Source organism: Beta vulgaris, chromosome 7 (genome assembly GCF_026745355.1).
Source record: "Beta vulgaris subsp. vulgaris cultivar EL10 chromosome 7, EL10.2, whole genome shotgun sequence".
NCBI lineage: Eukaryota > Viridiplantae > Streptophyta > Magnoliopsida > Caryophyllales > Amaranthaceae > Beta > Beta vulgaris.
Genome location: NC_079208.1, coordinates 37,850,983 through 37,923,071, shown reverse-complemented (window position 1 = coordinate 37,923,071; position 72,089 = coordinate 37,850,983). Strand labels below are relative to the sequence as shown.

The 72,089-nt window shown below is 36.4% G+C and overlaps 2 protein-coding genes across 4 annotated transcripts; both read right to left on the bottom strand.

The window, feature by feature from the left end:
- Positions 1 to 30,927: 30,927 nt before the first annotated feature.
- On the bottom strand, positions 30,928 to 38,369 carry LOC104899310 (protein DETOXIFICATION 18). Of its 3 annotated transcripts, none has more exons than XM_010686476.4 (9): positions 37,968 to 38,367; positions 36,887 to 37,016; positions 34,143 to 34,433; positions 33,486 to 34,030; positions 32,772 to 32,858; positions 32,612 to 32,668; positions 32,297 to 32,535; positions 32,096 to 32,214; positions 30,928 to 31,502 (listed from the first exon to the last, which is right to left on the bottom strand). In XM_010686476.4, exons 2-9 carry the CDS (start codon positions 36,953 to 36,955, stop codon positions 31,353 to 31,355), a joined length of 1,557 nt encoding a protein of 518 aa, XP_010684778.2. In that variant the 5' UTR covers positions 36,956 to 37,016; positions 37,968 to 38,367; the 3' UTR covers positions 30,928 to 31,352. The 3 variants fall into 3 exon arrangements, with proteins under 3 accessions (XP_010684778.2, XP_057252216.1, XP_010684783.2); XM_057396233.1 differs by having other exon boundaries at positions 36,887 to 37,019; positions 38,164 to 38,367; XM_010686481.4 differs by lacking the exon at positions 32,772 to 32,858 and having other exon boundaries at positions 37,968 to 38,369.
- A 13,492-nt stretch (positions 38,370 to 51,861) lies between these two features.
- LOC104899309 (protein DETOXIFICATION 18) lies at positions 51,862 to 57,065 on the bottom strand. Its single transcript, XM_010686475.4, has 7 exons — positions 56,535 to 57,065; positions 53,320 to 53,864; positions 53,041 to 53,127; positions 52,902 to 52,958; positions 52,549 to 52,787; positions 52,336 to 52,454; positions 51,862 to 52,232 (listed from the first exon to the last, which is right to left on the bottom strand). The coding sequence occupies exons 1-7, from the start codon at positions 56,802 to 56,804 to the stop codon at positions 52,107 to 52,109; spliced, it is 1,443 nt and encodes a 480-aa protein (XP_010684777.2). The 5' UTR covers positions 56,805 to 57,065; the 3' UTR covers positions 51,862 to 52,106.
- Positions 57,066 to 72,089: the final 15,024 nt, after the last annotated feature.

Below are 72,089 nucleotides of genomic sequence, written 5' to 3'. Positions count from 1 at the left end.
CCTACTTGGAAGTGGGATTCGATCTCCACGGATTTCATAATGGGACTACCACCGTCAACTCGAGGCATGAACTCTATCTGGGTGATTGTGGATAGATTGACGAAATCCGTGCATTTCTTAGCTATAAGAAATAATTGGAGCTTAGACAAGCTAGCTGAGTTGTATATGAACACAATTGTCAGGCTACATGGAGTTCCGAGTTCAATCGTATCTGATCGAGACTCAAGATTCCAGGCAAAGTTTTGGAAAGAATTGCAAAAAGCTCTTGGCACTAGACTCGACTTCAGTACAGCCTTCCACCCAGCAACTGATGGTCAGCGGAACGACATTCAGACTCTAGAAGATATGCTAAGAGCATGCATGTTAGACTTTCAAGGAAGTTGGGAGAAGTACTTGCCACTGGTAGAATTTTCTTACAATAACAGCTACCAAGCTAGCATCAAAATGGCCCCATATGAAGCACTCTATGGAAGAAGATGTAGAACACCCCTTTGTTGGAGTGATATTGACGAAGCTCCCCGACTTGATACAATAAATGACATAAAAAGTACGCTTAATTCAGACTAGGATCAAGACTCCGCAGAATCGACAGAAGAGTTATGCAGATCGTCGGAGGAGACCACTAGAGTTCATAGTGGGTGATCATGTTTTTCTGAAAGTCTCACCTACTAAAGGTGTCATGCGATTTGGTCAATCTGGTAAGCTTAGTCCAAGGTATATCGGTCCATATGAGATTCTCGAGCGAGTGAATGACGTGGCTTATCGATTGGCGCTACCGACAGACCTAGATAGGGTGCATAATGTCTTCCATATATTGATGTTAAGAAAGTACATACCTGATCCAAGCCATGTGATTAGGCATGAACCTTTACAACTGAGGAACGACTTGACTTACGAAGAAAAATCGATTGAAATTCTTGACCGTAGGGAAAAGCAGCTCAGAAACAAAGTAATTCCCATGGTAAAAGTTTTATGGGCCAACCATTCGTCGACTGAGGCAACTTGGGAAGTTGAAGATCAAATAAAAGCGAAATACCCTTATCTATTTGCTTAGATTATTATGTATGTTTATCATGTCTGGTCTGCATATGTTATCTAAAGTATGAATATGTTTTACTTTCATAATGATTTTTGATATGCACTGCATGACCTTATTTTGACTTAGTAAGTTTCGAGGACGAAACTTTTTCTAAGAGGGTGATGATGTAATATCCCGTATATAAGTAATACTAATTGTCAGATTAATTATAAATTAAATCTTTTCAAACTAACAAAAACAATAATTATAGATATTAGAAAGTATAATAAGCTATTTCAAGTTTCCGGTATTTAATCTAACTATTGGACAATAAAACAAGTATATACTTAAGCAAAAATAGAAATTTACAAAAATTCCCCTATGAGTCTAAAACTCTATACCATTTTCTTCCTTCCTCCATTTTCTTTCTCTGGCAAATTCTTTTTTTGAAGTGTTCACACATGAAATCAAAGACTTCAATTCAATACTACAACGCTCATGCCAGAAATCTTCTCCATTAGTCAAAAAAGCTTGCCACAATATCTCACAAAATCTGGAAGAAGCCCCAAAGTTTGAATTCTCAACCTTCCTCCATTAATGTTTCTTGACCCAAGTTCATTTTTTTTCAAAGGTTAAACTGATCAACAGTAGGAGCATAGCTTCCAATAATTTCTATAAATATCGATTGATTTCCAAGATTTGCCAACACAAACAAAACCAAAAATCAGAACTTTGTTAACCAAAAATACCACAAAATAAACCCACTGCTTTGTTTCCTCCTCTGTTTTGGGCGAGCTCCACCGCAACACCACCACCTGCTGCGTCTTCGTGTACCACGACAGTCACGCAGCAGCCAGCCTCCTAGCCACCGAACACTTCCGCCGACCACCACCGACCCACCCTCACGCACTCCCCTTCTTCTTTCGCTACACCCACTCGCAGCACCATTCTCTCTCTTCTCGACCCACCTGTGCCGACGCGCCTCCACCATCTTCACTCTGACGAATCCGACGAACCACCCTCAAGCTCACTGCCGCATCCTCCCTCTCCGGCGACACGCAGCTGCTCCTCTTTTCCCCTGTTTTGTTTTTGCCGCAAGGTATATGGAAACATACCTTCTGTTTCCTTTTTATTCTCTTTCTTTTTTATCTTCTGTTTTGTATGGGTTATAGTATGTAGACTCATTTAATAATTGAACTTGATTAGTGATTTTGGGCCTAATGTACCTAACCATATTTTACTAAAAATAATTCACGTAAGTTTATGAAATGTTGATACTAGTACCTATTGACTACCCATTAATATTATTGGAAGTATTTACATAAAATTACAAGTAGTTACTAGTTTACTACAATGTTAAATGTAAAATCTAAGTAATATGACTTAGGCTATGTCTGGCAAAACTAACTGAAATGGAGCTGAAACTGATAAGGTTACTGACACTGATTAGGTAGCAGCTGAAACTGTTAAGGTGCTGAAACTGATAAGCTAGCTGATTGAATAACCTGTTTGGTAATATTATTTATGACTGTAGCTGAAATTTATTTTTAGACTTAAAAACATAAAAAGAAAATATCTTTTTAGGCTTAAAAAGATAAACAAAAAATAATAATAATAATAAAATTTCAGCACCTGATCTCAGAAGCTATATTTTGCTCCAACTCAATTTCAGTCAAATTTTGGACTTAAATTTTATTTAAGTTCCTCCACCTAACACCCCTAATCATATAAGGTGACTTAAAATGGTAGCACCTTATCATTTAAGTCACCTGAAATGCTTCCCCAAACAGAACCTTAGCTTAATTAATTGGCAAGTTGGGTGAAACAAGTTTAGCAAATATAATACTAAGTAGTCTTATCCTTTATTTTATTAAGTTCATATTATTAACCTTAATTTATTAATATTTAAATATGACAAATTTTAATTTATAAAAGCTAATGTAATAATAATAATTATTTAAGTAATAAGACGGTACTTATAAAATTTAGTAAATAAACGAATATACATAGTCTCACGATTAATTTGGTTAACGAGTCAGCTTTATAAACAATAATAGTAACAAACGAGGAGTGTTACGATATTAATCGTCTCGTTATCAATTATTGGTTAGATTAAGGAAAAAGGGATATTACAAGCCTCCCCCGACTATCAAAAGTTACTAAGCAGGATTTGAGGTAACGTCTACTGCTAACACCTGCATTCCCTTTCTAAATATATGTTTTATGTTGATATTTATAATATTTATGTTAAATGTATGCTTTTATGGATTGCGGGATATGAAATACTTTTTATAAACATGATATTTCATGACGTTATGTAATTTATGATGAATTGCGAAAGATTAAAGAATATGATTTACATGATGTTTGTGAAGTATAATGTATAAATAAAAAGAAACGGAACATGATAAACAAAAGTGAAAGATGGTTCTTGGCAGTACGATGTTATGTTGGTCGTGCACGCACCGTTCTATTCTATGGCGGAAACGCCACCTTCGGGTTAGGGGCAATTGTCCCTGGTGGCACCGCACTATGCATGGCTTTATGCCACCTTCTAGTTAGGGACGCTGTCCCTGGTGGCTATTGCCCTATGATTATGATGATGACGATGATGATGATGGGAGACGTCCCTGTATGTTATACTCGCCAAGTTACCAATAAGATAATTATGATGATGATTATGATATGAAGATAATAATGAATTTATGTTTACATAAAATGTTTATGAAATGGTTTTACTCTGTTCTCTCTCCTCCCTATTTGCAACTAAAATGAATTGAAATGAATTTACGATGTTAGAGTAGTATGTTACTGGCCTCGGCTCATGACGTTTTGCTTTTCTGTTTTAGGTAATGACGGGGATGACGGAATGGCGTAGCAGTGAGGAATAATTACTACTTAAATTATGCAGACTCTTATTAATATGTATTCTAAGCTTGAGAACATAAATTTGTGAACCTTAACTATATTTCACCTAGTTATTTATGCATTTCTAAGTTAGTTATGAAGTTTAATATTTATAAAGTTACGTTCTTTAACGAATTTATGTTGCCTTGTATTTTCCAAAAGGAAAGTACGGCAGTAACGCACCGACTAAGTTAAGTCTTCCGCTGCTAATTAAGAGTTAATTAATGAATTAACGATGCTTAGGAGTCGGGGCGTTACACCTGTTTTTAAGAACCTTTATTTAAAAGCTAAAAGTGAATAAGACCATCATTCTTAATGGTTAAGAAAGCTTGTGGATAAGCATCATCCTTCTTAATGGTTAAGAAAGCTTGTGGATAAGCATCATCATTCTTAATGGTTAAGAAAGCTTGTGGATAAACATCATCATTCTTAATGGTTAAGAAAGCTTGTGGATAAGCATTATCATTCTTAATGGTTAAGAAAGCTTGTGGATAAGTACTATCATTCTTAGTGGTTAAGAAAGATTGTGGATAAGTACTATCATTCTTAGTGGTTAAGAAAGGTTGTGGATAAGCACTAACATTCTTAGTGGTTACGAAAGCTTGTGGATAAGGCACTATCTTTCTTAATGGTTAAGAAAGATCAAAAAGGATAAGAACCATCATTATTATTGGCTAAGAAGGCTTTGGAAACCAATAGATAAGTTAGAAAGTCCTTGAGAGCCTTAAACATTAAGATTATGAAAATCGTTTGGAGATTGTTTTATCGGGTAGCGATGAACTTCTAGTTAAAGAGGCTTTCGGGGTTGAATCCGAGCTCAGAACCTAACCAAACTTGATATATGACATGCTTGGGATGTATTAAGGTTAAAATGGTCATTTATCCCCAAAAATTACGTGGCTCAATAGGGTAAATTGCTTACATAGTAAAACCTGTCCAGCTGAAATTACAGCTCAGACCTATACTCAAAGAAAGCTGCTTAGCAGCTTCTTAAGTGTCGATCTCTCAAAGACCTTTTTATGCATGAAATCCAACACCTTAGGATAACACCTCAAGCAAGAATCACCCAAAAACTCCAAGAAACCGACCTTGCCCAGAAGAGGTTTCCCTCCCATGGGGGTACCGCCAGAACAGACTATAAAAGCCTGTTCTGGATTTTCGTCTCTTTTCTCTTATTTATTCCTCTTGGACACCCACTTTTATTTACATATAACTCTTCTAGACATCCATACAAAGTAGTTCAAGCTTTAGTTCCAATCTTTAGACCTTAAACTCATACATAAAACCTTGCTGAAAGATCACATAAGTTGTTGTAAGTTCAACAGTTTACACCTCTTGTATTTAAGCTTAGTTTTTCATATCTATAAGCTTGTTGAAACTAATCTTTAGCATTTTATACATTCAGGGGAATCTATAGGAGTAGTTAACCAATTGGATTAAGGAGTTTCGTGGCTTTAAGCATCCTTAGTTAAGGTACACACTTAGTTAGGTTTTACCCTAGAGATTTTCATACCTATAGTTAGGTGATTGTTTCTTTCTAGTGTAAAGCATGTCTATAAAATGAATTTACTTATGATGTGTATTTTATTATGTGTATATTGAGTATGTAACATGGATATAACATGCTAAGGTTCATTAGAGATGTTTCATTTGACCTAAACAACACTTATACACTAAGTAATACGGTTATGCTTCTTAATGGAATATGTTTAGTACATGGACTTGTGGAGTGATTGTGATGATTGAGGTGGAGTTCTTATGTTATCGTTGTTGTGGTGGTTGTGGTGAAGTTGTTGTCGAGTTGCTATTGTTGTTGTTGCTCTGTTGTAGTAGTGTTGTTGGGTTATTGTTGTTCTGTCAATGTGGTTGTGGTGGAGTTGCTTTAAAGTTGTTGCCTATTGTTATTGTTGCGCTGTTGTTATGGTTGTTGTTGTAGTTGTGGTGGCTATTGTGGAGTAGTTATGATGGTTGTGGTAGAATTATTATGTTGTTGTTCTGTTGTTGTGGTGATGTTGTGGTAGGTTATAGTTAAAATAGTTTACTAGTTTAGAAGATGAATTAGTTTGGATATGATTAAAAAGGTTACGATGATGTGTCCAGAGCTAGTATCATGTGGTTTATAGTTTAAGTATATATATCCAAAGTATTCAGTAGAACAATATGGTTCATCTTGTTATTATGATTCAAGAAGTTGGAGTGATAAATTTGGGAATATGATTTACTTAGGTTTGTTATGAACATAGTAGGTGGTGGTTTCTGTTGTTGGTTGTGCTGTTGTATTGTGGTTGTGTTGTTCTGTTATTGTGCTTAATGTTGTGTTATTGATGTTGGAGTTATTGTTGGTGGTGGAGGTGGTATTATTGTTGTATGTGCTGTTGTTATTATGTTGTTGTTGTATCGTTCTTATTGGATAGTCGTTGTTGATGATGCAAGGGAAGTCATAATCTTAGAATTGGGAGATTGTTATGATTATTGTAGTTGGAGTTGATATGCATGAAGTCGAGTTATGAGTTATGGAATGACTTCGTTAATTTCTATTTACGGGATTCAGTTTGATTAGCATAATGGTGGCGTTAGAAGAAGATAATTAGAATAGTTAAGTTTGGTTATTGATTATTGATGTTACTGTGAGGTGGTTGTTGGAGGATGGCTATGTAGACGTATAGAATTGAAGATGATATGGGAAATCAAGTTATAATGATTGGAGGTTTCGTATAATTGTTATAGAGTTGAGGTAACCTTTAGGTTCAGCAAAATATATTTAAATGCTCCCGTGGGCGTTATATTGAATTTTGGATATCATATATCGTTTGTGGTAATGGCCATGATTATAGATACATCTCTATGAGTTAGCTGTGAATTGCTATTGGATTGTTATAAAAGTATCATATTGTTCAATTATCGAAATCGTTCGAAAATACAATATTTCTCAAAATATGATTTGGTATGATAATGAGGAAATGATTCAAATATGAGTTAAGACCAGATAAGGACGAATATATGTTATGAGTATTGAGGATTCAAGTATGAATCATTAAATATCTTATTTTATAAATATGAAAGTGAGGCATGTATAGGCACCCCGAGTTAGGGCGAGTAGAGTCCCTAGCTGTTGCCTTCCAGGAAGGGCGAACTCCTGGCGTTATGGGACATGTCCGGGTAAGTCTTGCAAGCATAACAATAAAAGGCTGGGTGAAGACCCTCAATAGTTTGGAGACAGCTGGTACTGCGTGGTACCCCTCTCCACTCGCGTTCATGCCAAACAATTTGATTTTGTGAAACTATAATAACTGAGTCGAATGTGATTATCTGTTATTATAACTATGTGTTAGTTTTCAAAATACACCTAAACTTGTATTTTCTATTACACAGTGTGTACTCAGCTTTGCTGATAGTGTTCTCATTTCTGTGGCCTGTCACTTAGTGGGTGGCAGAGTGAAATATTGTTGCAGGTTTGGTGTTGTGAGCTCAGGATTATGAAGTGAAGCAAGATAAATATGTCGTCGTAGCTTATGGATTGAGTTTGTATCTAGATAGTGTATTTAAGATTAGATATTTATATTTCGTTGTATACAATATTTGGGAATATTAGTCGAGATATAGGTGTAATTGAAGTCTTATATAAAGGATTTTGTTTGGTGAGCCAATAACCCACAGGTTTCATGATCGTTTTATAGGTTATGTTTCTGCTGCGAGTAAATGTTTATTTCGAGGCTTATTAAGCATTGATTGTGATTAGTGGATCTTAAGTGTATTTACCTAGCAGCTCGGGAAATCAGGCTGTTACATTTGTAGACATGGTTTCGGAAATCATTATTTTCAAATCCAGGGGGTTGTTCAACATATACATCTTCATTTAGGTATCCATTAAGAAATGCACATTTGACATCCATTTGATACAATTTAAATCCCATGTATGTAGCAAATGCAATACCTTTTGAAACTCATTTAATTCATCTTGCATAGCAATTATCCAACAACGCATGAAATGCATAAAAATTTCTTAACTGAAATCTATTGGATATTATGCGTTCCACTGGATGTGATTTTTGTTGTCTCTAAGGTTTTTGTTGAAATTCTCTTATGGGAACAGTTTGTCTTGAATTTCTTGACAAGATGATGAATCTTGTTCATTTGTTCCTTTCTCATCCATTGTTGAATCGGTTCCTTGAACATTTTCGTTTTTTGTAGGAATAGGAACGATTCCATCATCTTGAGGAACAGGATCAACATTGTTTTAAAGATTTTCTTCTTTGTTCCTCTCCTCTTTTATTCCTGCTTCTTCCTCAATTGAATCTGCATCTTTTTCATTTGGTCTAGCCAAGCCTATTTCAAAATCATCAACCTTACCTATGACAAACTATGTTACTTTTCTTGTTGTCACCAAATGTCACACTTCCACCTTCATAGGTTAAGAGTGAGAGAAACTTAGATTTTTCTCCGGCCATGTGCTTGGAACTATCACTATCAAGATATCAAGTGTTGTTCCCCCTCACTCCAACCTGTAAAGATCAAGTAGTTGTTAGTTGTAGGAACCCCTTCTTTAGTAGGTTCCGGTTCTTGACTAGCATTAGTTTAAGAAACCCATTTCAATGTTGCTAATTTTCACATTCTTGCCAATCATTCCAATTCTTAGTTGACATTGAGCTATGTAATAACCTATCTTTCCACAATACATGCAAATTTTATCACTAGGTAGGTCAACATATTTCTTAGGCTTGTTCCACTTCTTGTGGTTTTCAAAACTAAGACCTTTTTTTATTTTAGTCTGTTATCTCTCAATCCACTTAGGAACATCCATCAATTTGTCTTTGTTCCTTGCAACAAGAAGTTCCTTCTTAAGGTTATTGATCTATTCCTTTAAGGTAATTTTATCTTTATTCAAATTTTCAATCTCAGATTTGTAACCTTTCAAAGGGGTTGATCTTATATTAAAAGAACTTAGAACAAGCCGGACAAATTCTTTTAGGTGTGAGATTTTCAAATTGATTAGATAATTTTCATTTTTCACACTCTCATACAGTTCCTTGATTTTTAAGTTTTCATCAAACAAATCAAAGAACCTACTTTCGACATCTGTTCTCACTTAAGCCATTATATATGTTTTTTTTTTACAAACTTCAACAACTTATTCAGTTTGTTCACGTTTTTCACGTTCCTCTACATTCAAGAATTGCATCATAAAGAAGATCATAAATTCATGTCCTAGATTTTCCATCTAAGTTTGATTCAAGAATATGTTGGCTTACCTCAACATTTTCTTCATCTTCCTTTATGTCAGTGTTTGCCATGAGAAAAATACTTGCAGTTGCTTCATTTTGGTGATCCTCTTTCTCTTCAGTCTCTAAATCTCCCCAAGTTGCTATCATTGCCTTTCGGGCGTTCACTTTAGAGAAATGTGCTTTAATTTAGGTTCCTTGTTCCCTTCAGCAAAACATTCCTTGTTCCTTTCTTTGGTTTTGTAGTTTTCCCAAAGTGGATATTTCTTGATGCAGTGATCTGTACAACCACATTTATGACAAGAAGATTTGTTAGAAAACTTTTTAGCTTTACCTTTGAAGTTTCCATTTTCCATGTTCCTATACATCTTTCAAAATTTTCGGATCGTGAGAGCTGCTTCCTCTTTTTCTGTGTCAGAGTCATCTTCATCATTGGCTTTCAGGGCAATGGACTTTTACTTAGAGCTTTCACCATACTCAGTATCAAGATGGAGCTCATGAGTCATAAGTGATCCAGCAAGCTGTTTCAAATTCAATTTAGTGAAGTCTTTTGTTTCTTGCAAACCAGTGGCCTTAGCCATCCATCTATCCATTCAGCTTTGTCGTATTCAGGGAAGGGTTTATGAATTACCTAATTTTTGTTAGTAGTAGTTATGACCTCAAAATCACCAACTTTAATAACTCTCCATACCTGGTAGTTTTTGGCCATGATGAAAATCTCCATTTTATTCTTCCAGTAAGAATAGAACTTTACATTTAACATAGGAGGTCTTTGCGTAGAGTAACCTTCCTTAAGTTTATCGGTGGTTTTTCATTGTTTCTTGGATATTTTTCAATAGGGTTTCCTATTTTACATGAGTTCTAGATCTAATACCAATTGTTATTTCACTAGGAACAATACAAGAGGGGGTTAATAGTATTTGTAGAAATAAACGTAACTTTTTGCGGAATTATAGAACTTAAACAAAGAAACAAGCTAAAAGAACACAAGGGAATTTTACGAGGAAATACTTCTTGGGCCCAACAACAAGAAACAACCTTGAGCACTAGGGATTTTGAACACAACACTTTCACTAATGAGGCCAAACAACTTTGTTACAACCTAATTCTACTCATGGGCCACACCTTGATTTCCTAAACTCAAGTTCTTTAACAATTATTCCCTTAACAGATGTTACTCTCAACTTCACTTGAAGTTTTTTCACTTTAACTCGCTTCACTCAAAGCTTTCTCTCTTACAGGGTTCACTCAAAATTCTCTTACCCCAAAACAAAGTACAATGATCGATGAAATTTAGAGTAAGAAGGTAAAGAAGAAATGACTTATATGAGAAAATAAAGACACTAACACTTTACTTAATTAGTTAAACTCACAAAATCGCTTGGTCAGACACAAATTGAAACCTAATGAGACATTAGTATTTATAGCAGTGATTACTTATAATGTGGGATTAAAACATGAGTTAGTGGTAAAAACATTATTCCAGGATGTTCCTCAACTAGACGAACACTGCACGTTCCTTTTTAGTACCCATGATCTCTATGATCTAATACAAACGTGGGTTAAGATTAATACTGCTTCCTTTATTTTAGCAACCACTAAACCAGTAACCTAAATCTGATTTTAATTAACAAATATTATTTATTTAATAATACCGAATTAAATCCTTTTATAAAATATTTTCATTAAAACCAAAAAAGGATTTTAAATTATCTAATAAAAATAAAATCTTTTGCTTAATTTTCCTTAAAATCAGATTTTTACTAATTAAAAATGATTTCTTATAATCTATGCATAAAACAGTACTCAAGCGTTATATATCAACCGTTATATTGTATTAACCGTTGTATTGCTTCAACCTATGTCTAGTTCTTTTTAATACTTAGTTCCTTTAACTTAATATCACAGTGCCAATTCGTTTGTTCCTCTCAAAGGAACATATGCTCATTCTCTTTTTAAATTAGTTGGTATCTGTGTTCCTTTGTCCTCATCCAAACTAGGGTTCAACAGGAATCATGTCGTTAATTTCTGGCCTCTACTTAATATCGGTTCATGTCAATTTTATGCAATAAAATAACCATAAAATATATTCATGCACTCTAAGAATAATTTAGTATAGATTGGTTCACGAAACACATAAAAGTCTATTCTTTTATTGTTATGTTATTAAGCAATCCATTTACAGAATTTCAGGAAACCTAGAAGGTACTTCAAATTATCTGTTATTTCCCTAGGAACACTACAAGAGGGGGGGTGAATTGTAGGTGTAGAAATAAACGTAACTTTTTGCGGAAATTAAAACTTGAACGAATAAACAAGCTAAAAGAACACAAGGGATTTTTACGAGGAAAAACTTCTTGGGCCCAACAAGAAGAAACAACCTCGACCACTAGGGATTTTAAACTCAACACTTTCACTAATTAGGCCAAACAACTTGTTACAACCTAATTCTAACTCGAGCCACACCTTGAGTTCCTAAACTCAAGTTCCTGAGCCACTGTTCCCTTAACAGCAGTTCCTCTCAACTTCACTCGAAGTTTTCTCACACATACAAGCTTCACTCAAAGCCTTCTCTTACAGAACTTCACTCAAAGTTCCCTTACCCCAAAAACCAAAATACAATTGATCGAAATAAGCTTAGTGGAATTAGAGTAAGAAGGCAAAGAACAAATGGCTATTATGAGAGAATGAAGGCACTGACACTTAATAAGTTAAACTCACTTAATTACTTAGTCAGACACATTTGGAACTTATCTAGACTTCTATATTTATAGTGTTAATCATGAAGAACGTGGGATTAAATAGAGTACATGTTTAAGTCCATTAACCCATGATGTTCCTTCCCCTAAGGAACACGTTTTCACATCATGTCCCATGATCCCATGAACTATAAATGAACGTGGATATTTCAGCCATTACTCCTAAGTAATAGGAGTTCCTTGAGCTATATCCGAAAATCAGTTTTATAAAACTCTTTTATCTTTAAAACTGAATTTTAATCTTTAAGAAAATAATATCTTTTAAAAAAATCTTTCTAACAACCGGATATTTATTTTCTTATTTTCCGAAAAATAAAATCTTTCTTAAAACAGATTTTCTTTTTAAAACTGATTTTATCATTTGAAATTAGATATAACTAATTTCCTATAATTTAGGCATGACTTACTCAATATCTTTTAACCGTTATAATTTGCACGCCTAAGTCTAGTTCCTTTTATTAACTAGTTCCTTTAACATTTCGTTAGTGCCACTTAGTTTGTTCCTTACAAAGGAACAAACTCTCATTCTCAAATAACTGCCACTGTTCCTTACCATTCTTTCTTTGTTCCTTTACATTGGAACTAGAAAATAAAACGCCTAGCTTCTATTTTCTTGATCCAATGCTTGCTCCAGTATCAACATAGAAACTTCTTTACTTAGCCTTTGAAATCCTCTCTTGACTTCTTCTTGACTTCGTATTCTCCCAGTTCCATTGATACCTTAAACACCATACACTTAAATAATTCATTAGTTCACTACTTAGTTTGTTCCTTTGTTTCTTTGTCATTATCAAAACTAGGGTTCAACAATTTCCCCCTTTTTGATGATGACAACAAAGGTACAAACTAAGGAAAATAACAAATAATATAAGTGAATGAATAGAAAAAAACATAAAGAAGAAAATGAAAAATAAAACACAATTATGAAGTAACTGAATTTTGATTTTTCATTTACCTTAACCTATTTTTGATTTTTCATTTACCTTATCCAATTTTTTAATTTTTTCAATTTTCAATTTTTTCAAGTTTATGTACAGTTTGTTCCTTAAATCATTTTCCCCCTTTGTCATCCTCAAAAAGAATAGACTCTGCATGTATTGATGAATTGATTTAACACCTTAAGACCAATATACAAGCACCATTGTGGTTAAGTTAGAAAATCAAAGAGTAAACTTGCTCAAACATCAATCACATAATACTAGCCATTCCAAGGAAGAAATTATGCAAATCATTTAGAAACATAGACATAATAGCAAAAGTCATTGATTATATAGCACTTGTTCCATAACAAAACAAAGAAAGAAAAGAAAAAGGAGAAACAAAAGTTGTGTTCCTTGATAAGAAACAGGAACAACAAAACAACAAAAACTAAGAAAGGGAAGGGGAATGGTGTTCCTCTACAACTTCTTCTTAACCACATCCTCTAATTTCTCATCACCACCCCATGTTGAGTCCAACCTGTTCCTTCACTCCTCCAAGGCAAGCCATAGAGTTCCATCTTCTTTTGTTGCGCAACCACGTATCACTCAAGTCTTCATAAGACTTACATTGTATCAGTTTTGGCATCCAAAGTCCAATGAAGATGATTATAAAATTTTATCATATGTTGGCAGGAAGACAGACTTCATTAACCCAGTTAGATCATCCGGATTCCTGTTCCTTACCCTTGGAACTGAGGCAGATGGGGATTTGTGAAGGAACTGGAGGGGTTATGGAAGGTCATCTGTTCCGGAATGGAAACAGAAGGTGAAGGGTGATAAATGGGGAAGAAAATGGTGGTGTGGGTGGAAGAGTTGTGGAGGTGGAAGCAAAAGGATTTGGCCTTTTATTTCATCCTTCAACTGCTCAAAACTGGAAGGAACAGAGAAGGATGAAGGTGAAATGGAGGGAATTTTGTGAAAGGAACAGAGAGTTTGGGAGATGGTGTGGAGTAGGTTCCTTGAGAGTGAGGGTCTATGTTCCTCATTATCCGAAAGGACTAAGGAGAGTCCTCGTTGGAAGGAACGGAACTGGAGCAATTTTTACGAGTGCTCTTCTCACTCTGAGGAACAGAGGTTTAGGCTTATGGCAATGTGTTTGCGCCTCTTAGGTTTCGGTTCCTCCGGTTAGGAACAGGGTTCATCCAAGATAACATCATTATCTTCTTCTAAGTCAGTTTAGGCAGTTTTCTTTTCTGAGGAACTTGGAGCCATTCTCCTTGAATGAGACACCTTCTTGGACAGACAAGCCAAGTCCATTTAGGGTCTTCTCATTCAAGATGTTCCCTTGTTTGACTCCTATGTGGTCCAACCCGTAAGTCTTACTTCAAAGTGATGAAGTAAAGAGTTATCAAGGCACCGTACCCAATACACAATTGTTCTCAATACAGTGAGTTAAATGTTGAATGAAGAGGGAAGGGAAATTGATTTGTATGTGGTGGTCCAAGCAAAACATGTAACACATATCCAAGAGACCCACTTCATTCCTCTTTTCAGTTCGAGGAATGAGTGCTCTCCAAACCAATTAAATAGACTTTGTGAAGGGGAGAGAGTAGGTTATGGTTAAGTTTGTTTTGGCCAGCGTTCCTCCAAAATATTCTAAGATTTTGTCTTGAGGAAAATTCGGAAAGGAAACAGTTCCTTTCCGTTTAAATACAAATCAGTTCCTTTGCAAGGAACTTCCCATACTTTGCCAAAGTTGGCTTGATTAAACCATTTTCTTCCTCTAACCTCAGTTGTGCAATTCCATTAGTATTAACAAATTTGCACAAATCATCCATAGCTAGAGGAACAAGAGCATTATTAAAGGCGAATTCAAACAAGAATTCCATGCCTTGTTCCTTTAGAATGGAGGTTAATTCTTGAAATTCTATTTATTTAGCCCATTCTAAATCGACGCAAAAACCCAAACATACCTAGATTCACTTCGTTCGACCCGTTTTCTTGGAAGATGAAGAAACAGTTCCTTTGGAAGGAACAGGTGATTTCTTCTTCTTCCCCCTGAGATTGTTCCGGGGTTTCTTCTTCATCGTCTTCCCCAATTAATTTCTTCTACGCATACTCCTTCTAGGAGATTCTAATTGTTGTTCCTCTATGGGGTTTTCTTGAATTATGTCGGTTTCAAGGGTTTTGGTTGGAGATGAAGATTTCCATTTTTGAAGTGTCGGTGTTTTTGATGTGGAAAAGGAGAGTTTCTTGAAGTTTTTGCCATGATTTGTTAAGGTTTGGAGGTTTTTATGGAGTATCAAAGGGTGTGATGAGGTTTCGGCTATGGTGAAGATGAAGAGTTGAGAGGAACACGGTTTCTTAGGATGAATTAAAGAAGGAAGTTTTGCATGTAATAGTAATTATGACACGCGTGAAAGAAATAAAGAAATAAAGAAATAAAAATAAAAAGGAAAACAAAACGAAAAGATAATTAATAAGAACCAAGATTTAATTAAATATGATTCCCCTTATTTTGGGATTTTTCGGATTTTTCGGATTTTTATGATTTTAATTTTTGAAAGAAAATAAATGCTAAGGAACTTGTGCTATAGGAACAACTAATGCTACATATCAATGTCCTTCATATCATGCATGTTTCTTACCTTAGGAACAGTAAGGGGAGTATTATGTGACATTTGTGAGTTGTTTAATTTCTTTGAATTCATGTTTATGTTTTGCAACATTCCAATTTGCAATGGTCTTAGGCAATTAAACACAATTATTTTTAGCACACAAAGTCACTCAAATTGATTCAAACATGGGGGAATGACATAGGAACAATCACTTAATTTTTATTAACCCTAACTCAAGCCTTAATTTTTCATATCTATCCTTTTGCAAAGGCTTAGTTAGATATCAGCAATCTGATAATCTAGTTTGACAAAACTCAAGTTTAATCAAACCTTTTTCAACATTTTCTCTTAAAAAGTGATGTCTATATGTATATGCTTTACTCTAGAATGATGCACTGGATCTTTAGATATACTATAGCACTTGTATTGTCACAATAAATAGGAACACATTCAAAGTTTATTCCATAGTCACTAAGTTGTTGTTTTATCCAAAGCATTTGAGAGCAACATGCAGCAGCTGCTACATATTCTGCTTCAGCAGTGGATAAAGCAACTGTGTTTTGTTTCTTGGTACTCCAAGAAACTAAACTATGACCAAGGAATTGTGCCATACCTGAGGTGCTTTTCCTATTTACAAGATCTCCAGCATAATCTGCATCTGCATATCCTTTTAGTTCGAATGTATCACTTCTTGGATAGTAGAGTCCAAGATCATCTGTTCCTTTAAGATATCTAAGAATTCTCTTCACAGCAGTGAGGTGAGACTCCTTTGGATTTGCTTGAAATCTAGCACACAAACCAACACTGAAAGCTATGTCTGGACGACTAGCAGTTAGATACAAAAGTGAACCAATCATTCCTCCATATTTTGTTTGATCAACACTTGTTCCTATGGAGTCTTCATCTAATCTAGTTGAAGTTCCCATAGGAGTGTGATTTATCTTTGAATTTTCGAGGCCATATTTCTTTAATAGTTCCTTTATGTATTTTTGTTGGTGAACAATTATACCTTTTCAGTTTGTTTGATTTGTAGTCCAAGAAAGAAATTTAACTCACCCATCATACTCATTTCAAATTCATTGCTCATGAGACTTGAGAATTCTTTGCACAATGTTTCATTAGTAGCTCCGAATATGATGTCATCAACATATATTTGAACAAGCAAAATATCAGTTCCTTTAGATTTTAGGAACAAGGTTTTATCAACCTTTCCTCTTTTAAAATTGTTTTCTAAAAGGAACTTTGATAATCTCTCATACCATGATCTAGGTGCTTGTTTTAACCCATAAAGAGCTTTATCAAGCTTGTAGACATGATTTGGGAGATTATTATTTTAAAAGCCAGGGGCTTGTTCAACATATACATCTTCGTTTATATAGCCATTTAAAAATGCACACTTAACATCCATTTGATATAGATTAAATCCCATGTAAGCAGCAAAGGTTTCTTCATAATCTATTCCTTCTTGTTGATTATAACCCTTTACTACAAGTCTAGCTTTGTTTCTCACAATGGTTCCATATTCATCTAGTTTGTTTCTAAACACCCATTTTAAGCCAATTACTTTTTGTTGTTTAGATGAAGGAACTAGATGCCATACCTTGTTTCTTTCAAACTCATTTAATTCAGCTTGCATTGCAGTAATCCAATCAGAGTCAGTTAAGGCTTCTTCATGATTTCTTGGTTCCATCATTGATAGGAACGCATGAAATGCACAAAAGTTCCTTAACTGAGATCTAGTTTGCAACCTTTGGATATGTCGCTGATTATGAGTTCCACAGGATGTGATTTTTGTAATCTCCAAGGTTTTGGTTGAAACTCTCTTATAGGAACATGTTGTTCCTCATGAGTTCCTTGAGTGATGAGGAACTCTGCTAAGTTGTTCCTTTGTTAGCCTCAGTGGATTCAGTTCCTTCATTTAGAGGAACAGGAGCATCTTCTCCTGCTTGAGGAACAGGAACATCATTGATGTCATTATTTTCAAATTCCTCGTTCCTTTCCTCTTTCACTTCTTCTTCCTCTTGTGAATCTGCGTTCCTTGTACTTGGTTGTACTAATCCTATCTCATAGTCATCAACCTGTATACTTGGATTATATTTGTCAGATTCATCAAAGATTACATGAATGCTTTCTTCAACACACATAGTTCTTTTGTTATATACTCTATAAGCTTTACTATGTGAGGAGTATCCTAAAAATTTGCTTCATCACTCCTTGCATCAAATTTTCCAAGATTATCTTTTCCATTATTATGCACATAACATTTGCACCCAAATGTTCTAAAATATGTGATATTTGGTTTCTTTCCAAAATAAAGTTCATAAGGAGTTTTATTAATGATAGGTCTCATCATGGCACGATTTATTATGTGACAAGCAGTATTAACAGCTTCAGCCCAAAAGTTCCTTGGAAGTTCACTAGCAATCAACATGGTTCTAGACATTTCCTCCAAAGTTCTATTTTTCCTTTCTACAACACCATTTTGTTGTGGTGTTCTAGGGGCAGAAAAATTATGATCTAGGCCATTATCTCTGCTTAAGTCATCAAATTTATAATTTTCGAATTCCTTGCCATGATCTGATCTAATGTGCATTATTTTATGTCCACTTAAGTTTTGAACTCTTTTAGCAAAGACAAGGAACTCATCATAAGTTTCATCTTTACTAGTGAGAAAAATAACCCAAGTGTACCTAGAGTAGTCATCAACAATTACAAGACATACCTCTTTCCACTTCTGCTTTGAATTCTCATGGGTCCACATAAGTCCATATGAATTAATTCTAATGGTTTAGTGGTACTTACAATCGTTTTAGATTTGAAAGAGGATCTTACTTGCTTACCTCGTGCACATCATCACAAACTTGATCATTATGAAATTTTATGGATGGTAATCCTAAAACGAGATCTTTTGATCTAAGTTTCTCAAGTAATGAAAAGCTAGCATGTCCTAGACGCTTGTGCCAGAGAAGTGAATCATCTTCAATAACACTAAGACAAGTTAAATTGATTTGAGGAACAAGGTCTAGATCCACAATGTATGTGTTCCCTTTCCTTGTTCCTTCCAAGATAACCTTCTTAGTTTTAATGTTGATGATCAAGCATTTTTCTTTATCAAATTTTACAGTATTTCCTTTGTCACAGAATTAGAAATGCTTAATAGATTATGTTTTAGACCTTCAACTAAAAATACATTTTCAATGGAGTGTAATGGTGACTTACCGACCTTACCCATGGCAACTATGTTACCTTTCTTATTATCACCAAATGTTGAACTTCCACCTTCATAGGTTGTGAGTGAGAGAAACTTCGTTTTGTCTCCTGTCATGTGCTTGGAACAACCACTATCGAGATACCATGTGTTGTTCCCCCTCACTCCAACCTGCAAAAATCAACTAGGTGTTAGTTGTAGGAACCCCATCTTTCGTGGGTTCCTGTTCTTGACTAGGATTTGTTTTGACAGCCCATTTTTTTCTTACTTATTGTCACGTTTTTCCAATCATTTCAGATTTTAATTGACATTGATTTATGTAATGACCTACCTTGCCACAATACATACAAAATTTGTCACTAGGTAGATCCACATATTTCTTTGTCTTGTTCCTTTTCTTGTAGTTTTCAAAACCAAGACCTTCCTTCCTCTTGGTCTGTGGTTTCTCAATCCACTTAGGAACTTTCATGATTTTGCCTCTGTTCCTTGCGACAACCAGTTCCTTTTTAAGATTACAGATCTGTTCCTTTAAAATAATTTTCTCTTTATTCATTTTTTCAATCTCAGATCTGTATCCTTTCAAAGGGGTTGATCTTATATCAAAGGAACTCAGAACAGGGACAAATTCCTTCAAGTGTGAAATCTCTAAATTAATTAGATAATTTTCATTTTTCAAACTTTCATAACATTCTTTGATTTTTAGTTTTTATCAAATAATCAAAGAATCTTGTTTGACATCTGTTCTCATTTTCTTAAGCCATTCTATGTGTTCCTTGCAGACTTTTAAGGCTTGTTCCGTTTGTTACGTTTTTCACTTCATCTCTACATTCAAGAATTGCATCATAAAGAAGATCATATATTTCAGGCCTAGTTTTACCATCTAAGTCTGACTCAAGACCATGTTGACTTACCTAACTTTTTCTTCATCTTCTTTTTCGTCAGTGTTTCCATGAGGCAAAGGTTTGCTGTTTCTTCAGTTGTTGTTCCTCTTCTTCTTCCGTCTCTGAATCTCCCAAGCAGCTATCATAGCTTTGCGCACATTTGCCTTAGAGAAAGGTGCTTTTGATTCTTTGTTCCTTTCAGCAAAGCGTTCCTTGTTCCTTTCTTTGGTTTTGTCATTTTCCCAAAGAGGACATTCCTTGATGAAGTGATCTGTACACACATTTATGACAAGCAGCTTTGTTAGAAAATTTCTTAGTTTTACCTTTGAAGTTTCCATTCTTCATGTTCCTGTACATCTTTCGAAATTTTCGAACCATGAGGGCTGCTTCTTCTTCTTCTGAGTCTGAATCATCTTCATCATCTGCTTTGAGAGCAATTGATTTTGATTTGGAGCTTTCACCATATTCAGTATCAAGGTGAAGCTCATGAGTCATAAGTGACCCTGTCAGCTGTTCTAAGTTGAACTTAGTGAAGTCTTTTGTTTCTTGAAGAGCAGTGACTTTAGCCATCCATCTGTCCTTAGGAAGACTCCTAAGAACCTTTCGAACCTGTTCCTCAGATGAAATAAACTTTCCAAGAGAAGCCAACTCATTAATAATGTTAGTAAAACGAGTAAACATGTCTCGGATGCTTTCTTTGGATTTCATGCGAAACAGTTCATATTGATTCATAAGTAAATCAATTTTCGATCTTTTAACTTCATTAGTTCCTTCGTGGGTTACTTCTAGTAAATCCCATATTTGCTTTGCGGATTTGCATCCCATGATCCTATTATGCTCATGGGGTCCAAGTCCACAATGCAACAATTTAATAGCCATGGCATTTACTTCCATTTTTTCAAAATCAGATTTGTCATAATCAGAGAGGGGTTTTAGAGTTACCTCATTTTTGTCATTTGTAGTTGTGACTTCGAAATCACCAACTTCAATGACTCTCCATACCTGATAGTTTTCAGCTTTGATGAATATCTCCATGGATTCTTCCAATAGTTGTAGTACTTCCCATTGAACATAGGAGGCCTTTGAGTGGAATAACCTTCTTCAAGTTTCTCGGTGGTATTCATTGTTCCTTGGATATTGTTCTCAATAGGGTTTCCTATCTTACGTGAGTTCTAGCTCTGATACCAATTGTTATTTTCCTAGGAACACTACAAGAGGGGGGTGAATTGTAGGTGTAGAAATAAACGTAACTTTTTGGAAATTAAAACTTAAACGAATAAACAAGCTAGGGAACACAAGGGATTTTTACGAGGAAAAACTTCTTGGGCCCAACAAGAAGAAACAACCTCGACCACTAGGGATTTTAAACTCAACACTTTCACTAATTAGGCAAACAACTTTGTTACAACCTAATTCTAACTCGAGCCACACTTGAGTTCCTAAACTCAAGTTCCTGAGCCACTGTTCCCTTAACAGCAGTTCCTCTCAACTTCACTCGAAGTTTTCTCACACATACAAGCTTCACTCAAAGCCTCTCTCTTACAGAACTTCACTCAAAGTTCCCTTACCCCAAAAAAAAATACAATTGATCGAAATAAGCTTAGTGGAATTAGAGTAAGAAGGCAAAGAACAAATGGCTATTATGAGAGAATGAAGGCACTGACACTTAATTAGTTAAACTCACTTAATTACTTAGTCAGAACACTTTGGAACTTACTAGACTTCTATATTTATAGTGTTAATCATGAAGAACGTGGGATTAAAACTAGATACATGTTTAGTCCATTAACCCATAATGTTCCTTCCCCTAAGGAACACGTTTTCACATCATGTCCCATGATCCCATGAACTATAAATGAATGTGGATATTTTTCAGCCATTACTCCTAAATAATAGGAGTTCCTTGAGCTTTATCCGAAAATCAGTTTTTATAAAAACTCTTTTTATCTTTAAAACTGAATTTTTAATCTTTAAGAAAATAATATCTCTTTAAACAAAATCTTTCTAACAACCGGATATTTATTTTCTTAATTTTCCGAAAAATAAAATTTTTTTCTTAAACAGATTTTCTTTTTAAAACTGATTTTATCATTTGAAATTAGATATAAACTAATTTCCTATAATTTAGGCATGACTTACTCAAATATCTTTTTAACCGTTATTATGTTGCACGCCTAAGTCTAGTTCCTTATTAACTAAGTTCCTTTAACATATTCGCTTAGTGCTACTTAGTTTGTTCCTCACAAAGGAACAAACTCTCATTCTCAAATAGACTGCCAATGTTCCTTACCGTTCTTTCTTTGTTCCTTTACATTGGAACTAGAAAATAAAACGCCTAGCTTCTATTCTTCTTGATCCAATGCTTGCTCCAGTATCAACATAGAAACTTCTTTACTTAGCCTTTGAAATCCTCTCTTGACTTCTTCCTTGACTTCGTATGCTCCCAGTTCCTTGATACCTTAAACACCATACACTTAAATAACTCATTAGTTCACTACTTAGTTTGTTCCTTTGTTTCTTTGTCATTATCAAAACTAGGGTTCAACATTATCTAATTAATATTAGAACAATTATTTTTGGTCTTCTATTAGCAAAAATAACATGTGAATGATGAAAGCAATAACGCAGGACAATCATATAATATGCATATAAATATGAAAATAAATCGAAAAAAAGGAACAAAAGTTAGAATATACAATATTACGATTTTATATCAAAAATCTACATCATAAATAAATAGTTAGTAACTTCAATATAAAAATAGAGAATTTATTCAAAGACCCTCATGATTATATCGTGGCTTGGGTGTGCGAGATTGAAAATTCTTCGGGGCGAGCAATCGTGGAGCCCAAAGGAAAATATGTGTATATATGTATGAAAGTATGTGTTTGTGTAGAGAGGATTCTTAAGTGTAAAGTCGTATAAGTCGAAGTGTTTTAGTGGAAAAAGTGTTTGAAAACCATATGGAAATCAAGAGGTATTTATCGAAAAGAGGAATGTGCGCTTCACGCACCATCTCCGCCAGGTGCGGGATCACGTGTGACGCGCAAATACGCGTGTCAAGTGCATTGGTGTGCATGAAGCAGCATGAACAATTATCAGTGCCCACGTGGCACACGCTTTAAAGAAGCTAAAAAAAATTGCGCTTCACGCAGAGCAGTGCCCCAGGCGCACGGCTCGGTGTGTGGCACACTGCCATGTGTTATGTTTATATGCACCTGACGCACCGATGTGCACTAGGCGCAAGGCCTTGCGCCAAACGCACTGTGGTGCGCTTGACGCACGAAGGTGCACCTAGCGCACTGCCTACCAACTCTTTTAAGAAACACGTTTTAAAGATTTTATTTTATCCTTTAATTCCGGACATTTGATTTTACGGGATAAAATTCGAAAATATCTGAAAATAATTACTTATTAAAATAAAATAACTAATTACCATGAATCATTCATCATTAGGCTTTTTCAAAGGATTGGGCTCAAAATGCAATCAACTATCAAGAATAATTAATTGGGCTTTAAAATAGGATTTTAACACTTTTCGAAATAGTTTTGGGATGGCTTTTCAGACTACTCTCCCATTGGGTCGAACCAATTAAGATAGCGATATGTTTCATCATCTGATCCTTAAATAAGGAGACACGATTACGTGTCTACAAGAGCCCCCACTCTGACTGAGGTATACCGTGTCAGGACGAAGAACGATTGTAAATGGTCTGTAGTTGAGAACTGATCTACATATGTCGGTTTCTGCAAAAAAAAGTTAGTATTCAAAACAATAACTAGAAGCAATATGATTACCTGCAGAAGAAGATGTTAGCAAATAGGTGCTAAAACCTCATACAGCACATAATGATGCAATAATGCAAATTTAGACTCTTAAGGATGCATGAGACGATATGTAAGGATTAAGATTATGCAAATCTAAGGAAGATGATATGCAGAAGAAGATGTTACTTGCAGAAGAAGATGTTAGCAAATAGGTGCTAAAACCTGCAGAATTATGTGATTACTTGCAGAAGAAGATGTTAGCAAATAGGTGCTAAAACCTCATACAAAGCACATACTGATGCAATAATGCAAATTTAGACTCTTAAGGATGCATGAGACAATATGTAAGGATTAAGATTATGCAAATCTAAGGAAGATGATATGTCATGCAAGGTCAGGGTTATGCAAGACTAGAATGTATGAAACACAATGCAATATCAGCATTTTGCAAGGCTAGGAGATCTGGATATGCAGATTAATAAAATTATCAGAAATGGATAGTATAATTTAGGAAAACTATTGTTAGTAAATAATATGGGTCCATAAAAGAGGTTCCTAGATTACAACTTTTGGGAGTTTGTTAATTTGGAGGAACCACCACATATAGGAAGCCCCCACTTTGGTAAGCTTGTCTTGAAATAGGCAGTATGAGACTGGATTGAAATGTAGTTGATTTGTCTTGAACATTCAGAGTTTTCATTGGGGATTCTTCTTTGTGAAGTTGATACAGGCAAAGTCAAATATTACCAGATACCATGGAATTGTCGGAGAGTCATTCAGGGAAAAGGAGAGTTTGGAATAAAAACTTAAAAGATTAAATTTGTGACTCAAATGAATGTAGGTGGGAAAAGGCTTTGACGTGGTTAAGTTCAGAATCGATTCTATGTCCGGATCTAGAAAAAGGATGCTTCTAAATTCTAGAAAGTTGAGTCATTAGACCATGACTAATTTATTTTATTGAAGCGGTCGGAACTCGAGATGAGTATTCCTATGTATCCTTGCGGAATCAGACCATTTGTATATCTAGATCTGAATTAATTTTTTTTATTACATACTGTTTTTGTATTCTAACTTTTGTCTAGGTCGCCCTTTCGAGTTTTCAACCTAGCGGGATTGGACATACCTTGAAAAAAGAGTTAGGGTTGATGGAAGGTTTAGGGCTTGAGGTACATGAAGGTTTAATAGATTGGAATAAGGTAAGGATCATGTATATGGGTTATATAGGCTTTAAGGGTTGATATATTGAACGAGGGGTAGAACTTTTATGCAAGCCCCCTAGCTTAACTTTTTATTTATTTGCCTTTGGCTCTTTTTACTTTTTGCATTTTTTCTTTTGTCTTGTGCATTTTCTTTTTCTTTTGCCTTTTTTCGCACTTTGATATTTTTTTCACTTCTTTTTTTGTCTGGAATTGATTTTTTTTTTTGTGGCAAGACTTGCACACAAGTTATTAGTTTAGGGTATTGGAGGGTTTGGAGGTTATTTGTGGAGCTTTGAGTTTGAATGGGTTATTTGGCTAATAGAGATGATGGCTTAATGAATGATGGAGGGGGAGGGGGATTACTCCTGATCCAAAGTACGTACATTTTTCATTTTTGTTAATTTTTTTATTTTTCAAATTTTTTTCTTAGTCAAGATTATTAGGTAATTTAATTTTCATCATTGAATAAGAATCATAAATAGAATGATGGAAGACCAATAAAAATAAAATGAACATGGAAATGTTGTAATAGATGAAGTATTATAGTGACATAAACTCGATGGGAAATGATAGAAATGGCTTAGGGTGAGGACTCTCTGACTCATACTAGGAAACCAAAATAAAAGACTAAGCCTTTGAATTGTTGATGCACTGCACCAAAGGATTGCTGACGATGCTGATTCTCGTTGTAGCAAGCATTAGAAGTTTGTGTCATTGACCATGTTTTGCAGTGACTTTGTAGGATCTAACAGAGATGTTCATTATTCTGTTGGAATTCGATGTAACAACGTAGGTGGTACCTTTTGAATTTTCTTTTAATTGTAGGGTTCGAAATAGACCTTATGGAAGTGGTCGCGCCTCTATTATGAAGGCGATAAATCCTATGAAAGTGATCACGCCTCTATTGTGAAGGCGGTCAAAGTAATTTTCATGACTCTAAATGAAGTAGGGGTGGTGATAGTGCAATTGATGAGCTTTAGATTAGGCTCACATTTTGTCTTTTAGGCATTCTTAAGTTGTAATATCTCGATCGATCATGAACAAAATCGAGTGGATCTTGCTTGCAAGTTTTAGGATATGATTTTAGAAATGAGAAATGGAAATGAGGGATGGAGAAGCGAAGATGGGAAATGAGAGATGAGAAATGAAAATGGTTTTGGACTAGTATGGGCTTGATCATGATGGAGACATGGACCTAACTATATGCAAATGTAGACATGGACTCAACTACACTAGTATGGGCTTGACCATGATGGAGACATGGGCCTAACTATATGCAAATGCAAGCATGGACTGGACTGGACTGGACTATGCAAGCATAATGGATTCCACGACTGGGCTTTGGTGATGATATAGCAGAGACTAGACTTTCAACTTACGGATGAGTAAGTAGGCTAGACTTTAAGAAAGGATGGACAATAAGGGAGACTAAACTCTTAACTTAAGGCAAGCAGGCTAGGCAACTAGACTTTGAACTTACGGGTGAGCAAGAAGGCTAGACAAGTAGACTTCGGAACTTACATTAGACTAAGTAGGCGAGACTCAGAATTGCCCATACGGACCTACGAATGCTAGACTTTGAACTTGAGGGTGAGCAAATAGGCTAGACTTTAAGGAAGGCTGGACAATAAGGCAGACTAGACTCTTATCTTAAGGTAAGCAAGCTAGGCAACTAGACTTTGAACTTACTGATGAGCAAGCAGGCTACACAACTGGACTTCGGAACTTACATTAGGCTAAGCAGGCTAGACTCAAAAATTGCTTATGTGGAATTACGGATGCTAGTTTCGCTAGACTTAGGGGGGTTGCCATTATGGTCTTACAGGATTTGGGTAGTTATGGATCTATGGAAGGAACAGCTACGCTAGACTTAAGAGATTTAGGCCATTATGAACGTAGGAAAGAGTTGGACTTGACTAGGGCCTACATGAAAATGCAAACTAGACCTAGGATATGAATTGGACCTAAATGGACCTAAGTAGATTGAATTGAGTTGCTTTGTATGAATGAAGGTGTTTGGATTCGGTTTAGACTTTTCGAAATCGTTTTTTGAAAACGACCCCTTTTTTATCTTTTGTAAGGAAAATATGATGGATTAATTTTAAAAATATTTTTTTGTACAATGTCTTGTACGATGATGATTAGTAAATGCTTTTTTGAAAGGAAAAATTATTTTTAATAAGTTAACTTTTGCGTGTTCTTTTTAAAATAAGTCAACTTTTCAATTAACTATAAATAAGTTAGCCTTGTATCTACTTTTTCTATAAATGAGTTAAATCACAATGTCATCCTACTAAATGTGACAGGTATCATAATTTCAAGTCATTAACTCGTTTACAGCACAAGTGGATACAAGGTTAACTTATTTTGAGATAATCAAAAGATTGACTTATTTTGAGAAGATCAATCAAAGGTTGACTTATTTAAAATAATTTTTCCTTTTTGAAAAAGATAGAATAGAACAGGGTGTAGGATTGATTTTGAAAATGTATGTTTTTTTGAAATTGGTTGAATATGACTGGGTAGAATTGATAGGGAAAATTTATGGGATAGTAGTGAGAAGGTAGACATGCATGATGATTCTGACTCTACCATGACAAATTTTCTGGATGCACTTTTTTAAGACAGACTCGATCTTACATGAAAAGATTAACTTTTATGTTTTAATTAGGTGAGACCCTTAGAATGATCATGCTTCTACACGAACGCAGACGGACCTAAGAGCACTCTTAACAATGAAAAAAAAAATGGTTCATGAGGATAAACCTTTTTTTTTTTTTGCTTAATCATGAACTGGTAAAGGATTCATGCATCAATTGAGGCGAACCTATTTGGTTTTCCGAATAGTTCATATGTTAAAATTCATCACACCATGCTTTATGTGGGTAGAAAAAAAAAAGCAAAAAAACTCAAACATGCCACATGTCACTAGTTGATTGGAAGAAAGGGTGCTGGAAAGGAAAAAAAAAAATTGAACGCCTGCAGGAAATTCTGACGCGCGTCAGAATTTTCTGCAGCCCACTTACCTCACGCCATGTGGCAGGTTCTTATTAGCTTTTTTTTAAAATTACAATTTTTGTAACGCTAATATTTCAAAAAATACAATTTGAAAAAAAAAAAAAAATACCAAAATTCATATTTTTTTATTCTCTATAAATAGACACCAATTTTGCTATTTTTTTTATTCATTTTACATTAATTAATACAACTTTATAGAATTATTTAAAGAGAGAGAAAATGTGGTGGGGTAGGAAAAAAGAATGAGAAAGAGTGATGAACCATCATCTTTGGATTCATGGTTAAGAGTGAAATTGAAAATGGTTTGTGAGAATGATATGGAGGAGAGAGAAAAGAGGAGAGAGAAGGATGAACCATTTATTTGGGTTCATTGATAAGAATGCTCTAACATAGGATTGACTACCACGACGATTAAATTGACGAAAAGCCTGCGATGCACAGGTTGCGTGCCACGTAGCATTGCTGCACGCGGCGCATAGTCGTGCATCCGGTGCGGGAGTGGTGCGCCAGGTGTAACATAATGTGCTTGGCGCACTACTCCTCCCGACATGTTTTTCAGGGATTTAAGCGAAGTTTTGGCCAATTAACGATCTTTCATATTTTTTATAAGCGGTTTTGCATAATAATGATAACTTGACAAATTAATAACAGGAAAAATTACAATCACAAGCAAATGTCATGTAACATGGATGCAAAAGTTCCAACATAAAGTCCAGTTTTGTTTAAAACTATGGTCAGGTTTAGGTTAAGTCTGAAAGGGTCCATGACTAAAAGATTGATCTCACGCTTCGTACCTCTGCTTAAACAGGTGGCCACGTGTAAGACGCACTCGAATTCTCAAGTCAGGAACAAAAAAACAATGCCATCGTTGGGTAGGTTTGCTTATGACTAAGATCCAACACTATTGCTCAAGAAGCTTTTTGGCAGAACAAAGCACAAAACCCTCGGGGTGATGTCATGCATAAAACATGCGCTAATGAGGCAAGGTAGATTGTCCTTATGGTGGCTTACACTATAGCCATGCATATACAAAACTGTAGTGTTATTCTAATGCATAAAAAGAGAATGAATCGTATTTTTCAAGATTCACCCACTCATTTTAAATTAATTAATATTTTTTAAAATCTTCCCCAGCAGAGTCGCCAGATTGTAGGCGTGTCTTTATTTCGCCTACGCAAGATGAGCACGTATTTGACTAATTGGATATGGGAAATCATAGGGATATCTTAGGGACTTATCAAACGGAAATTTCCCCAGCCATAGATGGTCAATGAACCATATATAGATTGAGTTCGGGGGTGAGGGTACGAACACGATCATGAACCATGTTTCCCATTTCTGGCCTCTACTTAATATCGATTAATGTCAATTTTATGCAATAAAATAATTAACCATAAAAGATATTCATGCACCCTAAAATTAATTTAGTCTAGGTTGGTTCATAAAACACATAAAAGAATATTTTTTATTGATATGTTATTAAGCAATCCAATTACATGAAACCTAGCAGGTTGTTCAAATTATTTGATTAAGATTAGAACAATTCTTTAGGCCTTTAATTAGCAAAAATAACATGTGGGTTATGAAAGTAATAAAACAGGACAATCATATAATTTTCATATAAATATGAAAATAAATCGAAAAAAAGGAATAAAAGTTTAGAATGTATTATAGAATGATTTTATATCAAGAATCTACATCAGGGAGAAATAGTTAGTAAATTCAATATAAAAAAAAGAGAATTTATTGAAGGACCCTCACGATTAATCTGTGGCTTGAGTCTGCGAGATTGATAACCTTCGGGGCGAGCAATTGTGAAGCTTGAAAGAAAGTATGTGTGTATCAGTGTATGTATGTCTGAAAATATGTGTTTGTGTTTGTAAGTATGAGTTTTGTAAGGAGGTTTTGTAGAGAGTACTCGTAAGTGTATAGTTGTATAAGTCGAAGTGTTTTAGCGGAAAAAACTGTATGGAAAACGTACAGAATCAAGAGGTACTTATAGAAAAAATGAATGTGTGCTTTAAGCGCCATCTGCACTAGACGCAGGATGACGTGTGACGTGCAAATATAATGTGCGCGTGACGCGACATGACCGATCATCAGTGCCTATGTGGCACACACTTTAAAGTAGATAGACAAAAATCGCACTTCACGCAAAGCATTGCCCCAGGTGCACGGCTCAGTATGTGGCACAATGTCATGTGCCAGGTTTATTTTGATGCACCAGGTGGACAAAGTTGCGCCTGAAGCATATTTTTTGCGCTAAGGCCTTATGACTCACGGTGGTGCGCTTGGCGCATGAAGGTCCGCCTGGTGCACCGCCTTGCTTTTTGAGACGCTTTGACAACTCTTTTTAGAAACGCTTTTAAAAGATTTTGTTTTATCTTTTGACTCCGAACATGTGATTTTACGGGATAAAATCCTAAAATATCTAAAAATATTTATTTATTACGATAAAATAATTAATAATTGGGCTTTTCCAAAGGATTGAGCTTAAAATGCAATTAACTATCAAGAATAATTAATTGGGTTTCAAAATGGACTTGGACACTTTTTGAAATAGTTTTGGGGTGGCTTTTCACAATGCTCTTCCCTTAGGTCGGAGCAATCAAAACCGCAATATGTTTCATCGTCGTATCCTTAAATGGGAGACATGATTATGTGTCTTTCTTGTTTCCTTTCACGCTACTTGGTTCTTTTTCATCTTTATTGTTGAATCAAAGTATCAAACTATAATGTAATGTTTCCCCTGTCCTCAATCTACCTTATACTTTATTCAATTTTTTTAAAACGCAACAAATCCACTCTTACACATCCCGAGGCATTACTTTTGCCACAAATATCCATAATTACAGATTATAAAGTACATCACATAACAAATCTAACAAGATCCCACTTGATTATGTTTTTCATTATGTAATAATCATAAATCTCAATGAAAGTGGTAAGTGTAGATGGTGAAAAAGTACATTTGTTACAGTTAAAAGAAACTTAAGAAGTAATATAGATTATTTATAAGTTATGATAGTTATAATAACTATTAAAAATAAATTGCTGAAAGGATTTATAGTTCTCAAAAGCAAAACTTGTCACAACAAATTTTGCAAAAAGCAACCTTTTGAATATTTATGACAACTTAAAACCTTAAAAAGGAAATGTTTGCAAGAACCAATCTTAGGCTACATTCAGACATTAAACCAACCTTTCTTAAGATAATGAATGCACAAATATACAATATGACAACAAGGTCGTGAGTTAAAATCCGATTATAACGAGCTAATTTCCACACTTGTAAGTCGTGAGTTAAAATCCGATTATCACGAGCTAATTTCCACACTTGTAAGATGAGTTTGATTCCTGCTCTTTACAAAACGGAATCCCAAAATTCCCCTATTTACAAAGGACATTCATCTTACTTTAAGAAAATAATATACACAACTATGAAAAACAATACATGTTCTCTATTTTACATGCCTTGATACAAGTTCAGAATGAACATCTAACTAAATAAGGTCGGAAAGAGTCAAAATGCTTGCATGATTACATAGTGCATGGACTTGATGCACATTGGAATAAACATTAGGCATGATCCCTTATCTTCTACTTTCATATTTCGAATGAAACACATTACAAAACATTTTCTAAGCAAAAGGGAAAAGCAAATCATACTGTCATACTATCTTCCCTGACTTGCTTAAACTCACTTACAACCACTAACCAAATAGCAACTTGTCCATCCTTAAAAAGCCAACCAAGGAACTTGAGCTTGTTTCTCACCCAAAATCTAGAGTTCTAGACAACTATGTACATTTGATTGGAAGAACTCATAGTTAATCCCTAGAATTTATTAGCCTGTCTAATCATACTAAGGCCAATTTCATTACCATCGGGAGAAAGCCCAACTGTAGTCCAATCCTGGGATCGAGTAACAAGAAAAAGAGAAACATTTTGAGCCATGAGGCCACATATCAGGCCAATCCACAGACCCTAAATCACCCAATAATTAGTGCACATAAAAAAGGGAAAGAAGTCAGTATACATTCATTAATAATTGGAAAATTCGTCAGAAACAATTTTTTTTAATTTTTTTTTTGTGAAAAACAACCTTTTAAAAAAAATATGGCAAAAGAAGACATTAAGAAGAAAATATTTTCCAAGGGATAACATCGACCCATTTTCTGACATGACCACGCATTTTTCAGCGTTGACTCGTTAAAACCAAACATGTGGAGTGCACGTGAACAACATCTCTTATGTTTCAACACTGTTTGACTTTATTTTTCAACATTTACCAAGTATTTTCCGATGTTCACTTCATCAATATATGAAGGGAAATCGAGTTGAAATATGGGTTACGTGCCTTGCCAAGTTTGGTTTTAGTGAGTCGAAACCGCAAAATACTTAGTCAATGCCCGAAAAATAGGTCAAGGTTTTGTTACTTGCAAAAGAAATTATTTTCAAAGTCTTATTTTGGCAGATTTTTTTTAAAATGTTGTTTTTCGCAAAAACTTGTATTCAAAATTTTCCTTTATAATTAGTAACAAATTTAGTGCACAAAGAGAGAATTGATGAATTATTACCTTGACACCCAAATTGAACGTGAAGGCCAGTAAGCATGCAATTGGCATGCCAATGAGGTAGAAAGTTCCCAAATTTATGTACACAGCTAAATGCTGCCAGCCACATCCCCTGCACACCGCTATTGACAAGATACACCCGAATGTATAGTGAATGTACTCAAAGATTGTATTAATGCAATGAAATTTTTGATGGTGTTGTACCTGATAATATGCCTTGAACCGAGTCGAGAAAGATTGAAATGCAAACAAAAGGTGTCATGGAAGCAAATGCACGCATCATATCAGTGTTGTCGCTGAAGAAACCTGCCCAACCATCATGTCCAAAACCTAGAGCAAGAAGAATTATAGCAGTTAACAGGATTGAGAGCTTCAATGTCACACCCATTGCGTGCTTTGCTTGATTCGGCCTCCCTGCTCCAAGCTCATTTGAAACCCTCGTGCTACCGAAAGATAAACGTTTTAGCATTAAGATTCACAAAATGAGAGAAAAAACTATTATCGAGAATATGGAAGTACCTTGCTGCAGCACTCAAGCCATATGTAAAGTTGAAAGCAGCTGCTTCTGTATTGACGCTGGTGAAAGGGATAATGATTATCAAACAAATAAAAGTTTTATGTCCTTAAGTCAATGCTTAACTTAAGAAAAAGAGTATGCCACATTCCATTATCTTATTACCACATTGCAATAAGAGAAGTGGTCATTTCAGAGTTCGGAAACAGTCCAGCCAACGGCACCAAGATCTCAAAAGCCCAATACTCCAAACTGATCGAGACATCATTCAAATTATATACATATTCACATGTTAGACAAGGACAAAAAAAGTAAAGATATATGGCCTTTTGTTCGTCACTTGATTCAAACCGAACTGATAGAGTTCACATACGGAACCAGCATAATGGCCAAGTGAAACAATAATAGTTATAAAAACTTACTTTTACTCATTAGAACTTGTTTTTTTTGCTGATTTTGTAGTGTTTCTCTCTTATGCAATTTACTAATTATTTACAATTTAAACTGATTTTACTCACAAAATCTGCATTTATTGATCAAGCACGATGTTAGTGAATCTTAATCCCTCCGTTTCATTTTAATCTACACACGTACACTTTTTAGGCATGTCAATGCAAAACTTTGAGGACATATATCTTTAATTTTGTATTTGTAAAAATTATAAAAAGTACATATTAATAAAATACATGTTATGATGAATCAAACAAGATCCCACATGACTATATTTTCATCCGCATATAAATCACAAATGATGGTCAAAGTGAAATTTGTGAATAGTGTAAAATATCAAAGTGTAACAATTAAAATGAAACGGAGGGCGTACTTTTTTAAGTCGATGTGAAGAGGGCCCAACAAGAAAATAAAATTTGCACTACTTACCAGACCATTGCAGCAGAAGGTAAAGCCAATTTCAAGTTGCCAAAGACATGATGAAATGATTCCTTGGAAACCCCGGTCCAAGTATGCTTGCAATCCCTACCATAGTTCACATAAAGAACCAGCATTATGGCTGAAATCCAAAATGTGATGGAAGTAGCCAATGCGGTGCCACTAAAACCGAGGGGGGTGCAGTAAACCAACACATAGTTGATGCCAAAATGGAAGAGCAAAGGCACAACAGAACACACAACAGTAGGCCAAACTACATATTGTGTTTGGAGGTAACGCAAGATGTTTTGGATGGTCCCAAAGGCAAAAATAGCTGGTATTAGACATCTGAGGAAGGTAGCTGCTTCTTTAGAGGTTTCAGGGTTTTGATGTAGAAAAATTAGAATGGGTTCGGTAAACCACCAGATCACTGATATTAATATGGCGAAAAAGAATGAAATTATACATGATGCTTGAAGATATATTCCCAGCATGTTGTATAGTTTTGCACCATACCCTTGCCCACATAGTGTTTCAAGTGCACCACTTAGTCCAAGCTACATTCCCAAAATATGTTCACAGTTCATTAGCATATGGACCAAAGGAAACAGCAAATAATGATAATAATAGCAATAATATAGATAATTACGAAGTAGTACAACTACTAACCATGAAGGCGAAACCGGTAACATAAGCCCAAGAATTAGCAAAAGTAGAACCAGCAAGCTGAAGCTGACCAAGATGACCCGCAAACATAACAGAAACCAGCGGAATAAGATAGTAGCACACGTTAGTTATCACCATAGGCAAGGCATAAAGTATTTGCTCCTTAGCTTCTCTGGGTTCTATCATCATTCCCCACCATATCCCTTCTCCTCCTTCCACCTTGAGGAATGGTGCCGTACCATTATTGTATTGCCTTCTGCTCCTCGTCTTTGGGAATAGCAGTTCACCCTCTTCCTGTTGAGCATTGAGCAATGCAATATTTCAACGATTATAGGCTAGAAGTTTAACATAGCAAGCAAATTTATTCCGATATCAAAACCACTTGCAACAAATAACCAATAACTCCATGTGGAAGAGACACCTTCTAGGATGGGTTCACTTGCTACAATTGAGTGACAATTGCATGGTTCTTAACTACTACTCCCTCCGTTTCTTTTTAATCTACACACTTTCCTTTTTAGTCAGTTTTTTTTTAATCTACAAGCTGTTGTTTTTTCTATACTTGGTAACATGTCTCATCTACTTTCTCCTCTTTTTCCATACATCTCTTCCACTTTTTAATATTCTAATCCACTTTTTAGGTTCTCTCTGTGACTTTTCAGTTTCTTTCTCACACTTTTGTACTTCGTCTTCGGTCCCCAAAGTGAAGTGAGCATACTAGAAAGAAACACACAGAGTAATAATAATACAAAGTATAAGTTTCTTAAGATTAACTATCTTAATAGAACGCATAATTTTAGATGTAACCTGTGCATCGCACGATCCTTATAAGTTTGTAATTAGTAATATTAATAAGTCAATATTTAAATTACTTTATGATAATTTTCAAATAATTTATAAATAATAAAAAATACTAATAGTCAAAAGCTTGCAGTAATACCATAAAAATAATAAGGCAACAACCCAAAAAAGACCAATAAAGTATATTGTTCATGCAAATATTTTTTATTTTTAAAGGAAAATGAGATACTTTCGACCCTCAAATTATCAAGTATTGAATCATGCCAAACTATCTTTTTTTTCACCTCATTTTCTTATAGACTCACCTGAAGTAAATTTTATAAGTCTTATTTGAACCTCATTAAAACAAATTAGAACTTATCTCAAGTTACTAGACTTGATATATATATATATATATATAGAGAGAGAGGCAAGATCACATGAGAATGCTCCTTACATGAGAAATGAGAATGAATCTCAACCACACGATTGGATTAGAGTTACAACACTTGTTTATTAGAGTTATACCCCCTTAACAAATTTTGAGCCCATAAAAAAAAAAATTGAATTTTTTTTCTAATATTCTTTTTTTTTTGAGTTATATCACTTTTTCATTAGAGTTACATCACTTATTCATAAGAGTTATAGCACGTAAAATTATTTTCATTTCTTATGTAAGTATGCATTATCATATGAACTCACCTCTCTCTCTCTCTCTCTCTCTATATATATATATATATATATATATAAAGTGATGTAACTCCTAAAAAAGAATATTAGAAAAAAAAATTGGGCTCAAAAATTTTTTAGGGGGTATAACTCTAATGAACAAGTGTTCTAACTCTGATCTAATCGTGTACTTGAAATTCATTCTCATTTCTCATGTAATGAACATTCTCATGTGATCTTGCCTTTATATATACTAGCCGTATATGCACGCGATGCGTGCGTCAGACATATATAATTTTAATCTAAAATTATTTTGGCGATGATTTAAATTATTGAGGTTTTTTTTTGTAGATGTTATTAACTTTTTTAGCTAAAGGTGATCGATATTTAATTGTTAGAAAATTTTGGTCGAGATTTAATAATTCTTTGTCAGCGGCTTTAGTATAGTTCTTTAACTATTGTAAATCTTTTTTTTTTGAAAGAAACTATTGTAAATCTTAATAAACCATATTGTTTGAAGTTTGTAAATATGAAATATTATGTTGTCACGATATATCACTAACTTTTTTTTAATTGAAGATTCTAATTAATTTCGTGAATTTATTGTGTTAATCAAGTCAAGTTATTAATGGTGATTGCATATTCCATTTTTGACTTATTCCATAGGGTAAGTTGCATTGATTCTCATTTTTAAATTTATTATAAAAAAAAAGTTTTTATAATTTATTAGAGGGTATTATAGTAATTTCAAATGAGGACACCACACCTCCTCCCTTGGCTTATATAATAGAGATATATATATATATATATATATATATATATTATATATATATATATATATATATATATATATATCATGGGCATTTAGGTAAATTATAAATATTTAGATAGAACATTTTTAAGCTACAATACAACATTTATAAATTAATATGGAACATTCATTTGTAATTTAATACATGACTCAATAAATATGTAAGTTAGGTACTTCCGTATACAACATTTTCTTTACTAAGTACAACATTAATTAGGGTTTAAATATACATCATATATAAAATACAATAAAACATTAATAAATTAATATAAAACATGTATTGATTCGTGAAATATAATTCAATCTAATTATGGCGTTGCTACTGATATATGTGCTTTTCATGCACAATCGTTCGGGATTTGACTTTTCTCGAGAAGATAACATTCCTTAATAATAACATTTAGAAAAGAGGTTTTAACAGTTTATTTGGTCGCTACATCTTTTGCTAATAATGAAATTGAGAATAAAGCAAATGTGCAATATATACCTGGCTAAAATTGAGTGAGGATAGTTCATCCCCATAGTCATTTTCCAATCTCTCGTCTTGGTCTCCCATCTTAGTCCATATCTGAGTAATGCAGAATTGGTCTTGAATCGGATCAGACTATGATTTTGAGCTGCACTTACACATAAGAGAACACTACTATGAGCGCGTTCTATATTATTAGAGCTAGTTTGGTTGCATATAGAAAGTGCAGATTCCTTCGAACTTTATTTTCCCATGTAATTATATTTCTTAGGAATTGTTAAATGTTCTTTGGTAATTCATGGGAACTTCCAATTACCTAGGTTCCCCTAGGTAAGTAATTTCCTCCATTTTGTGGGAGGTGAAACTTCCTAAAAATTTCTACTTCCCATGAATTTGCAACCTAACAACATCAAGAGATTCCAATTTCTAAGAACTTTAACTTTCTAGGCTAAAGAATATCAACCAAACAAGCACTTAGTTCTGAAGGAAAAATTCGAAAAATGGACCCCTGACATAAGATTTAAAGAAATATGCAAGATAAAAAATTCTAATGGAAAGTTTTCATTAAATTAAACAAAAGAAAACTCATTACAATAGAAAACTTACTTAAGCAATATCACCATAAAAATTACACGGCTGAGGTAACTATTTCAACTTGCTTGTGTAAATTAGACTGCTAAGGCAACATATAGCCATACAATACAAGACAATCAAAGCAAAGAAACATGCAAATTGTTTATTTATTAGCTAAACTACTCAAAACTAACTCGGTATCCAGTTTGTAATATGAAATCTATAATCAAATTAAAAGCTTAATTTTTTTTTTAACCAAACACATAAAGTAATCATTAGCAATATGTAATGCAAAACAGGGAGCACCCAAATTGGATGAATTCTTAATTGTACATATTTTCGTGACCCAAATGGACGATTCCAATATTTTTCCAGAAAGCACCCAAATTAAAAAAATCAATACCCAACACCTGAAATTCAGATTCTCAAATCTCACATTATTCGAAAATGAAATTCGGAATTACAAATTGAAATGTGCACAATTAACATAAAATACAGAACAAAGAAGAAGATTGGAATTACAAACCTACAACCCAATTTTCTTTTGAAGATTATAATTGAGAAACAACAATATTTTCATCTGACATGGGAAATTTGCAAGAGATTTGAAGGAGAAAAAATCGGGATGGGGAGAAGAAAGAGATATGATGCGTTTTCTCCTCTTTTTTTTTTTAAAAAAAAAAAAGGCTGAAGTATTTTTTATTATGCGACGAGTTGATCTGAGTGAACTCGGGGTCAGTCTACCCGGAAGTAGTGTTGAGTGAAATGGCGTCGTAGACATAGCCGATGGTGGTGACTGGTGAACAGGGCGGATTGATACCGGTGAATTTGTGGAGGAGGCGGCTTGAGCTAGTGAAGGAATTAGTGTGTGAGCTGTGTGGCCCTCCTCGAGTCATGGAGAAAGATAAATGGACTACTTCTAAATACTTCTTCATAATAAAGTGAATAAAAAAATTTAGGAGATATAGTTAATATATTTTTCTTTTACATAACAAAGGGCCCAAGTCCAAATTTACAACCTACGAGAGCATGGAGTTCGAAACTAGTAGGGAATCAAGGATCCAAAAGAGACAAATATCAAGAGGCCCAAAGCTAGGTTTGTTTCGCATGTGAAACAATGGACAATAAGGGTTGACGATTGTTGAAGGGATGACAAGGCTTTGCAGTGTTAGGAATTTTATTAGTATCTCTTTATGAGATTTCTTCAAATCCTGTTATGGGGTTTTTAGTCGCTGATGTGGAGATCTCCTTCTCCCCTATGGGAGTTGTGAGTGTGGTTGTTTTGTTTTTAGGTATGAGAAATTGTTCATATTGGTTGAAGTTCAAAACTCAACATGAAGGTATTGGAATCTCAGATGCGGTTAACATGACTCGATCAAGCATGCTCTTCCCAAACTATGTCAGAATGATAGACTTCCTCATCAATAGTTGTTTGATTCAGCAAATACAAGGGGGCTGCGCTGTATGGCTCAATCTGGTTCATTATAGTTTCTTCGAAGACGAATTTGATTTAACCTTGTTTAATTGTATCTTGTTTTTTTTAATATCTATTGTAGATGTCGTTTGGCCTTCAATTAATGAAATTTCTCTTTAAAGAAAAAAAGGAATGTCGGTGAATGTTTGTCGGTGTACATGCATAAGTAACAAGGATAACTGATCTCAGAGGGTTGCCGACAAAACCCACTTCGATGCCTAATTAAGACAAGGCGTGTTAAGGTAATGTACAGATAAGGTAAGTAGTATATTTATAGGCGCTGAGCAGTAGGTCGGTTCCTTTATATGGAATCTTCTATGTACACGTGTATATCATAATATGATCCGTACAGGTTTACATAATTAATCTGATCCGTACAGGCGTATATCATAATATACATACATGCATATTTTATTGTTTAGATCATTTGTAAGGCCAGCAACTCCAGTTCGACCGGCAAGTAGTACAAACTTGTTGGTCCAGCGAAGTTATTACGAGGGAGTTGTCGCTCAGCGGAGAGTAGACAACTGACATTGTATGATGGCTGCCATCTTTGATCTTGGCCAACCCCCAAGGAGTTATATGATCCCGTACAACTAGCCCTCCCAAAGTGATGGCGTTGGAACCGTCATTGCTTGTCGAGGATCTGACAGGGGAGTTGAAACTACGTGTTTTCGAAAACAAAATGGCATGGGTCAGAGCCACGTGTTAGGAATTCCTGGGGTGGTTATTTAGCCTTGCAGTCATGGACATCTAATTCTTTCCTTAAATACCTTTTTTCTTTCTCTTCTTTCTTATTCTCTAAACTGCTCTTCCTTTTCTTCCTCCTTCATCTTCTTCCTTACTCTCTAAGAGTCTTTTCTTCTTCAGTGATTTTCTTCTTCGACTTTGCTTGGATTTCTTTCTCTCTTAGGGCCTTTCACTCAAAATCTTAGTTGCTTTCATCTCTCTTCTAGATTAGGGCTTTATTTTAACCGTTTTCAATTCTCTGTCTGACTGGGATTTCTTTTTCTTTTGTGGATTTTCCAGTTTCGCTGGGAGTTTTCCATGTTTTCCATCGCTTTTCGAACTTCCATTTGTTAGGTTCCTGCATTACTTTTCAAGGTAAAGTTCCCCTTTTCCTTGCATTTCTTCTTTTAATACTTTATATATATATATATATATATATATTATTTATTTTTGCTTCGAGAATTGTGGGGATTTCTGGTGCCTCCAGCGATTGTCAGAATAAGGACCTTGTGGTCTCTCTTTTTGGCGAGACCCCTGTTATGTCAGAATTTTCCTCTAAGGAAACCCTGATTTTAGTAGAAGAGGCTGAGTAAATCTCTTCTTCTACCGGTAAAGGAGGGTGTTTGTCTCCGCCTCACCCTTCGACTTGCCGAACTCTTTCTGTCATTAGGGAGGAAGTGGCTCAAGGCTTGTCGGGTATCAGGGTGGAAGAGGATAGTCGAAAACGAAAATTCGAGCCTTCCTTTGATCCCGAGATCCTTAAAAAGCTTCGCCATGAAACCCTAGGTGAACTTCTTGTTAAAGAGTACCCTGACATCGATGTTCCTGATGATGTCGAGATAGAGTCAATTAGTCGTCAATATTGGTTGGCTTTAGACAAGTCCGACATTAAATAATGTGGTACTAATTTGGGATTAGCTGGGGTATATGTGGCGGTGCCGCCGAATAATTCCGAAGATGTCAGTTCCTCTGAAGGGCCTTCGGACTGGGATGAAGTCTTCAGTCGGGGTAAGATAAGCAGAGATGAACATTATCAATGGAGAATAATTGGCGGGCGACCACAGGCCTCTACTAGGGCTGGCAAGAAAATTGGCACCCCTAAAGTTGTCGACCTAGGTTCATCCCATTCCGACAAGACTCCTATTGTGGTTAGGATCAAGGTTATGATCCCCGTGTTAAACCCTAGGTGGTTCTTGGTTTGTCCGCCAATCTTAATAACAATGTTGGCCGTGATAATGAGAGTTTAGAAAAAGAGGGATGATGGAGAAAGAGAGAAATGGAATGATGGAATATATGTTTGAAACTAATTTCTATCTAAAAGTCGATCTTCTATAAACGTTTAGCTTATTCCAAGTGCACATTTTTTTTTTTGAATGCAACGAATGGCTAAACTACCCTTAGGATGTATGAATTATTTTTGTTGTATTTTTTCTTTGGATGCAACTAGATCACTTAACACATGTATGCATAAATCTTTTGGATGCACCTACATCTAATGCATCTATGCATGACTCAATCAATGCGTTCGAACCTGTAAAGGCTACCTACATATTCCAACCGAGGGAATCAGATCGCTTGTAGTTCATAGACTACTGAATGTGGAATGCATGAAATGAAATGGATAATATGGATGCAATAAGACTCTTATGGACTCTAGTTATGCATGAAGTGTATGAACGATGGACTATGCAATGCAAAGGGATTTTATTATATATGCAGACCTAATGGATTTGGAACTCTATTGACTTTAGGATCCTAGAGTTGATAGACTTCTAATGACCTTAGAATTTTAGACTTGGTGAACTTTGAAGGATGTTAGACTCCTAATATGCATGATACTCTAGTGGACATGGACGACTCCTAAAATGAATGGAAATCAAATGAATTTAGAATCCTATTACTGACGGATCGGAATTCTAATGGATTTGAGACTCTTAAGACGAACAGAATTGTAACAAATATGGACTCCTATTATGCATGGATTTACATAAATTTTAGACTCATAAGATGGTAAGAATTCTAATGGCCTTAGACTTCTTAGATGGGTGAACCTAGATAAGGTTAAGACACCTAACATGAATAGAGTTAGACGAGGTTAAGGACTCTAAATGTAGTGAAACTAGATGAACTTAGACATATGGGGTAGATGGACTTCTAATGGAGTTAATAAGTGGATGAGACTTTCACAACAAGATGGACACTGAAAGGAATCCTAAATGATGTACATGAACACGAGATGATATACAAGAAAGGATGAATTCTCAAAAAACAGGTGATAGAAGATGAGCGGAAATTTTTAAAAAGAAAAAAATTTACGCTAGGGATCTCAACTATAGCCCAACATTTTCAAAAGGTTTGAACTATCAATTAACCTATGTAGGTCCTAAATTTGAGGGGGTGTGACTTTGATTGGATCATGAGGTTGCCTAACTTGCTATAGTAGGTATCTAATCATGTGACCTCATCAAAGAGGCACATGATATCAAATCTTTCGACTAATTTGCACAATTTCTAGTGATTTTGCTATTTATTGTAACTGTCACAACTCATCTTTTTTTCCTCTGCTTCATCCATAACTGCCACCCTCTACCACTATTACTGCAACTTTAATCTCCATTGACAATTAACAGAGCATACACATAAATTCCAATGATAAGAAACACAATTATAATGAGTAAAAAGAAAGAGAAAACTATAACATTTGAATTATATAGCGTTGATTCACCAATCAATTACAAAACTAAATAACCTGCATACTTTAAATCTAAGCTGGTGCAGGCTTTAAATCTAAACATTACATATAATATTAATGATACATGATCATACTTGTTTCTATCCAGAAATTAAGTATGTTGAGGTTCGTTGATTAGGTATTGACTAGATTTTTTTGCACGCGATGCGTGCTTGAATTTTTTTCGAATAGAAATTCAATTTTCTTCGACATAAGAGTCAAAATTTGAACATTATACATACGAATTATAATTGTTTTTAGTTGCAAAATTTGATTGGTTTAGTTTCTATCACTTAAGTCTCTCACCATTCTTTTTGTTTTTTTTTTTACTTTTCAAAGTTAAATTCTATGAATAAAATAGAAATTTTTTTGAATTTATTTATGATTTCTAATATTATAATTTTTTAGTTGATTTTTGAATCAAGTACAATACTTCATAAATTGTAAAGAAAGTAGACACTTTGATTTTAAGTCAATTTTTTCATAGGTTGTAGTTTGTAAGTGAATTCTTAAGTTTTTGTAAAGTTTCTTATTTTAGTGATTTGCATAACGTAAATTATGCAATTTTATGATTTTAGTTGACTTGTGAGTGATTATTATAATTATATTTTTGATATTTTTGTTTGAAGCCCTGATTTGTAAGTGAATTTGTAATTTAGAATGGGAAGAGGGTAAGATAGTCTCTTCATTCGGGGACACCATATATAACTCCTCCCCCCTTCCCTTATATAATAGAGATATGTTGTACTTTAATTCTTGAATGATATTTTATATAAACCTTTTTACCTTGATAATTTATCGCTATTATATAATAGAAAAAAATACGTCAGATATATGTAAAAGTTTCATTATATATAGGAAACACTAATAAAAAAAGTAAATAATTTTTTTCCTTGTCTAATTTCTAAATTCTTATTTCACTACAAATACACCTCTATTTTTTTATCATGACCCACGATTAATTGTGAATGGTTCTTGAGAATAGTGATTCGTAACTAAATTTTTGTAAATGTTTTTGCATGTATTGACGTTCTAGGTTATTAGTTTTAGTTTGTATATTAATTTTAAGTTTTAATAAAGTTTCCAGATTATTTGAGTGATTTGCGTGATTTTTATAACGTGATTTTTTCAATTGTATGGGTGATTTGTAAAGTTTCTCCTTTTAAGTGATTTATGAGTGATTGTTGTAAATTTATTTTCGGTATTTTGATTTTGACATTCCTTTTGTAATTTAGAAAGAGAAGGGGGGCAAAATAGGCGTTTCAAAAGAGGACACCATTGCTCCCCCCTTCCCTTATATAATAGAGATAAGTATGAATTATTATATATTATAACCTTCTTATTCCCTCTTAGTAGATCCTTATTAGTATTATAACTTATAAGTTGTGGGTTTTAATTGTTTTCATATTTTATTTAGAAATTACGTTTATATGATGATTTATTAGTGTGACCTATGCTATATTTTATAGTATTAATAATATATCTGTTGTTGGCAGGTACGTTATAATATTGGAGTCAAAGAAATGAAAACGGACATTAGCAATTGTAATAGGTGAAGCCCAATATTATCGCCAAACCCACAAAGTAACCAACAACTACAAGTGAAGCAGCAAATGGAAGTAAGAAGGAGAAATAAAAGAATAAAAGAAAAATAAAAGAAGTGAAAAGGAGGAAAATCTGATTCCTGGGAAAAAGATTACACGCACAAAGGAGGAGAAATATTAGTGGTGGGCTTTGATTAAAAGAAAACCCATACATCAATAATAAAGGGTAGCACGCAGCAGACGAAGGAGTGGGACAGAAGACAGGCAGCAGTTCGTACAGATTGAAGAGCAAAACAACGCCGAATCGAGACCCGAAACAGAAATTCGACCATGAATTTTCCTATTTGGGTGATATTCTCTTCAATTATGAATAGCTAATTTATTTTTCTAGGACTTAGATGAAACTCTATTAGTATGAATCGATAGTTTAATTGTGTTTGAGAATTGATGTTGGTTTATGATTGCATAACTATTAAGATTATTATTGGGTTTATCATTGTTTGCAATATAGATTGATAATCATTCTTGTAGAATGATTTATTAGTTTTTATTGTTATCAAATTTACATACTTTGTTCTTGTAGTTCAAAGTGTGATGTTATGCAATGGTGTTTGATGATTTGTGGTTAAAAGTTGAATAATTTATGCTTTGGTTAGATAAGTTATGTCACCTAATTAATCGCAATACAAATTTTATGAGTATTCCGGCTTGTAGTTTAGGGTACTTGATAAAACTATTAATTCTCATTCCTATTAATATATTAGTCATATTATTAGTGGTGGATTCGACTATCCTAGATTCCGTATTATTGTCTGTTCTCCGATTCACTTTTGTTATTGTCAAGTTTACTTAGTTTAATATATATTTCAGATTAGTTTAATTAGTTCACAAAAAAAATTCATTATATTTATATTTAGGATTAAATTAGTAGACATTAGATTTAATTTTAATCAACTGTTCCCTGTGGATACGATACCCTATTATTTATCACTTACTACTAAGTCTTGTACACTTGCAAGAATAGGGTTTTATAACTTGTTTAAAATCGCTATCAGGTATCAGTTCAAATATCGTTGTCCTGAGTAAATTGTCCGTACACCGGAATCCTGGAAAAAGGCAAGGTTAGACTGCCCCAGAGGTTGTTCCGGGATTGCCTCTCCGACGCTCAAGTCAGTTGATGATCAAGCTAGAGAGATATGCTCTGGTTTGTTAGGTAATAATCCAATACCTGCTCATTGATAAGGCAACTGGTATTTATAATGTTTTGGAACCTCCCGCCGGAAAGCACTCATTTGGATGGGCTTCCTGAGACCAGGTGGCAAGATCACCTGTTTGGCCCTCCCACCTCATGATTGGGCTATGGTTGAATTGAGCCCAAACAATTAGCCCCACGCCAAGGGTGGGGGATCATGGAGGTTCAGCTAAATGTCGCCCACCCGTGGCGGAACACCGATCAGCTTAGATCCTTTGGACTCAAGAGATGAAGGGCTAGGTGACCAAAGGGTGGCCGACCCAATTCTTCCATGGGCCGTAAGGGGTGTTAACCGAGCCGCTTAGGTGTGTTGAGGAGGCGCCGATCGAGTTGCTTACGAGTGCTAACCCGGTACTGAAGACAAGGAATGTCGACCTGGTCTCTAGAGAAAAGGGTGTTGACCCGGTCTCTGGAGAAGGGGGGGTGCCGACCGGGTCTCTAGAGGAGAGGCGTGCGGACCCGGTCTCTAGAGAAGAGGGGTGCCAACCCGGTCTCCGGAGAATAGGGGTGCCGACCCGGTCACTTGCAGGGTGGAGTGTCGACCAGGTCGCTCCTCTTCGTCGGGAGAAGGAGTGACCGACCGAGTGGCTTGGGGGACCGACTTGGTCTTATGAGGTAAGGGATATATGCGTCGACCGGGTCACTCTTCTAGTTGGGAGGAGAGGTGACCGATCCGGGTGACATGAGTGATCGACCTAGTCCTTCGAGGTGAGGGGTGGAGGTGCTGACCAAGTGACTCTTCTTGTTGGCTGAGTAGGACGCCACTCGGATGAGGGGCTAATGAGCCTCAAGTTGTCCGAATGGGTGCCTTGAGTACTTAGCTATTTTTTGACTGAGAGAGCGGCTCGGCAATGGAGAGTAAGGTATCCCATGGCCGTGTGAGTAGGACGCCACTTGGATGAGGGGCTAATGAGCCCCAAGTTGTCCAAGCGGGTGCCTTTATCACTTAGCCATTCTTGGATTAAGAAAGCAGCTCGACAATGGAGAGGAAAGTCTCCCTTAGCCGAGTGAGTAAGACGCCACTCGGATGAGGGGATAATGAGCCCCAAGCTGTCCGAGTGGGTGCCTTTTAGCCATTCTTGGATTAAGAAAGCGGCTCGGCAATGGAGAGGAAGGTCTCTCTCGACCGAGTGGGTAGGACGCCACTCGGATAAGGGGCTAATGAGCCCCAAGCTGTCCGAGTGGGTGCCTTTGTTACTTAGCCATTCTTTGACTAAGAAAGTGGCTCGGCAATGGAGAGTAAGATCTCCCTTAGCCGAGTGAGTAGGACGCCACTCAGATGAGGGGCTAATGAGTCCCAAGCTTTTCGAGTGGGTGCGCTTGTTACTTAGCCATTCTTTGACTAAGAAAGCGGCTCAGCAATGGAGAGTAATAAGATCTCCCTTGGCCGAGTGAGTAGGACGCCACTCGAATGAGGGGCTAATGAGCCTGAAGCTGTCCGAGTGGGTGCCTTGACGCTAATCTCGAGTTGATGAGTTGGGTAGGATTTTACACTTCTGTAAGTGCCACTTGGCAGATGCAGATTCTTGGATATGGGAGTCCTTTGGGACGTTTCAACTTCTTGGGGGTTGGAGTTTACTTGTGGCATTTCGACTTCTTTGGACCTTGACATTCGGCCAATAAGCTCATTTGGGCCGCTTAGGAAAGGCCCATTAATGGACGCGTCCAGATTCTTTGAATGGCGCATCCAGGTCCATTATCGGACGCTGGGGATGTTTGCCTTACACATTCCCCGAGGCCACCTATAAATATGAGGGGAGGAGAGGATTTTGAGATCATTTCCTCTAGAACTTCTCTCTCTAAAAACCTCTAAAATCTTATCTTTCTCTCTCTCCGGTGTCAAGCCTCCTTCTCGTTCTAGTTTTGATTCCAATCTTTGTCCGACCAGGTACATACCCCCTTCTTTTGATTTTTGTTTAAGTTCTTTTCTTTCCTTTTAATAAAATCGGCCGACCCCTCTGTTCATAAATAATGGGGTGCTCGTCCGAGCCAATGACACCCCTAACTTCGCCTCCTTACAATTTGTCTAAGGAGGTAAAGAGGATGGGAATGGTGCTGGTGTTAACTTTAATAAGTTGCCCAGATCCCTCGGTCGTTCCCGATGCGGTCTCTCTCCTGAGTTCTCCTTTGCAGGGAGAAGAGGAGGCCGAGGGCATCATTCCCTTTCCTTAGGAGGTTTCCCTGGCCTATCCTTTTTCGAGGAGTTACTTAGACTGATAAATGTCTGATGGTGTAGTTAGGATAACTATGCCGGGAGATGAAGGTGAAGCGTCCACATCTGGCCGATTAAAGTACCCTAACTTGGATCCGAAGGGGGGTCCAGGCTCCAAATTTCCCCTCACTTATTTAATAAAAGCACTTCTTGCGGACCCTCGAGGCCAAGCTGCAAGGTTTCAAATAAAGGATCCTTATCTCTTGGTCCAACCAGGAGCGTTCCACACTATTTTATCTCCTTCTCCAGGTTGCACAACTTTTTACTATAAGGCCATGGAGATGGGTCTCAGATACCCTCTCACTCAGTTCGAGAAGGACTTGATGAACGCATATAATATATCGCTGGGTTAGATATCTCCTAACTCTTGGGGAGGTATTTTGGCCATCTAAGTCATCTGTGAAATCATCACGGTCAAGCCGACTGTGACGTTATGGCGTCATATGTACAAACTAGTGGAGATGATGGCCGGCGAGCACGAACCGGGTTGGTGGTGTTTCCAGGCCAGGAGGGGTTTCGATCGGTGCTGGACCTCCTCTATGCTCTTGGATTAAGATTACTCAAATGATGATGACCTTGATGTAGTTGAACATGAGGAGCCGCAAATAACCATTAGCTTTGCCCATCTACATGCTTGATAGATCAAGTAGTAGGGCAAGTATCTTAGTAATCATAGTGATATTACATAGTAGGTATCTTCCTAGAAAACTATGTAATTATTTGAGTTCAATTAATAAATGTCTATTTCAAGATATTTTATGATTAAGAAGTGTTATTTCAATTAATGAAGTAATTGTATTTCTGTCATCCCTTCTTACCTCCATATCATATAAAATTATGGGCTTGATTGTTGTTCATAAAATGAATAATAAATCCAAGGAAGTAATTTTAGGTCCAAACGCCTAAAAAGTGGCATATTAATTTTAAGACTTATCAACAAATTGATAGCCTTAAAATAAATAATAATCAGCAAAAAGTCAATAAACTTCTCGAGAAGGGGTCAAAGTACTCAATTGCTCACTATCCCATAAGTTATTACGAAAGTAAACGATGAACAAATGGCCTGGTTACTTAAAGGGACTTGGCCACAACATCTTATCATCACATTTTCATTTCAAAAAATTAAAAAGAACAACGAAGCGCATGCAAATATAGCAGTTGAGTTTGATGATGATTGGTTTAATCATCTTTTAGCCCTCAACAACATAGAGGAAGACAAAGAGTATTTGATCACAAATGAAAGGGATAGATGGGCAGAGAAACTGGCATGGGTGTTTGGCGATGAACCCGCAGTAGAACCAGAAGACCTAGCGCTAGCAGGATCAAGCACTGCGATGATTGGTTCTAATATCGACCTTCTGTCCACCCACATATGGCCTAAATTGGCAGAGAAGCCACAAGACCAATTGGTGACAGTTTGCAAAAGATGCGGCAAGGAGGTTTCCACTATCTTAAATTTCCTAAGACCTAAAATGATGAATTGGGCATATGCGAAGCGCCTAGTTCTCTATTGCACTTAGTCCTCGCTCAAAGTGGTGAGGATAGAAGAAGGACAACATGAGCGTCAGGGGAATATGGTTTACTTTAAGTGCATGTGCAAACTATGGGAGCTATTGGCCCAAGAAAATTTCTTTTCATGGATGTACATTGCAGTGATTGACATAAGATATGCTTGGGACAACAACGACCACAGGACCATCTTCAAGACAAGGTTCAACAACTCCCCTGAAGATGGCCACTACTTTGAAGTTACCAGAAGTAGTGCGGGGTGTGAGTTAGAAGCAAATGAGTATAAGGATATGATAGAGACAGTATGTAGGGAACATTTTCAAATGCTATCTCTAGATGCAAGCCCTTTCAATTAAAATGTAATTAATGATCTTATCTTCATATGATAAATTATAAGACAAATGTAAATGAAACTACCTAAAATGGTAATCTTATTAAATACATTTTCAATGATTCCATTGCTTTAACATCAGTTTTTGGTTCATCGAAGTGAAGTAAAAACAAAAAAGTGTCCATGTTTCAAAACTTAAATCAAAATGGATTACACATATCTGCCCATGTTTCGACAATCAGCTCCAGAGTACATGCCATGTCCATCAATATGGCCAAATCATCATAAGGCATTGAATGTAATATCTAGAAATAAAGATGAATTTATTAAGAATGAATCCACTAAATGGATCTTTTCTATTCAAAAATATTTGGGAGATAATCCTGTCATACAACAGGATCTGGAAAATAAAGAAGATCTAATGTCTTCCAAATAGGGTCCAATTTAGATCTCGTACAAAAATGGATGTTTCCTTAACTCAAAAGGAATGATCAGGTTATATCTCTTCTGGTTTGCAAATCATGGGGTAAAATCATTACAGAAGAAATATGATAACCTAACATGCCTTGGAGATATCTAAAAAAGCTCTTTGTCAAGGGAACTACAAAGAAAATAGAAGTATTTAGAATGGTGGATGGGTCATCATCAAGAGATGTGGTACAAAATAAATGTGCATGTCAAATATGATATAATCTCATGACCTATGATGTAAGTCATTGTTGGTTATCTCCAAATAATCATACAAGTTCGCATCTTGACGAAACCTTCTTAATCGATTTCACAATGGCTGGAAATAAAGGTGAAGGAATACACGAAAGGTTATTCATCTCAACCAAATTCAGTCATCCTGAAGAAAGGTTCATTGGCCACCTTAGAACAATGGAGGAAGTCACATTCAGAATACTATTGAATAAATTGGCTAAAACCATTAAAAGTCCTTCTCTGTTAATAATTTGTGGGTGCTGAGTACATCACTCCACAAATCAGGGGGGTAATTTGTTACCAACATTTTTAGATGTACGATAGCATTTATTATGGTACATTGTATTAGACCTTAAAAGGTTTCATGCGTCTTAATTCGAAGGCCCAACTAGAGCATAAAGCCCATTGGACGAAGTCAATATAAGTCAAAGTCAACAGAAGAAGGCCGTGAAGAACATCATGAGATGAAAGTCAAGAATTGTAAAAGTACATGTGGTTAAAGGACAATTATGAGACGGATCTACATAAGGAAAAACGTGCAACACTAAAATTATTCAGCGCCAGAAGACGGTTGAGCTTCGAATCAAAGATGATTCATGTTAGGAAATCGGTGTTGTAGTTTGATTAATGCGGAATAGAAAATCAATGAAATAATAAAGGTGAGAAAATAATAAAGATGAACAAACAAAGAACACAAGGATTTACGTGGTTCAGTCAAATTTGACCTACGTCCAAAGGTGGGGGATTAGAGCTTCTTCACTATAATGGAGAAAATCAGAGAGAATAATACAAGGAGTCTTAAATCTAGAGGCTAAAAGTGTTTCATAAGTTGTGTGTAAATAATGAACACTAAGAGGTCCTTTTATAGCATAAGGAACCCCGCACAAGAACCCTAGAATATACTCCGCACAAAACCCTAAAAAGAAAAATGATTCGGAAACTTATCTTCAAAACCGCGACTTGCGGTGTGCTCTCGACAGTCATTCGTAAAACGGGCGTAACTTTCTCGTTTATCATCGGAATTGGGCATATGACCTATCGTTGGAAAGCTCTTTGGACAAGCTATCACCTCCAATTTGAATCACATCAAAATCATTTATATATTGAGAGATATGTGCATTCAAAGTTAGCCTTATGCCATTCACAAGATTTCAAGTCATAATTAATAATTCAAATGTTTCCCTCCAAGAAAGCATGGAAGTCACATACCATGTTTTTCTATAAATAGAGGAATAATCATCAAGCAAAGAACAATGAACAAACAACACGCAACAACTTGCATTTACTCTCTTCTTAGCATAGGGTAGCCTAAGTCTAGTCAACCCCTTTTGGGATTATAATTTAGTCCCATAGACTTAGAACATGTTATGGCGTCAAGGTCTGTAATTTTCCGATTGAAGCAAGAGACCATGAAGGTAACAATCTTCGTGCTTTTCCTTTAATTGTCCAGTCTGGCTTATCCTCTAATGTGTTGTAAAATTCTTCTTAAAGTTTGTGGTATGTATGGGAATATTCTATCTTAATTAGAAAATTAATTATTGCTTGCTCTAATTATTGCATTTCGCCTGAATTTAATAGGCGTTGTTGTTTAATTATTAATTAAATTGCAACAAAGTATGTTAGCAAGGTTTTATCTAATTAAAACCACTAACCCCCAGGAACGAAGTCTCCCATAGCATTCAATATCAAACTATTGGATGTACATTGACTTCTTTACAAGGTTAACAACTTGATTTTTCACCAGCACTGTTAGATTTTTATCGTATCTACTGAAGAAGGTAATATAACCACGAGTCTTTGGTAATATTCATATCTTTATTCCTCGATAGTCGTCATCGGTTATCATTAGGACAAACTTTAAATACGAGCTACGACTTAATTCTCGACCAGATTAGACTCACGTTCAATGACATACTACTAGTTGTAAAGTCCTTAATGAATTATCATCGTGCCAATTTCTTGTTTTATTAAGTATAAAAATAAGTAAATTAAACAAAATCCTAAATGTTCATATCCGTACTGTCGTACAATTAGAAGTACTACTTTTCTAATTTTGGAGATATTGCCCAAGAATAATGTAGAAGTATCAATTAGAATAACTACCATCACCATTGTAGGGAACCAAAAAAGCTCACATCTTCTACACAATGCATCAAGCTTAATACCATTTAGCTACATCTATCAAACCAAAGCAGAACGTTCTTCGCTAGAAGAAAGTCCGATTGTTGCCCAATTCTGGAGTCGTGTAATTAGATAAAGAGATCCATTTTGAGCTGCAAGGCCACATATTAGGCCTATCCAAAGACCCTAAATCGCCAAAAATAAATGCACAAAGTAGTGAAAAGAATTAGTGCATAATTACCAAGAATTGGTTACATAATTAGTGCACAAAGAGAGAAATTATCATTACCTTGACATACAAATCAAACTTGAAAGCGAGCAAGCATGCAATGGGCATACCAATGAGGTAAAATGTTGCCAAATTGATGTACATGGCCATTTGCTGCCAACCACATCCCCTACACACCGCTGTTGATTGGCCAAAAATCCAATTTAAGATCAACAACCATTTACATATAATTACAGCAATTGTAAAGCTATGAGGAAATTAGATAATACGTACCTGATAAAATGCCTTGAATTGAGTCGAGAAATATTGTAATGCAAACTAAAGGTGTCATGGAAGCAAAAGCTTGCATAATATCAATGCTATCACTGAAGAAACCTGACCAAATCTCGTGTCCAAAACCAAGAGCAAGAAGCACAATAGCCGTTAGCATGACTGACAGCTTCAACGTTACTCTCATTGCATGCTTCGCTTCATTCGGTCTCCCTGCTCCAAGCTCATTCGACACTCTCGTACTACCACATAAATTCGAAGATTAAAGTTAATTACAACAATTACGATTGGTGATGATCTACATGTTACCTAAGTAGACAAAAGAATCTACTGTTATGCAGTATTATTGTGAGTACCTTGCTGCAGCACTCAAGCCATATGTAAAATTGAAGGCAATTGCTTCTGTGTTTACACTGGTAAGAGAAAAAAGGTTACATTAATTACTGTACTCATAGTAATGATGAAACCATGCATACCAATTTGAGTTATTCTTACCACATTGCAATTAGAGAGGTGGTTATTTCAGAGTTCGGGAACAGGCCAGCCAACAAGACCAGGATCTCAAATGCCCAATACTCTAAACTGAAAATCAGTCAAATTATCACTTGTTAAATATGGTAATACACTAATACTGTGAAAGAAAGACAGGGCTGATCAAGTTCAACCAAGCGTAAACATAAGTTAAAAGCAGGGTGAATCAGGGACAGTGAGGTTTAATAAGTTCAAGTAAAGAGACAACCCAGTACAGGATATAATTAAGAATAGTGAACTTACCAAACCATAGCAGCAGAAGGTAACGCCAATTTCAGATTACCAACAACGTGATGAAACGATTCCGTGGAGAACCCACCCCAAGTATGCTCACACTCTTTACTATAGTTGACATATAGAAGCAACATTATGGCTGAAATCCAAAATGTGAATGAAGCAGCCAATGCTGCGCCAGGAAGACCGAGGGAGGTGCACATTACCAACCCATAATTGATTCCAAAATGCAAGAGCAAAGGTACAAGGGAGCATACGACAGTAGGCCAAACCACGGATTGTGTTTGGAGGTATCTCAAGATATTTTGAATGATGCCAAAGGCAAAGATTCCTGGTATTAGACCTCTAAGGAAAGTAGCTGCTTCTTTTGAGATTTCTGGGTTTTGACCAAGTATATTTAGAATGGGTTCTGTAAACCACCATATAATCGATATGATTATTGCAAAAAAGAACGAAATTATACATGATGCTTGGAGATAAATCCCCAAGGTTTTGTATAATTTCGCACCGAATCCTTGCCCGCATAGTGTCTCAAGTGCTCCACTTAGACCAAGCTACATTCACAAATAATAACCACAATTGATTAAACATATACTTCTACAAATTGAAAGTATTCCTACAACTTTATGTTAATTAAGTTTTGTTCTTTTCACCATAGGAAAGAAAAAAAAAGTTTTGGAGAATAAAACTATAAAAGAGTGCCTTCTCTTCTCCTAAAAAAAAAAATTTAGCTTCAAATAAGAGATAAATTCAGTTAAGTTTAATTAAATTATGATACCTTATAAAATAAAACATCATTATATTGGGATAAGTTGAGTTAAATTTTGATAAATTAAGTTCACATGAGTTTTAGGAATTTTTTTTTTTTTTATCTATATGAGCCACGAAGGCGGTACAAAGTACAAAGAAGGGGAGGGGGAATTTGAACTTGTGTCACAGCACCTCAATCTTAACCACTAGGCCAAGACATCCTTGGTTGAGTTTAGGAATTCAGGTGAAGAGAAGATCCCCTAAGTTTAGATTGCTTCCAAAAAGTTCTTATAAGTTCAAATATAAACATATAAGATCACAGTTCCATGGCAAAAAGTAGTTAATATTTCTACAATATTCTTACGCCATATTCTCAAAATTGCAACAACTTCCCCTGAAAAAAAAAAAAAAAGAAAAAAAGAAAAAGATTGCAACATCTTCAAATCTATTAATATATTTGATTTTGAAAGCAAAATTATAAAAGTCAGTATTTTGAACATATAATTTCCTCAACGTTTAACATAATTACAAGGAAAAATGGATCAAAATACCCCCAACTTTGGGCGGTCCGCTTTTAATACCCCCAACTTTGGATTATTTTTAAATACCCCCAACTTTGGGGGTGGTCCGCCAAAAATACACCCAGATGACTTGTAACCTGTTAACAAGGTAATTTTTTTATTTCTCTTTTATTTTTAATTTCGAATCCTACCCACCACCACTTCAACCACCCCTCCCCCTACCCCAGACCCTCCCTCTCCCCTCCCCGGCTACAAACCCTCACGCTAGCCCAACCATCCCCCCACTCCCACCACCCAGAACCACCCCAGAACCCCCTATCCCATCCCCTAGCAGTCCCCCCACTCCCTCCACCCCCGTACCCCCTCGCCACTCCCAACCCAGCAGCCCCCACCCCCCACCCCCCACAGAACCCCCTCCGCTAAAACCCTTCGGAACCCACCTCCCCTAACCCCGTCAAAATCCCCTCCCCTCCCCCTCGATTTTCGCCACCCCCTCGCCACTCCTAACCCAGCAGGCCCCAATCCCCCAACCCCCACCCCCCGCAGGGCCACAGCAGCATTCCCCCCCTGCCCTAACAACCTTCGGAACCCCCCTCCCCTAACCCCCGTCGAAATCTCCCTCCCCTCCCCCTCGATTTTCTCGATTTCTGACCTCTTCCTTCGTCACAGTACTGAAGTCTTTCGGTGGGGGTTTGCTGGAAATCGATGGGGGTGCAGGTAGGGGTTTCGAAGGGGGTTAGGAAAGGGGGGAATTCAATGGGTGGTGGTGGTCAGGGAAGGTGGCAGTGGGGGGTGTGGGGTGGGGGGATGACGAGAGGAGAGAGAGAGATGAGCAGAGGGGGGAGGTTTTTTGGTTTACCAGTTCATCCGGTAATAACAGGTAAATGGTGCATTTTTGGCGGACCACCCTCAAAGTTGGGGGTATTTAAAAATAATCCAAAGTTGGGGGTATTAAAAGCGGACCGCCCAAAGTTGGGGGTATTCTGATCCATTTTTCCTAATTACAATTCTTACAAAAAATATTTTTTTTAACAAGATTGAAGTACGATATCTAAGTAGTAAAATGAAAATCATGAGTATTACTCCATCCTTTTCTAAATAGAAGATCCATTTTGACTTGCATAATTGTACATATCTTTAAACATTAAGATCCCAAAAAATTGATATTTTTAAAAGATACATCGACATAAATTCAACATCTTCTATACTAACATAGCTATTATACATATATAGAAATATATAATTAAACTAGAGTTTATGAATAGTTCCAAATTCGGAGCTACTATTAAAAAAAACAGAGAGACTAGTGAAGTACAATTTTTTAAATACCAGAGGATACGTTCGATATAATCTTAATCAAAAAAAATTATCATAAATTAAATGAAACATAAACAAAGCGGGGTAGGTGAGAATTTGAATAAGAATGAAATTAATGTACTAAGGCAGTTAGAATATTGATTATTAAGGACTTAATATAGACCAGAGGGAAAGTTTAAGGAAACAATAAACAACGAAAAAATCATAGACTCATTATCTTCTCTTGACTCTTAGCCACCCTGTACAGCGAAATAATTGGACTAGTATAATACAAATTGCACATGTATATAATTACATTTCCCAAGTTTTAAACTTTTTAAGTACAAAATTCATCATAAAAATGCCAAATTTTAATTTTCTTCTTCTGGCAATAATTTGAAATTAAAATCTTGGGTTTTATTTTATTCGGGGCCAGACTTTATAAAAACTTTTCAAGAGAATAATATGCAAAAAGTTCAATAGTAAGACGAACTTGTGATCAGTATAGAACTACTCATCATTTTACACAGATGTGTAAAGTTTTGTGTAGGTGGTATCTAAGACCTGGGATCGAATTCCGTCTATATTGTTATTGTTGCTGACTATGAAAAGAAAAGGAAGATACGAAAATGGATCTACAGAATATAGAAAACGTACCATGAATGCGAAACCAGTAACATAAGCCCAAGAATTAGCAAGAGTAGAACCAGCAAGCTGAAGTTGACCAAGATGACCAGAGAACATAACAGAAACTAAAGGAATTAGATAGTAACAAACATTGGTTAAAACTAAAGGCAACGAATAAAGGATTTGTTCCTTGGCTTCGTTGCAATCTATAAACTTTTCTACCCATTTTCTCTCTCCTTCTCCTTCGACTTCTAACAATGGTGTTGTACCATTATTGTTGTCGTTGTTGAAGTTTCCCATTTTCTTTAGAGAACCGAGTTTTTCTCTCTCTTTTGTTTTGGGGGGTTCTGTTTTGTGGTAGTAGTGATTTGGTCTTGGGGAGTGTTTTATGTAAATGAATGAAAAATAATTTTAAAACTGAAAACGTTGATGAAGTGTTACATTTGTACGGCAATGATTGGGCCCCTCAAAGTCTCAAACCAAACCACCTAAACCACAAAACTTAAAAAGATTAGTAAGAGAATAAAAGTAGAAGAAGATGAAGGAGACGACTACACACTAGAAGAGAGAAGGAATAATCGAAGTCTAGAAGAGAGAAAGAGCGAAGGGGTAATGAATTTTTCTTTAAAGGAACATAGAAAGGGTAATTTCATAATGATATGAGTTACTACTATTTGTTATTTTAATTATCTTCTAAAGGATCTAAAATTTCAATAAAAGTATTTACCGATGCCTTTGCATCATTGTTGACGTAGCTTCATTAGTAGTTAAGGTGAAAAAACTTACCTAATCTTTTAGATTGGAACACTCATAGTACAAATTTCAAAAATATACAAACCCTAAACCAATAAATATTCAAATTTACGATTTTGCCAAATGAATCTTTCAAGTTTGTAATTGCACATACAAAACAACAACAAAAACAAAATTAGCAATCCCCCCATGAATCACATGAGAGAAATAACAAATCATGTGTAAGGGACACAAGTAATCCTAGCTTGTATGAAATGAGAGGATAATGTGTAATTCATAATTATCATACTGATGTGATCTTCATTGATTAAAGTGAAATAAAAAAAGAAATAAGATCTTACAATCGACAAACTTATAAATGGCAGCCCCCTGGGTTTATTATTGGCAGCTAAGGCTTTCGTAGAGTGAAAAGAGAGACAGAAAGAGAAAAAGGCCTATGAAAGGGGGATCATTGATGAAATATATTAGTATCTTTTTAAAAAAATTATTAATTGAAAGTCGTATGTCATTCATAATAAACTTTGAATTGAAAAGAATATGAAACCGATAAAAAATATCTTATTCAAATAAAACTAAGATTGATAAAATCAAGATTGAAGGCTTTTGCATACCCTCTACCATATTGTTAATTCAAAATACACTATTTCATAAGGGGATCTGATTATTTGTATCATTGATTGATAAGAACTAATTCCGTATGATGATTAGTTGTAGAAGAAAAAACTACAAATGTCAATCTAATTTATCGTGACCGATTACTTAATATGGTGGTTAACTGTGTTCTAAAGCACGAAAAAAGTCATTGGCTTATCAAATTCTCTATCGAGCCGTGAAAAAGATTTTAAGAAAACACAGAAACAGATCCACTATTTGTTTTATGTCAAGCAATATGTGAAATAACTCCCGATAATGCAGTAAAAATAAGACATGTAGGTAGATCAAACTCATCATGTTCCCATTGAAAAAGGACTCACATAGGGAAAAAAAAACACTTACATTAATAATTAGGAGCAGCTTGAGAATGTGCGGGTCCAAATGTGGCTTTCAAATTAAATTCCGAATTAGTGAATGTGGTCGAAAGGAAGTGACGATGCCAAACACAAAAAGGAAGAGACTCGTAGAATGGCAGAGGCAAATAGAGTTTCACATTTTCGTTAATCCATGAAGAGACGGGAATAAGAATTAGACTCTCCAAAAAAGAGAGCAACAAGATACAATACTGAAGGTATAAAACTAAAACACTTTGTCAAAAAAAAAACATAAAACTAAAACAAACACTTAAAAACTTGAAACTTTCCACTAACGATGTTGTTGATGATAGCCCCTCAAGCAATAATGAAAACTGGTTGGGCCCATTTCATGTATCGGCCCATCTATGGTGAAGTTAATAAAATACCCATACCTCTAGGGAAGACAATTCTCCACCAACTGAAACTGAATCAAATACCCTCATTTAATGAAAGTCTCAGTCTCTTTAGATAGGAGTTGTCACATCAATGAAAATGTATTGAATTCTCACCTAAAAAAAACCAGAGCATCACTCTTTGTATTTGCTCACTTTCTCTCTCTACTTCAATCTCAACTGACTTGAGCATCGAAGAGGCTTTCCCGGGAACACCACTGCCAATTTTTCATTGTATTTTGCAAGATTGTCGAAGACCTCTTTCTCAACACTTCAAACCTTATCGGGATTTCAGGACTCTCAACACTACAATCATCTTTGCAAATTTCTAGGCAGAAACAGTTTGGCGCTGCCTGTGGAGATGCTACATCTTAAATTCACATACCGAGAGCAACATGGCACCCGACTGAAAGACAAAATCTTCTCGCCTAAACTAAAGAGCTCTCATCTTGTTGTCATACCATACCTAGTGTGGAACCAACTCATTAGCGAGATGAGGGATCCACCTCTCGAGATGAGTAGAACAGCCTCAACCAGGAACTAATTTCCTCTAAATCCACCTCGGTTGGTCACTACGACTAACCCAGATAGGATAGTCAATCAGCTCAACTAGAACATTCAACGAAGGATTCAGGAGCTCCTAGCTAACATATCACATCTCAAATAAGGGCCTCATCTTCACGCCTAATTAACTCCACTCAAAGTATAATTGAGAAAGCTCATGAAGAAAGGGACCAGGAAGATATTCCATCACAAGAAGTCGGTGTAAGATGGAATCGAACACATGCCAAGTTGTCAACCATCGTGAAGCAATTCAGGGAGAAGGATCTCGCGGATAGTACTTGCGCATCACAAACCCTCAAAGAAAGTGTGAAAGGACCCCTCTCGGATCCAACAAGCACAAAGAAGGAACATGCAACTCGGACCCTCAACAGGTTCCTAGGACTCTTTCATGGTATCATCACGAATTGCCCAATACTCGACACTTTAATATTGGGCGGCGGGACGAGAAGAGATTTGTAAACTTGTTAGCGCAGAATTCAGGGAAGCGAAAGAAGAGGCTCCCTCTTGGGAGTCTACCAATAACAATCACAATGGGAACAATCACCCTCGGTAATGAGAGGAGTTCCCCAACCAACTTCGCCTTAAATGGCTAAGTATCGTTTATAGTGACTTACTCGACATTCGAGTAGCGTCGTTCCGGAGAGAAAGACATCCTCGGGAAGCAAAAGGCTCATTAGCCTCCCCGAGTTGAGAGCACCTACGAAAGATACTTATCCACTAGGCCTCACTAAAAGAATCAACACTTAGAAAATATAGCTAAGTACACCCTACATATCCAACTCGGGAGATTAGACGGCTCATTAGCCCCTCGAGTCGGGAAGAAGACTCTCTCAGTCTAACTAGAGAGCTCAACACTTAGCAAATACGGCTAAGTATATCATACATATCCAACTCGGGAAATTAAACGGCTCATTAGCCCCTCGAGTTGGGAAGAAGACCCTTTTGATCTCACTAGAGAGCTGAACACATAGCAAATATAGCTAAGTACATCCTACATATCTAGCTCGAGAATTAGACAGCTCATTAGCCCCCCGAGTCGAGAAGATAATCACCCTCTTGGTCTCACTAGACTACTCACCATTGAACAGAATTAACCAAGTACCATGCACTCAACCTTCCTGAGAAATAGGAGACTTACCCTTCTCAGATTGTGGACGTGAGGTGATCATCTCGGTAAATACCGAACACTGCAAGGTACCCGACTCGAGAAAATAGGCGGCTCATTAGCCCCCTAAGTCGGAAGAGTAGATGACCCTCTCGGTCATACCAGGGGGCTCACCACTTAGCAAAAATAGTTAAGTACCCACACCCATTACTCTCGGACACTCGGGAATTCACTCTTCCCAGCTCGAGAAAGCAAGACCGATTTAGAAAAAACATACCCCTCCTAGACAATCTATTGTCAATCTTGGCTCAGTAGCCACGCATGTGTACCCCTAGAGAAATATGGGGGCTCCTTCTCCTCCAGTTTGGGAAACTTGAGGGTCAACTAGGAGAATCGAGTCGATCTACTGCACAGTCACATAGCAAGATAAGATGGACCACGATGTGTCCACTACTCTAAAAATTTGGGGTTACTCCCCAACTCAGGGGATTGGGGAAGTATCTTCCTAACTCGAGAATTTCATCTCGGCTCCCCCATGAGGTTCACCAAGCTCAGACACGAAAAACTTAGAATTTGGGGGAACCGCACATCAGGGCACCTAACTTGAAGCAAGAAAAAATCCCAAGTCCCCCCCCCCCTCGGGACAGGCAGGGTCCCCCACACCAGGAGCCTCTCTTGGGTTCTGCTGGACGACCGCCTCGGGAAGACATGAGGCCACCCTACCCGTTCATCCAACGCGGGGCAAATTGCTTGGACCCTTTAGTTATTCACATAAATATGCTCAAAGGAGGAAAGATAAGGCTCGTAGGTGAAAACGTACTTTGTATCCTAGTGACATTGTTCCGAAGAATGAAATCTCCCTCGAGAAGCATGACGCTCATTAACCCCCGAGTTAAACAAACCTCCCGTAATACCTACTCAGTCGCGCCAGAAATATCTACTTAGCAAAGATAGCTAAGTGCAAACAAATGAACCTCCTCGGCCTAGCATGGGGATCATTAGATCCCCGAGTCGAGCACATCTCCTGCATTACTTCCTTGACCATGCTAGGAGTACCCTCTTACTTAGCTAAGATAGGTAAATGCCAACAATTGAACTTCCTCGGCCTAGTACTAGGATAACTATCCCCCCAAGTCGAGCACGAATAACATCTCCTCGAGAAGCATGGCACTCATTAACCCCCCGAGTCGACCAAATCCCGCAATACACCCTCGGTTGTTCTAGTAGTACCCTATCACTTAACGAAAATAGGTAAGTGCAAACAAATGAACCTCCTCGGCCTAGCATGGGACTCATTAGCCCCCCGAGTCGAGCACATATCCTGTGGTACTTCCTCGACCATGCCAGGATTACCCTATCACTTAGCGAAAATAGCTAAATATAAACAAATGAACCTCCTCGGCCTAACATGGGGGTCATTATCCCACCGGGTCGAGCACATCTCTCGCGGTATCTCCTCAGCCATGGAAGTATTACCCTATCACTTAGCAAAAATATCTAAGTGCAAACAGATAAACCTCCTCGACCGAAAACGACTTAATATCAACAATCGGACCTACTCAGAATCCGAGTAGCGTCGTGAGACCTCTTCGAGAAACATGGGGATCCCTAAGTGTAATCCCCCGTAAATTTATGAATTTTATAAATATATTTTAGTTTATATATATTTATATTTGAATATAATTTAGTATTAAAATAGCTTATTTCTTTAAAAGGTTGACTATTTGAAAGTCAAAGGAATTATTTTAGGATTTTTTAACTACAATAATACAAATTTTTTCCCGTTCTCTCGCAATAATACAAACTTTTGATTATTTTTTTAATAATACAAACTTTACATCAAAATTTCTTAGTAAGTCAAGTTGACTTGTAACCGATAAAACGGGTCAAAAAAATAATTCAAAATGATCTTTCTTCTTTCTCCCTCCTCCCCCAACCCCCTACCCACCTCAACCACCTCAGTTTGTTACCTTCTACAACAAGTTAACAACCAACATTATCCTACTAAAGGAATTTTGATCAAAAGTTTGTACTAATAATCAATTGAAAAATTGACCATAGAGGTCTGAACTTTGGGCGATAATTTTTAAAAGGTTTGAACTATTGATTAACCTGTGTAGGTCCCAACTTTAGGGGGTCTTAACTTTTAGCGGGCCTCGGTGACTTAAAACTGGCGATTTTTTTTAAAATCTCACCTAGTTCCTAGTTCCCTCCCTCAATTAACCCCTCTGGTGTGACCAAAGTTTTACAAGTTATGACCTATTAAGCTAGTTTCAAGTCACTAAGGCCCGCTAAAAGTTAATACCCCCTAAAGTTGGGACCTATACAGGTTAATCAATAGTTCAGACCTTTTAAAAATTATAACCCAAAGTTGAGACCTCTATCGTCAATTTTTTCAATAATCAATAGTTTGTATTATTGCGAGAGAACATGTAAAATTTTATATTATTCTTGTTAAAAAATCCATTATTTTAAGGATTTAAAGAAGTTAAAATATTTTGTTTAGGCATGCTTTGAAAAACATTTGAAATACTTTTCGGATTTGAAAAATGAGTCTAAATGGGCTTGAGGAACTCAAACACTATTTAAATTAGGAAAAAGACTTATAGTTGTGTTGGGAGATCCAAACATCTATTTTACTCATTATTAAACTCTATTTAAGCCCAATTACAATTTTCCTAAGCCCACAAGGAAAACACACATATAAATTCAATAAACCCATAATTTCCCCACACAATATTTTCTCTCTCCTCACTCTACACAAACCGGCACCCTCTCTCCTTCCTTTCTCTCTCAGGGTTTATCCTTCCTTCTCTTTCAAGAAACGATTTCTTATTCAACAAGTAACCCCCCTCCTCATCAAACCACCGTACAACCACTGTGCTATTGCCGCCACCCTTGACCGATGCCCTTTTTGATTCTTTCCTCTTTGTTTTCGTTTGATTATATTTCTTCCTCCTCAAGTTTTATTTAAAGATTGTGTTTTTAAGATTTGTTTTCAGTTTGATTATGTTTAAAAGCTTTAGTTTGATGATTTGATTATGAATCTAAGATTATATAATTTATGTATTGAAGAAATGAAAATTCAGATTTATTTATTATGTTTAGATTGGATTTTTAATCATCAAAGCATGAATTTTTAGGGTGTGTAAGATTGGAAAATCATAGTAGTATGTTATAAACTATGGAATTGATTATCCTTATAAATTTAAGTATGTTTAAGCATGTTTAAAGGGAGTGTTGATAGATTATATGTTGCTGCAATTTTCAAAAGAATATTATTGATGGAGTTTTAAAGATTTTAATAACTAGTATAGTAGTATTATGCTAGGGAGTGTTAGTAATTGAAGTGTTAGTAATTGAAGTTTTATTGATGGAAAAGACTTTTAAATATTTTTAAAGGAGGTTTATAATATTTTAAAGTTGTTGGAAATTATTTGAGTGTTGATTTTTGGTTATGTCGATTTTTATTAGGCGGAGAATCCCTAGTGTGGAACCAACTCATTTGCGAGATGAGGGATCTACCTCTCGGGATGAGTAGAACAACCTCAACCTCAGGAACTAATTTCCTCTAAATCCACCTCGGTTGGTCACTACGACTAACCCAGATAGGATAGTCAATAAGCTCAACTAGAATATTCAACGAAGGATTCAAGAGCTCCTAGCCGACATATCATATCTCAACTAAGGGCCTCATCTTCACGCCCAATTAATTCCACTCAAAGTATAATGGAGAAAGCTCAGGAAGAAAAGGACTAGGAAAATATTCCACCGCAACAAGTCGGTGTAAGATGGAATCGAATACATGCCAAGTTGTCAACCATCGTGAAGCAATTCAGGGAGAAGGATCTCGTGGATAGTATTTGCGCATCACATACCCTCAAAGAAAGTGTAAAAGGACCCCTCTCGGATCTCGCAAGCACAAAGAAGAAACATGCAACTCGGACCCTCAACAGGTTCCTAGGACTCTTTCATGGTATCATCACGAATTGCCCAGTACTCAACACTTTAATATTGGGCGGCGGAACGAGAAGAGATTTGTAAGCTTGTCGGCGTAGAAATCAGGGAAGCGAAAGAAGAGGCTCCCTCTTGGGAGTCTACCAATAATAATCGCAATGGGAACAATCAGCCTCGGTAATAAGAGGAGTTGCCCAACCAACTTAGCCTTAAATGGTTAAGTATTGTTTATAGTGACTTACTCGGGCATTCAAGTAGCGTCGTTCCGGCGAGAAAGACATCCTTGGGAAGCAAAAGGCTCATAAGCCTCCCCGAGTTGAGAGCACCTACGAAAGATACTTACCCTCTCGGCCTCACCAGAAGAATCAACACTTAGCACATATAGCTAAGTACACCCTACATATCCAACTCGGGAGATACGACGGCTCATTAGCCCCTCGAGTTGGGAAAAAGACTCTCTCGGTCTCACCAGAGAGCTCAACACTTAGCAAATACAACTAAGTATATCATACATATCCAACTCGAGAAATGAAAGGGCTCATTAGCCCCTCAAGTCGGGAAGAAGATCCTTTTGATCTCACTAGAGAGCTGAACACATAGCAAATATAGCTAAGTACATCCTACATATCCAGGTCGAGAATTAGACAGCTCATTACCCCCCCCCCCCGAGTCGGGAAGACAATGACCCTCTTGGTCTCACCAGAGAACTCACCATTGAGCAGAATTAACTAAATATCATGCACTCAACCTTACCAGGAATAGGGAACTTACCCTTCGTAGCTTGTGGACGTAAGGTGATCATCTCGGTAAATACCCAACACTACAAGGTATCCGACTCAAGAAAATAGGTGGCTCGTTAGCCACCTAAGTCGGAAGAGTAGATGACTCTCTCGGTCATACCAGGGGGCTCACCACTTAGAAAAAATAGCTAAGTACCCACACCCATAACTCTCGGACACTTGGGAACTCACTCTTCGCAGCTCGAGAAAGCAAGACCGACTTGGAAAAAACAACTCGGACCCCCTCCTAGACAATATATTTTCTATCTTGGCTCAGTAGCCACACATGTATACCCCTCAGGAAATATTAGGGCTCCTTCTCCTCCAGTTCGGGAAACTTGAGGGTCAACTAGGAAAATCGAGTCGATCTACTTCACAGTCACATAGCAAGATAAGATGGACCACGATGTGTCCACTACTCTAGAAATTTGGGGTTACTCCCCAACTCATGGGATTGTGGAGTATCTTCCTAACTCGAGAATTTCATCTCAGCTCCCCCATGAGCTTCACCAAGCTCAGACACGGAAAACTTAGAATTTGGTGAAACCGCACATCAGGGCACCTGACTTGAAGCAAGACACAATCCCAATCCCCCTCCCCCCCCCCCTTCGAAGACAGGTAGGCCCCCCCCACACCAGGATCCTCTCTTGGGTTCTACTTGACGACCGCATCGGGAAGGCATGAGGCTACCCTACCCGTTCATCCAACGCGGGGCAAATTGCTTGAACCCTTTAGTTGTTCAAATAAATATGATCAAAGGAGAAAGATGAGGCTCGTAGGTGAAAACGTACTTTGTATCTGAGTGACATTGTTCCGAAGAATGAAATCTCCTCGGGAAGCATGACGCTCATTAACCCCCGAGTTAAACAAACCTCCCGTAATACCTCCTCAGTCGTGCCAGAAGTACCCTCTTACTTAGCAAAGATAGCTAAGTGCAAACAAATGAACCTCCTCGGCCTAGCATGGGGATCATTAGCCCTCCGGGTCGAGTACATCTTCTGCGGCACCTCCTTAACCATGCTAGGAGTACCCTCTTACTTAGCTAAGGTAGGTAAATGCCAACAAATGAACTTCCTTGACCTAGCATGGGGATCATTAGCCCCCCCCCCCCAAGTCGAGCACGAATGACATCTCCTCGAGAAGCATGGCACTCATTAACCCCCCGAGTCGACCAAATCCCGCAATACCTCCTTGGTTGTGCTATTAGTACCCTATCACTTAGCGAAAATAGGTAAGTGCAAACAAATGAACCTCCTCGGCCTAGCATGAGACTCATTAGCCCCTCGAGTCGAGCACATATCCTGTAGTATTTCCTCGACCATGCCAGGATTACCCTCTCACTTAGCAAAAATAGCTAAATGTAAACAAATGAACCTCCTCGGCCTAGCATGGGATCATTAGCCCCCCGAGTCGAGCACATCTCTTGCAGTACCTCCTTGACCATGCTAGGAATACCCTCTTACTTAGCTAAGATAGGTAAAAGCCAACAAATGAACTTCCTCGGCCTAACATTGGGATCATATCCCCCCAAGTCGAGCACGAATGACATCTCCTCGAGAAGCACGGCACTCATTAACCCCCCGAGTCGACCAAATCCCGCAATACCTCCTCGCTAAAAAAGGCCCTTAGGGTTGCATATTCTGACACCAACCCTTCACTTTAAAGGAGGCTGCGCTTTTCGAACGCATCCCTTCACAAGGAAGGGCTGCGTTTTTAACAAAAAAAGCAGCCATTCACGTTCAAAAGGGTTACATTTTTTAACCAGAAACGCGGCCCTTCTACAAGTGAAGGGATGCATTTTTAGTTCAAAAACGCAGCCCTTTTAGACCAAAAAAATAAAAAAATTGAAATAATGTAGTTTGATAAAGCAGCAGCAACAACCAACGGCGTGTAAATGCAATAATAAAACTTCAATCCAGAATTGAAATTAAAATTTAGATTTTTATTGATTCTGATGAACATCATACAACCAAAATAATGTAATATACAAGTGAAATTAAGTAACAGATATAACAAAACAATTTCAATCTTTAACTTAAATCTTTAAATGCTAACTTGAACTTCAGCTTCTAACTTTAACTTGAACTTCAGCTTCTAACTTTAACTTGAACTTCCATCTTCAACCTAAATCTGTAAAAACCAAAATCAGAACAGAAGCAATGAACCCAAAAAATTCAGAAAATGGAGAGTATTTTTAAGAAAAAAAAATCCACAAATTAAAAACGAACGAAAATGAACAAAAATGAAAAAAACGAACCGAAATACAAAAGAGAAAAATTATAGATCTGAAATTACATGAATTTATGAAAACAAACATCAAGAAATTATAGATCTGAAAAACGAAAAATCATCACTTGATTTCGACGATGAAATTTACTATTAAAGCACTCACGTGAATCGTTATTGACGAAATCATTCAATTTTATACAGTAAACAAAAAACCTCCAAAATTCAAAATTTATGAAATCGAGCAAAATCATCTAAACCTAGAATCACAAAACAACAAAACACACCGAAAAAACTCAATAACAAAATTCCGCCATTAATAAGAGAAACAATTAAAATTAAGCTTGAAAATTGAAAAAAAAAACTAATCATGAAGAGAGAGATGAAGAAAAAACCTGGAAGAAGAACTATTAGAGAAGACGAGAACAACGACATCGACATCACAAAGAATATAGAGTTCGCGAGCTTTTTTGATAAGACCAGAACGCCGCTTTGAAAAGCTGGCCGGAGTTCGACGAAGACGACGGCGAAAGGACGAACGACGAGTAACAGGCCGCAGCGTGAAGGAGGGAATTTTTAGAGATTAAATCTGTCGACAATCAAGTGTGAAGAGTGTTGAGATTGAAATCGAAAATTCGAAATCGAATTCGTAATTGAAAAGTTAGGGATCTGAAAAGTTAGAGAGAAAGTGTATGTGTGTGAGAGAGAGAGGAGATCTGCTGTTTCAAAAGGAGGGAGGAAGGAGGAAGGAGGAAGGAAGGAGGGTGAGAGAGAAGAACGTGAGAGAAGAGAGAGAATGACTTGAGAGAAGAGAGAATGAGGAGAGAAAATGAGGAGAGAGAATTTAATTGTGTTTATAGGGCTGCGTTTTTTAAAAAACGCAGCCCTATAAGTCATAAAAGGCTGTGTTTTTTAAAAAACCGCATCCCTTCACTAAAAGGGTTGCAGTTTTCTTTAAAAACGCAGCCCTTCATAAAAGAAGGGCTGCGTTTTAGAGAAAACGTAGCCCTTCCAGCGCAGCCCTTCCTTTTTTTCCCCTAGTGCCCCGAGTCGAGGAATTTCTTGATCGACACCTTCTCGGTCATAAGAGAATCGTCGTATATTTTATTGTCACCTAGCGTGACTTCGGAAATGATTCCCTTGGTCTAGAAACCAAGTCGGGAAAAAAGCCCCTCGGCATGATTCCCTCGGTCAGCAAGGGAAACATTTTTCATGTGGTGCATGAGCGAACGTCGACGCCCAATTCGATCAAAGAGGCCCTCGGGTGTGATCCTCTCGATCAAAGACCCCCACTGGCGTGGCCAAGTCAGGGGTCACCCACTCGATCTAGGAAGCCGTTGGGTGCGACCCTCTGGTCAAGGAGCGCGGGTTTGACCCTCTTAGTCAAGTACCTCCTTTGGTGTAACCAACTCGGGGTGACCCTTTCACTCAAGAGGCTCACAAGGGTGACCTTCTCGGTCAGTGAGGCCCTCTCAGCTCGGTATTTCTTTCTAATCGGCTAAATACAAAAGGCTCCTCCCTTGTTCCCGAGTGCCTCCACGACCTTCTGCTACCCTCGTCTTGTGATGTCCCCTCGGTTTGGATATTGTTTCATCGACCCAAGTCCCTTGCAACTCGGGCTCAGCACAACCAACGCTCAAGCCCCCTGCAACTCATGGATGGAACCCCCTCATCCCAGAAATAGATCACTCGGTCTCGATCTAATAACCATCTCAGGTTGTAAGGGATGAAGTTGTGGAGCTTCGCTTGCACTTATGGCGCGCTGGACGCGCAAGAGCTACGTCACACACAGGACAATGCGCTAAGCGCACTGATCCAACATTAAGCGTTGCGTTGCCCACATGACAAAGCGCTCAACATACAGATCCTGTGTCACTCGCTTTCTATCTGTGAGGCACGCCCGACTTACCCACTCAGTATTTGGAGCATTCGGCTCGGGATTTTCATGTTCGACCCTTGGAAGCCTCTCGGTCATTACATAGGGACGCAATTTTCTTTCTTGGCCTCGAGGACATCTCAGTATGACCCAGCTTGGGGGTTGTAGTTTTGGGGACCACCCTACCTTTTATTATAAAGAAAGTCATTCTCGGCATTTTGAAAAGCAATCATGGGTGCCTAGCTTGTAATTATCCTCGGGATTGGTTAATTTTAGCGTCAAATAGCTAACTCAAGGCATCATTCAACCTCGGGAAAAATATTATTATTCCGCCAATCAACCGCACTAAAAATTGCCGTTTTCACTCAGAGTACTTGGCGTGGGGCTAATTGTTTGGGCTCATTTCATGGACTGGCACATCTATGGTGAAATTACTAAAATACCCCTAGCTTTAGGGAAGACAATTCTCCACCAACTAGAACTTATTCAAATACCCTCATTTGATGAAAGTCCCAGCTTCAATAAATAGGAGTTGTCTCATCAATCGAAAGGCATTGAATTCTCACCTAAAAGAACCAGAGCATCACTCTCTATATTTACTCACTTTATCTCTCTACTCAATCTCAACTGATCACTTGAGCGTCGAAGGGGATTTACTGGGAACACTCCCGGGAAAGTTTTTCATTGTATTTTGCAGGATTGTCGGAGAGCTCTTCCTCGGCACTTCAAAACTTCTCGGTATTTCAAAATTCTCAACATTACAATCATCTTTGACAGTTTCTAGGCATAAACAAAAACATGATTTTTTTTAAGAACATTACAATCATCCTTGACAGTTTCTAGACATAAACAAAAGCATGGAATTTTTTTAAGAAAAGGAAAAGGGGAGAGCTTGGAGAATGGGTCGGACTAATACTCCGTTAGTTCTATAGTACTTTTACTAGTTCTTTCTTTGAGTTTAGCTCAGACATATTATATACTTATAAATAATTATATTTTTGGATATTTTCAAATTAGAAATTTGAAATATATATTCTAATTTAAGATTATTTATCACAACAAACTTTAACAAGATCGGTTAAGATTCTCAACTTATTAAAAGAAGATGAATTTTATTAAGGGAGTACGATATTAAATAAGTAAAGATAAGTTTTGATCAGTTCCAATAATTATGTTTTGATTAATTAATATAATTCAATTAGGTGAGTACGAATAAGTTTAATTCCAATAAATTTAAGAAATATGGTAAAAAGAATGCCTCCTTATTTTCTAAGAAGAATACTTCATTGTTCTTTTTTCCCTCCAGGTACAAAGAGAACATTTCATAGTTGATCTTCTCTGTTTACATGAGAATATACACTAACCATGTTTTCTGTTTACATGAGAATATACACCAGCTGTTGAAGAAAGTTGTACAGCTCATCATGAAACTAATCAAAGTTGATCTCCATCTCCTTAATTATTGCATAATTTATACTGTTACATTTCCTGGTCAATCTTTTATGTATATGAGTATCCCTATTACCCGATCTCGTGTTTATTTTATTCATGTCCTCATCACCAACTCTCATGTCCTGTGTGGGTAGGTGCAACTTTTATGACGGGAAATAATTTGATTAGTGCAAATATACAAAGTAGAAATGCACGAGAATCATGTGTGTCTCACTGTCTCTTGGCCCCCTCAAAAAAATGTGAGTCTCTTGGCTGCTCTACCTCAATTTGATTAGGCTCATCCCCACCTTATTTCATTTGTTTTTGCGAGTCTATAACTTTGACGTATTATTCATTTGTTTTCTTATGTTGTCTAAGATTTATTTTTTCCATTTTTTATAAATTACAACAATCAGTTTTTATATTTATCAATGCACATCTTTAATTATTAATATCTTTAATTACTTTTAAGTATTTATACAAATATATTGAAAGACGTGCATAAACAAGAAACTGTGCCACATGGCACTCTCCATAGGGAGTTTTAGTTCATGTAATCCATGTCAATAAAAAATTTAGAAATTGGGTATATATGGTTTGATCCCGAGACCTCAAGTACATATAATAAAGTCTTAACCACTAGGCTAAGTTGTATTTAGTGTTATTATCATAAAGTATTATATTAATAATTAAATTTTTTTCTTATCCAGGGCATAGCCTAGGCCTAATAATTAACTAGTTTATTAATAAAAAGTTGATATGTGGAAAGTATATATCAAGACTGATCGAATAAGGTTCCGCATTGCTATATTTTTCTAGTAAAAATCAGAATTGATGGTGATAGAGTTGTATGCGATTTGTAAATAGTGTAAAAATTCATGCATACTCTTTCCGTTTCCTAAGATATTCCCTCTTTTTGTTTAAGTGCGTTTCCAAAATATCTTCTCTCTTTTACTTTATTCCTTATTTGGATTTTTTTTTCCTTTTTACCCTCTCATGTCCCTATCATATGGTCCACCATTACATTATTAATTCAATTTTACTTTCTCTCTCTCTCTCCTACTTTAACCCCTTTTTATTTGTTTACTAGTTATTTGGCCCGGACTATGCCCCGGGTAAGAAAAAATTTCATTTATTAATATAATACTTTATGATAATAACACAAAATACAACTTAGCCTAGTGCTTAGAACTTTAGTATTATATGTATTTGAGGTCTCAGGATCAAACCCTATATTATGCAATTTCTTAATTTTTTTAGTGTACATGGATTACATGAACTAAAACTCCATAGAGAGAGCGCCACGTGGCACAGTTTCTTGTTTTCGCACGCCTTTTAATATATTTGTATAGATTTATCTTAACCCCCTTATCTCTCCAACTTTACCCGCCCCACACCCCACATAAATTGATTCACATTGGTATCTGTAGAAACGGTAAGGAAGATATTTAGGAAACGGAAGGAGTATATAACAATTAAATATAGAATAGAG

Coding starts and splice junctions, on each gene's coding strand:
- LOC104899310 (XM_010686476.4), bottom strand. CDS start 36,955: ATGGGAGACCAAGACGAGAGATTGGAAAATGACTATGGGGATGAACTA. Junction 32,536..32,611: donor GGCTTGAGTGCTGCAGCAAG/GTACTTCCATAT, acceptor ATCTTTCGGTAG/CACGAGGGTTTCAAATGAGC. Junction 31,503..32,095: donor CGTTCAATTTGGGTGTCAAG/GTAATAATTCAT, acceptor TGGGTGATTTAG/GGTCTGTGGATTGGCCTGAT.
- LOC104899309 (XM_010686475.4), bottom strand. CDS start 56,804: ATGGGAAACTTCAACAACGACAACAATAATGGTACAACACCATTGTTA. Junction 52,788..52,901: donor GGCTTGAGTGCTGCAGCAAG/GTACTCACAATA, acceptor TTTATGTGGTAG/TACGAGAGTGTCGAATGAGC. Junction 52,233..52,335: donor AGTTTGATTTGTATGTCAAG/GTAATGATAATT, acceptor TTGGCGATTTAG/GGTCTTTGGATAGGCCTAAT.